General features: G+C 32.5%; 2 protein-coding genes across 2 annotated transcripts; one reads left to right on the forward strand and one right to left on the reverse strand.

Moving 5' to 3' along the window:
* The first annotated feature begins 44,434 nt into the window (after positions 1-44,434).
* LOC114192068 (auxin-induced protein AUX28-like) lies at positions 44,435-46,764 on the forward strand. The gene is made up of 5 exons (XM_028081639.1): positions 44,435-44,857; positions 45,256-45,482; positions 45,622-45,757; positions 46,206-46,267; positions 46,419-46,764. Exons 1-5 carry the CDS (start codon positions 44,583-44,585, stop codon positions 46,454-46,456), a joined length of 738 nt encoding a protein of 245 aa, XP_027937440.1. The 5' UTR covers positions 44,435-44,582; the 3' UTR covers positions 46,457-46,764.
* A 3,333-nt stretch (positions 46,765-50,097) lies between these two features.
* On the reverse strand, positions 50,098-54,270 carry LOC114192067 (F-box/LRR-repeat protein 17-like). Its single transcript, XM_028081638.1, has 11 exons — positions 53,594-54,270; positions 53,142-53,243; positions 52,734-52,878; positions 52,432-52,616; positions 51,841-51,945; positions 51,551-51,648; positions 51,247-51,464; positions 51,093-51,159; positions 50,893-50,978; positions 50,575-50,676; positions 50,098-50,379 (listed from the first exon to the last, which is right to left on the reverse strand). Exons 1-11 carry the CDS (start codon positions 54,190-54,192, stop codon positions 50,314-50,316), a joined length of 1,773 nt encoding a protein of 590 aa, XP_027937439.1. The 5' UTR covers positions 54,193-54,270; the 3' UTR covers positions 50,098-50,313.
* Between the last annotated feature and the right edge of the window lie 17,819 nt (positions 54,271-72,089).

Below are 72,089 nucleotides of genomic sequence, written 5' to 3' on the forward strand. Positions count from 1 at the left end.
GTTGTTCTAGAAATTGAAGTGCTCTCATCTTATCATATAACTTTGTATGGAGGGTGATCTTGAATTAAGTGCCCAGAAAAGACAATTTAAGCCTTAAGAGGGTGTTGATTGAAAGTAATCTATATTTTCTTTTTATTAGCAAGAAAGAATATATAAAATGATGGTACTTGGGTATCCAAACCTTAATACAAACTCTATTTACAAATATGAAAGAAAGGACATTATCCTTCTTTGAAATTCCCTACCAAAACCTACTCTTCTAGCATATTAAATCAGAAGAATTCACATGGTATCAAATTAAGTATAACAATATGAAATTTAATTTGACCATACAAAAGCTACAATGAGTATATTCTTCCAAGTGCTTTTGCAGCCATGACCGAGTATTATACTCCTTTCCTCTTCTTAGGCTTCCAACTCATCTCTGTGTGGACTATTTATTGGACACTTGTATTGGTGGTTCCTCTTTCTCTCTAAGTTCATAAAGAGAAAAAATCAGGTCTTCACTGGTAAAAAAGATTATTTAATTTCGTCTAATAGATTTCGACTTCAAAAGAGTGATGATATTTTTAAAATTATTTGCAGAACTATAAACTTTAATTTAAAAATAATTGAAGCTTATACTGGTATAGGTTTCAATTCTTTAAAGAACTGAAGCCTATAATTACGTGGTGACATTTTTAAAAATATTTTCACCAACTAGGTTCATCACCCATACTATTTCCTCGCTCATTTTCATCATCTTAAGGTTCCTTCTACTCTTACAACCTCCTTGTATCAATTCCCCCAATCAATATCAATTTCATTCTTTCCTTTGTACTCATTATTAGCCTTTACATTCAAGTTTTATAAAATTCTAACCTTATAGATCTTATACATTGTACAAGGTACGTACATCAATCCGAAAATGAGAAATTTACCTTTTTATTTTTATTATTCATCCATGCTCACACTCTCAATTGGTCGTACTAAAAATTTCTTTTACATTGAATTTGACATTCCTAAAGACGATATTATTCGTCTGATTCCATAGACTATGTGAGACCCTATAAAATATAATAATTAAGAAAATAAGAAAATGAGATTAAATAGATATTTTACGTAAAAGATAAAAGGGTTGATTATTTATTTAATTTAGAATATTTATTTTATTTAAAAGATTATGATAAAAGAAAATTATTTATTAATTTAAAAGATTTATTTTACTTAAAGATTTTCTAAAAGATAAAAGGGTTTAGTAACCATTTAATTTAAAAGATGTTTTAAGAAATAAGATTTGGTGAATAAATATTCAATTGAGAAGATATTAGACAGATTCTCTAAGAGATATAGTGGAAAGGTTGAAAACACTATGTGAGCATAACAATTGGTAGTGTCACATAAACAAGGTATCTAGTAGCTTTGTATGTGAACTAATAGCTTTGTGTGAGTTAGTGCAGATTTTGTGTGAACTTAGGACACTACAAGAAAAATGCTAATTACCGACGATATTGCCGACGGATTTTTATCTGTCAGTAATGATCACCTACCGACAAAATTACCAATGGATCAACCTCTTGATTTTATCGACGGCCTATATCCGTCAGTAAAGTCTACGATGAAATTGTTAACTTAGTTTACCGGTGGAATTACCGACGAATATTGCTTTTGAATTTGTCGACGGATGTATTCGTTGGTAAAGTCTATGATGAAAGTGTTGATCAACGGAATTACCGATAGATCTTAGACGTCGATAATGTCGTTGATTAAATCACAATTTCAATTGAGATTCTCTCCCCAAATTTTACTTTCTCTTTCTCTCCGCCAGTTTCACTTTCTCTCCTTCCCTCAAAGCCAAAATTGGTGTCGTGCCATCAGTGGCCTAAGTGTCTATGGTCGCCGCTCCCTCGTGGCCCGAGTGTCCCTATTCGCCAACGAGCCACCAGAACAAACCAAAAGGCATGCGTTGAGTTACTATCGCTCGAGCTTGTGAAATAGGGGTTTCCTTCGCCCTTGAGTTATTGCCCCTCGAGCTCGTCGCATCCACCACCTCACACACCAACGTCGAATAGGTGTGTTTTGGAAAAATGTTGTGTTCAGGGGATGTTCATTCCAATTTTTAGTTGTTTAATTGAGAATCAATGTTGGGTTTAGTTGTATTTGGTTTACTTTTGTTTTGTATTTGTTTGAATTTTAAGCCATAGTTAAGAGTTATTATTCTGTGAAAGTGGTTGAAGGTTGCTGCCGCACCAGTCTGAGGCCAGAGAAACCATGGTGGAGCAAAGGTTGATGCTGCAAGGGGAACACATATTGGAGGAGAAATAACTAGGTATATATGGGACAACATGAGTTGTGTATAGTTTGATGCAAGAAAATGGGTAGTGTATGCATGTAGTATTGAAATGATGATTCATGTTTCTAGTTTGTTTTTCTATGATTGATGTGCATATCACAATGCTTCGGTGCCATTTTTTTCATTGCTATGTTTCCTTTGGTGTCTAGTGGGTAGGTAAAACCACACAAATTAGCCACTCTAATTCAATGAAAACACATATAAAAGTTATTTGATAGACTAGTTTTACTAAAAATCTAAAACAACTCTTATAACTAAATTCTAATTAACTAAGACTCTAATTGAATAACACTAATTCTAATGCAATGTAGTTAAAATATTATGATGTTAACAATGCAAGGAATCTATTTACTAGACTCACTCTCCTAATGAAACTAGGCTACCAACACTAAGTCACCAAATTAAAGTCCTAATTGCTATGAATACTAAACTAAAGTACTAGAACTAATGTGTAATTATTCAATCCTAAAAACATACACCAAAACCACCCTATAAACGTGTGTTCTATGCTAACTTTAATAAAATCTAATTCTAAAGTTATCTATGTTATTCTATTATAGCTAAACTAGTTAGTAACATAATTGGCAGTAGTTAAGTGCACTCCAATGGTTGTTTTTGCCTTCAACACTTCCCATGATATCTCTCTTAAAGGTCTCTAACATGTACAACTTGCATTTGAGCTTCAAAACAAAAAGTCAATTATGTACTCAAACTTAAACTCTTTAATTATTCTTCTCTACAGTAGTTTGATTTGTTGCAGAAAATTCCCCTTAATTCTCCTTCAATCAACTACGTACAAGTGTATTTAATTGTCTTCAAAGGTTTCCAACAACTTGTGCATTAAACCTCCAAAGTGGAAGTCAACACTAAGGTCAAATGTGTAAATTTAAGAGTAAGAGCATTTTCACGAGTGTATCACACAAAGAAGAATTTCAATTATAGCTCAAGTCTCAAGAAGGTAAAATCTAAAAAGTGATCAAGATTAATCCTTTTCACGAAAACCTATTCAAACTATCTATGCATGGCTGAATTAGCACAAGTATAAAGACTCTATCAACCTAAAATGTGGTAATCTAGCTAGATGCAAACCACAAAACCAGAACTATACCTATTGAATATGAAAAAAAAATTAAAACAAATTATATCCTACAAACAACGAAGACAAACTATATCTAACTAATGATATATGTTAGCAAACCTAAAATTCTAAAAACACCAAAACAAAATTAATTTTGGACCAAAACATAATTAAAAACTAAACTAAAATAGTAACAAGAAAATACAAACCTGCAACAACCAATCCCTAAAGTTGCCAGTGATGGGGAGCAAAGGCCATCACCACCCACCAAATGCCTAAATGCAAAACTCATTCTAATGTGCCAAAAACTCATCCTAGCAGCTTTTATGCACTAGGTTGCTTTTCTGTTGTAGTTTGCTCTTGGTCAAGCTCCATTGAAAAATCTAAAACAAATCTTACAAATAAATTCTAATTAACTTGTTTTCATCATTTTAAACTAGGCTGGGATGTTCCTTTATTTTTCTCCTCTGGTAGTATAGTATAGTTTTCATATTTGAGCTTATTTAGCATATTTCTAGGTTCATATAGTCATATTATGCATCTTTAGTTTTCTTTAGTATATAAGTGTAGTTTTAAGTTAGTTTTATCATTTAGAACTCGCTTGCATGATTATCTTTCTGTTTGATTATGATAAGACATAAAAATTAGCTTAGGTAGTAGAGTTCAATTTTGGAATTTAGTTTTTCTTGTCTTGTTTTTGCTTAAATAAAAGTAGTGTAGATGCTACAATTTGATTCCTTTATATTTTGTAGTAATTAACCTTGGTTTTAATTGTATTTTAGTTCCTAAAACTTGTAGGAACTAGTTTAGATAAATTTTAGTTGTTGTTTTAGATTAGGTTGTTTTCATGCACATTTTTGTTGTGGAATAGTTAAATTTTGGGTCTCCACACATCAATTTTCATGCACCATGTTATTCCTGACTTTTACCTTAGTTTTCATCATTCATATACTAATTCGATTGTATTTGCATCATTGCTTAACATTTCCTTTGTTGATTTTGGTAATCTTAGCTCATTTGGACTAATTTCTAGTTCATTTTGGAGGTTTTCACTAGGCATATTTTAATTCCCATGTTAATTATGATTTGTGATCTATTCTCCACCTTTCTTTTGGTCATTAGAAGTTGTTCAAGTGGTTTTATAACAGTTTTATGCAGTAGTAATCCCCAATTCTAAATTTTTGCAGTTTTAGCATAATATAGTGCTACTTTTTGGTCTTAGGTACCTAGATTTTGAGTTGTAGTTAGTTTTAACAGTGTGAGCTATTTTCTAGTCATATTTTGGCAATAGAAACTTGTTAGGATAGTTACATTGTAGCTCCAGAGGCTAGCTTACTACATGCATATGCATTTGGGTTAATTTTTTAGACTAGTCTTGGTTTTAGGTAGTGATTTGAGGTAAATCATTTACGAGATAGTTTCTGATTTAGAAGTAAGTTTTCTTAAGTCATTTTAACCTTGTCTAGGTATTTTCTTTCTAGTTTTACCCATGCTTTAGCATAACCTTAGTTTTAGCCTTGTTTTAGAGTGTTTTTAGAGGTTTTAGGTAGTGAAATTTTGAGTTTTAAGTAGAATTTCAATTTTGAGTCTTTCCTTAGGTTCCTTTAATCATTTTAAGTTTGTTGAGTATGTCCTTGGTGAATTTTTTACTAATTTTAGTTTACTACTTGTTTTCATGCACATTTTTGTTGTGAAATAGTTATCTCAACTCAACTTTTTAAAGGTTTAATATGAGGTTTTCAAAGAATTTAGTGTGTGGAATTTATAATGGGGTATGAATATGCAGAACTGTAAGCAAACATGTCATGAATGTTTTCTAGGTACTAAGTTGTCCTAATTTTATGCCTAAATGTAAAATCAGGAACTATTTGATAAAATGTCTTAATGAAACCTTAGGTTTGGGCATGTGTTTGATGAAATGCTTGAATAAACTAACATAAGAATTATGTAATGCAAATTATCTAAAAATGTTTATATATGATAAACTACACTAAATGAATGCTCAAACTAAATTAAAAACTCAAAAATCATAAAATCACTAGTTAATCCAACTTGGACAACACATGCTTGAAAATGACATTTACTTACAAATGGTGGGCTTAATGCAATAATCATTATCTAGACATGTTTCTATATGCATGAGAGTATGAATATGGTGAAGAGAGTGAATGAAAGATGTTGGAATCATAAAACCACCTCTTAAACCCAACTTGGCAACAAACTAGTTAAGGGTAAAGGAGGAGGCGTGTGTGGCACAGTAAAACCTTGCCCTCCACCGACCCTTACAACATGTCTTGTCTCTATTTTCTCTTCATTCCTTTCTTTCATCCTTCTCTTAAAACTCAAAAAATCTTCTCCCATTAATTGCTTTAACTCTTCATTAGTTTTAGCCTATTTTCTAGTTTCATGTAGTTAAATTTATCATTTTCAATTTTCTTAAGAAAATAAAAGTATAGTTAGTCTAGTTTGATGATTTTAAGGTTATGTGAATATTTACTTCTCTGTCAGATAATTTTTCAAGTAGATAATACCCTTGATTGTGGTTTCTAGTTCAATTTTACTAATTCTAGTGTTCTAAATTTTAGTCATATAGGCATATTTTGATTCCCTAGTGAATTTTAGTAGATAGTTCAGTTTTTTATAGTCCTTTAGCATTTAAAACCTTCTTAGATACTTGCATTACAATTTTATTCTCAGATTTAGTGAAGTTTCTAGGTTTTGCTAGTTTTGGATACATTGATAGGTACACTAGTTAGCCTACTTACTAGCACTCTTTTATCACCTAGAATGTGTTTATAAGGAGAGTTTGTCGTTTAGGTAGCTTAGGTATTAATTTCTAGTCATTGTAGCATAGTGTTAGAACTAATATTAGTTTTACTTGCTTGTTTTAAGTTCTAACTAGTCAAATTTTAATTTTCTTGTTAATTTTGAATTTTGACTTGATTTTTATCTTTCTTTTAGAATTCAAAACTTGTCTAGGTAGTGGTTTAGTAGTTAAAATAACTAGATTAGTGCAATTTTCATATTTTACAATTTTAGCCTATTCTAGTCACTAGTTTTAGGTTCTAGGTTGCCATATTTTGAGTTTTTGGTATTTTTTGTAAGTTGAGTTTTTTCTTAGCTACATTTTATCAATTTAAACTAGTTGGGATATTTTCTTTACAGTTTCTTAGGTTAGTTTAGTATAGTTGCAAATTGTATGCCATTCTAGTGGACTTTCTAAGGTTTGAGTACTGATTTTTAGCATTTTGGTTTGGAATCAGGTTTTGAGTCACACTTTGGTTATGTTTAGTCAAATAGGACTTGTGTAGATAATTAGTTGTTGTCTAGGTTATCTATTACAAATTTAAATTTTTTATCCCCTCATTATGTTTATTTTAGAATGTCTATAGTCTCATGGTTATGTTCCTTTTAGTACTATAGTCTCATAGTCAAGAGACAAAAGGGAAAGAGTGTTAAATTAGATGGGTAAAAAGTGTCATGGTCATGTTCCTTTTAGAGGAGCATTCAAGTGAGCCTTCAACCTTACCAGAAACTAACACTATCTTAATGCTATAAACTAATCATAAATGGGTAACTAATGTTAACTAAACTGTAATTGCAGAATGCACCACAAAATAACATTGACAATACCGACGGATATATTCGCTGTCACATCCGTCGGAAAATGCAACGCTTGATGCATGACATTTTCGAAGGGCATAATCCGTCTGTAATTATTACCTACTCCAGATTTACCAACGGATTCCTGCCCATCGATAATCCGTCGGAAAAACATGTTTACCGACGGATGTAGCTTGGTTCCGACAGATGTTGACCATCGGTAATACCTACGTTTTTTTGTAGTGGGAGTTGATAATGTGTGTGTTTTACTATGTGATAAGTTGTGACAAAGTATATGTTGTTAAACTTATGGTTGTTAGTTTTTATGTTAGCTCACCCTTTTGTTTGTTATGTTTGTGTTTAATTGTAATGATCGTGATTTATCATGGAAACAATTGATAGTACATATGTGTTTAGGAATATGCACAATAGGATTGAGAGTTATAGGGAGTTTCCTTTAGTTATTTTTATTATTTTCAAAAAAAAAAAGAAATTTCTAGTTTTGAAGAATTTGTTCAAATTACAATTTTAATTTTTTAAGAACATTATATTTTACTTTATTTGGTGAATAAAAACATTTTTTATTTATGTTTAAATAATAGTATTAGAGTTATTTGTCATGTTATAAACTCTACATGATGAGTTTCAGTATACAAGAAATTGTTAAAAGTGTGTTGGAACCTGGTTATGATATACACCCAAAATCCCTACCCATATATTATGCATGTTCCAGACTTTGGTAGTTGCTTTATAGTTAAAGAACACGTGGTTTATAATTTCCACCTGCTTTACACATAGGACACAAACGTCATTGTTCAGTATTACTCCTTTGTGCCTAAGATTCACCTTTTTAAGCATACCATTTAAAATAAAACGTCATGAAAAAATATTGTACTGATAGGATAACTTCTACTCTCCATAAACTATAAAAAAGAAGTAGTGATTGTTCTCTACTACAAGTATCCCACAACTTGGTGTATGTCATTTTAACTGTATACATCTTATCTTGCCCGTCAACCACACCTAACTATCATATCATCCCTTATTAAATCTTATTATTGTCAAGAAGATTTATAAACTAATAAACAATAAATTATATCCAAAGCAAAAACTAATTAAGAAATTATAAACTGATAAATTTTTCTTCATATAAGGTTTCATACTTAATTATGCCAAACACACTACATTACATGGAGTTAGTTTAGTTTTTTTCTGGGTTCTTCTCATTGCAAAATAAACAGATAGTTTTGAAAGAAGCTTGTGATAGTAAATTGAAATTGATTAAGTATAAACAAAATCAGGGGCATGGACAATAGTTTTCATCTGAAAGCGATTCCGGGACAAATTGTTGTGAGGAACAGAGTACTTAATAATATTAGTGATTGTTTTAAGTTAGACTGTGGACATTGAAAGCTAATATTGTCAATAAGAAATTTAAATCAGCTATATTCCTTTAACTTTTTTTATTTCTAACTGAAAATGGTGAAAAATAACTGAATAGTGGAACAAAGAAGAATGAACATAAATGCAGATTAAATAGGGAATTCCTGCACACAATAACTAGACTACAATTTCATAGTCATGTATAAATGAGATTAAATAAAGTTCAAAATCCCAGTGAAGTTTGCGAGCAGAATTATACAACAAAAGATGTCAACACTTTGTTCATGTTATGTAAAAGTCTTTGGACACTCGTGAGTGTTGTTAGTATCAGAAGAAGAATGAATGTGAAAAGTGGGATGAAAGCAGAAGAAGTTAAAAGTTTCTTACAACAAAGTTTTAGTTATCATAGGTGTCACATTTCTGTAGTACTTCATAAGATCCTACTGTTTACCTAGAATCTTTGTTTTGCTTTCATGTGGCATCATCTCACTATGGAGTTAGATGTGTTGTGAAAAGGATAGTTTTCATGGCTAGAACTTGCGGTCAAGTTTGTCCTTTAATTCCTTTTTATGTGCAAGATGATATTAGGCACATTTTTTGGATGCAAAACAGATAAATATAGTGCAGTAGTAGTAGTAGTAAGCATGCAATATATATATATATATATATATATATATATATATATATATATATATATATATAATCTTTATATATAATTCATTTGGTACTAGGATGTGTCAATTTTTTTATTTTTCTGCAAAACAAATCAGTTTCTAACCCAACTAAGGATTAAGGTGTATGAGTGATGGATTAATAATTATATATGCTAAATCTATATCTCAAGGTACCCATTGATAAGAAACACATAAAGGAATGTAATGAGAGAGCGTTATTATCCAACTCATACTCAGATAAATATTACTTTGGAAGAAAAAATAGGGACACTTTTGAACTACATCACTCTACAACAACATGAATTCAAGGGTCCAACACACTACAATTCACAAAACCTATTGTTGCACACTCTAGTGTGTTTTAGACCAAATAGGTTATTGACTTGTAGTGGTCAAGTGTGTCATTTAATTCCTTTCTATCTATTGCATGATTATATTAGGCACCTTTTTTGGATGTAAAATTGGTAAATATAGTGCAATAGTAGTCGTAGTAAACATGTAATATATATTTACTCTTTATATATAATTCATTTGGTACTAGGAATGCTTGGTTTATATTATAAGGAAAATCAATATAATGTGTCCATAAGCATGTTGTACTACTGCCATTCTTGAACTACATTAGTCTCAACAATATGAATTCAAGTTTTCAACACACTATAAAATACAAAACCTACTATTGTGCATTTTGGGCCAAATAGGTTTTTATAGTTTGGTCAATTGAAGGACCACACATTAAAACTGGAATTGCATATTAATTTGAGATTAAGCAGATCCCTTACTAGGTTATTTCATAGGGACTGAATGGCAAAAATCTAAGGTCGCTTCAATGAATCCACCACTTCAATGGCCTTTCACCACCACGTCTACGGTGGCCACCTTCAATGATTAACACTCAATTTGGCAAATGTTGTTGAACACTACCTCAATGCAGTTGGGAACGCAAGGAACTCTATTTTTGGCTCTACAAATTGAACAAGAAATGGGGTTGACACTTAGAGCTAAACCAGTTGGGAAATGCTTGGAACTTTACCATTGAAACAGAAATGGGGCGGGAATAGTTAAAACCACTTCACCTCGCCAGCCTCTTAATCGTAACGAAAAGGAGTGCCATTGAAGCTCGTAGCGGAGAAAGAGGGAACGAATTGCTTGTTCACTTTCTCACTTATTGGCCGTCATTGAAGCTTCTCTCGCACTCGTTGCAAAAAGGAGAAAATGAACTCCCTCTCGTGGCAAAAAAGGCAGAAACCCAAAATTTCGGTTAACCCCTGAACTTGCACTCGTGGCAGAAATGGGAGGCAAAACATTCAAGAATTGGAGGCATTCGTTGTGGCACTCATTGTCGTAGAAAAGGGGCGCAAAGAACTTTGGCAAAAACAAAATGGGAGCCAATATGAAATTAGGAAAAGGGAAGACTATGAAACTTAACCTAATAAAAAAAATTCTTTTAATTCAGTGACGTACGTGTAGGCCATCCGACACCAACAATTGAAGGACCATTCGTCGGCCATCTGACAAAGTTATTTCTCCAGTTGTGCGTTGGCTAAGCCGACAAAAGATAACGTACACTTATTTTTATTTTAATAAATTTGCCTAAATATCTATAGAGTGGGTTGTGCGTTGGTTTAGCCGACGCCCTTTGCGTCCTCATTATGGCCGACGCCATTTTTGGAAGCTAAATAGTAACATTCTTGTAGTGTATCATCTCCCCACTTCCCACATTCAGTTATTATTATTTTTTTGTTTAAATTTGCATATAATCTTGGACACAAATCCTTAAGTGATATATCCCTAACCCATACATCTTAGCAAAACATTATTCTAGTCCCAAAACCCATTTTCTAGGTCACACTCCCTTCAAAACAATTTCTCTCTTCACCAAATTTGCATTTAGAAAAATCACTCCACCATCAAGACTCCATATGCCCGCTCTTTCTTTCATCTAGGCTTCTCCAAGATCTTGGACTGTAAAATACTCTTCCATAATCCTTGTCCTTCAATAACTAATATACATTTCCACTTAGCCAATAGTGTTACATTAAACAACTTTATATCTGTAATCCCAAGACCTCACTCATTCTTTGGTTTACATAAGGTTTCCTATTTTACCCATGTTATTTTCCTCTCTTTTGTTCCTCAAACCCATAGAAATATTCTTTTCATTTTCATGATCTCCTCACTAACACAAGTTGACATTTTAAAAGACATATAATATAACGGTACAAAAGATGACAACTTTAAGTAAACATATTCTTCCAATGAAGGGCAAGAACCTTCCTTTCCACCAAGTTAATTTATTGTTGACTTTGTTCACTATTGGTTCCCAAATTTTTTTCTTTCTTGAATTTCCCCCTATAGTTATGCCTAGATAATTGATAATTGATTAGAACATTCATCAATCCACGATTCAAAATGATGGAGCTTATTTTTAACTATCCCTACATCTCCTAACCTATTCGTGTGGAAATTCACTCTAAGGCCTGATGCAAGTTCAAAGCACCTCAAAATACTTTTGATTACCACTATGTTCTTCCTATTACAAATGAACAATGCATCATCCACAACTTGCAGTAGATTAACCTTAATTTCTTTTGTCCCTACTTTTATACCTTATAACATTTACTTCTTACTAGCTTGTCTAACTGTACCTGACAACCATTCAACCACTATAAAAAGAAGAAAGGTGCTAGTGGATCAGCTTACCTAAGTCTTTTTGTTGGAATAAACTCCTGAGTTGGACTATCATTAACAAGGATTGATATTTGACACAAGACAAGCCTTTATCCAATTGATGCACTGAGCATAAAATCCCAATTTGCTCAACGTATAGTAGAGAAAATCTCATTTCACTAAGTTGTAAGCCTTTTCAAAATCACATTTTAACTATTACGCTTGTTTTCTATTATGTCGCAATTTGTCACTCGCTTCACTAACAACTAAGATGCTATCAAGTAATCACTCATCCTTAATGAAAGTTGATTATGTACGATCAATTATATTGGGCAAAACTAGTTTAAGTCTATTTATACAATATTTAAGCCATTATCTTATATTCAAGCAACCAAGGAAATGGGTCTATATTCATGTAGGGCTAGAGGGTTTTTTGTTTTTGGTATTAGGGATATATGGGAGGCATTACACCCTTTTGGATAGAATTATTTAACTAAAAATCATTTACAACTTGTACCACATCCTGTTTAAAGATCATTCAATGCTCTAAGCTTAAGACCATCTAGTCCAAGACTCTTAGTGCCCTCACATTGCCATACAACTTCTCTAATTTTTAACGCTTTAATGGTCTCAATTAACAATACGTTGTCCTATGATGTTAGGGGTTCTAATTAAATGTTCCCCAATCTAATTTCATTTCAGGTTGATTTAGTTAACCTATTATTGAAATATTCCTTAACTATCCTTTTTAAAACATCTAGTTTCTCACATAACTACCCTAAGATAAGTACTTTATGTGCTTTGTCTGAGCAATTAGAAGAAATACTAAGCCACTTATTCTTTAGTTGTAAGGTTGCAAATAGAGTATTGAGTACGTATGATAAATAGATTGGAGAAATTTTTGTGCACAATAATTTATCATATCAACAATTTCTCTAGTTTAATATAGCATAATTGAGTAATAAGGACATTCAATTATGGAGATGCATGTACGGGTGTCAATTATTTGAACCCTATAGGAATAAAGTTATTTTTAGTAATAGGGTACAACATATTAAGGAATTGTTTAGCTTAGCGTAGTTGAAAGTGTGGACTTGGTTAACTCATAAGATTTTAAGGATGGAGTTCCCATACTCTAATTGGTGTATGAGCCCAATAGTGTGCTTGAAATCTATGTAGTAATGTACAATATGCTCATTAATGTATACATAGCAAACTACATAGCAAACTACTGTATAAGGCATACAAATATGTTAAGGTACAAGGTGATTTGTGTTTGCACATAGTATGCAAAATACCTTTCCTTTGTAGTGTGCCTTTTAGAGTAAATATTGTATCTTTATGTTATATTCTTTTACACAATGCAGGAGTGTGATTGCAAAACAAGTACTCAATTGATGATAATGAATACAAAGTAGTGTTTAATATGGACTTACTTCATATGCAGAGAAAGCAAAATAACTAATTTCATGTGAGATGTAGTAAAACCACAGTATGCACATAAAGTATGGAGGATCCAAAAGTACCATTATGTTAGAGAAAAATTCCAATATCCTATGATTTTGATTAAGTTTTATTTGAAAGACAATGTTTTAAATGAATAGCAACTCTTGTCAAAAGTAAGTGTTTCATCTAATAGGCGATAAAACACTACAAGAAAATAGGTTGGACGACGCTAACAAGAAAAATTTGATAATAAATAGCTGTTAACATTGGATTTGCGCCACATGCACATGTCACTCTAAAATTGTGATGTGAATTCATTAGCGCCAACTTTCGAAGACCTAGTCTTAGTAGGGTGTATCCAATGCTAATTCATCAATAATTTTATTTTTTTTAATTAAAATAGTTTACACTAATGCATTTTTATTTTAAAATTTATTTAATTAACTGTCGACTTAGCCATCACTTAATAAATTATATTTTTAATATTAGATTAATTGTGTTGGTTTAGCCAATGGTAATTCTAACAACTAAAAAAATCTTATAGTACCTCTAAGTTCAAATAATATAATTGGAGAAAATGAAAAAAAATGGAAGGAGATGGATAGGATTAAAGAGATGAATGTACATGGAGGAGATGAGTGTGAAGGAATGAGATGAGGAAAAGAATATGAGATGCTAATATTTGGCTAATAGAGTTGGCTAATAGTGTCGCAACTTAACCGATGCTAATATTTGAAAGTTAAATTTATATTTTCATGTAGTGATATTGTGCAGTCTCAAACAACAAAACACGAAGAAGTAAGTTAATCTCATATTTCACGAAAAACGTATAAATGTATATTTTATGTTGCAAAAAAACTTCTATGACTTTTGTCTATCAAATAGATCAGTTGACCAAAGGAAAAAATTGATCAAAAGATATCCCAAGTAAGGAGCTAAAACTATATTTCTTCTTCAAAATCCTAAACAAAGCTTTGTCAACTTCTGAAGAATAGTTAACTTCGATGGCATTATAGTTTAGGATGTTTCAAAGAAATGCACACTCTCAAAGAAGGAGATAAATGCATCCTGTAAATTAATTTTTAGTTTTATATGTTCTGAATTCATTCTAGAAAACTACTATAGTACCTTAAGATTTACAAATCTCACAACATAAATCATAATAGGAACTAACCTTGATCGATGAGAATAAGAATATGTTCTTCCTTTTTTATCTTCTTGATCCAACTTCCTTTTATTAAACTATCTCTTTGTCTTTCTTTCTCTTCTTACACTTTCTTGATGATTTACTCTAAAATAACCTTATATCCAGAGAAAAAAATCTTAATCCCTTTTTATTAACCAACGTCCATCAAGTTAGTTTTTATTTTATCTTTATTAACCAACTGAAGTTGCTCAACAACCATAAATTATACTCTACAATTGTTATTTTCTTCTGACGTCTTAAAGTCCTTTGAGAAGAAAAAGAAAGAGTTAGAGACAACATACATAGTGCAAAAACATTTTTTAAATTTCTGAGCCAACAAAAACTTCAAGAAAAACACTATTAGTATTCAATTCAACAAGTCAAAAAGGAGAGTGCATCAACATCTCATGTTAATTGCGATTATCTTATCTTGTAAGCAAAATCATACCAGTGATCACAAGGAGATCAAAACACTTGACAAATACACTATAGCAACTTCATGAGAGCCAAATATATCCACTTTAAAGATCTTATTAGACTAATATGAATAAATGTAATTTGATAATATGAGACTCTTATATTTAATAACACCACTAAAATTATATATTAACAAAATGTATGAACTAAATTATTGAACAGATGAAGTGAACCATGAAAGAAGGTTGAAAACTGACACGAACGGGTTATTGTAACATGCGAAGGAAGTGTGAGACAAGAGAATGAGGTATCAAAATCAGTTATAATAGATGGACAAGTGGCACATGTGGCAACACCTCTCCATAAAGTGAAATTATGGAAAACCAACAATCAAAGAATGGAAAAGGGATATTTAGTGGATTTTAGGTCATGCGAAGATAAGTGACGATTCTTCTTTTTGTAGGCTACTCCTAATTCTTCCTGCATTTATCTCTATTCTAGAGTTCTTCTCTACTTTGAATTTTGTTTTAGTGTTGCTTGTTGAAATTGTTTTATTACATTCAAAGTCTTTATTGCATTTGTGTTGTTAGACAAAATCAAATACGCACTTTAGTTCACTATTACATTGGTGCTTTCATTGTCATCCATGGTTGAGAATACGCGATTGAAAGAATTGCAAGTGCAAGTGGCCACTCAGGGTGAAGAACTTCGGCGATTGATGAGTTTGATTGAGCTACGTGATCAAGCGCAATGATGTCACCTCTCAGTTGCAAGTTGTTGCACAGGAGCATAATGATCACATGCAAAAAGCTCTCAATCTATTACTTCAAAATCAATCTTAGTCAGTTGGCGTTTCGAACTCAAATCAGGATTTCGTGAATTAATCTTTTACTCATTTTTTTTCACTCGCGTGATCTATCCTTGGCTTTTCCACATTTTGATGGCTCTACCCTAGTGTGAGAATGGATATTCAAAGGTGAGAAGTTCTTTAATTACCACAAGACTCTCGATTCAGATCGAGTGGACATTGGGTCTATTCATTTTGAGAAGGATATTATTCCCTGCTTTCAGATGTTACAAAAGCCCAATGTTGTTATGACATGGCATGCACTCACTTCTACTTTAGAATCTCAATTTGGTTTATCCCTCTTTGATTGTCCCATGGCATAATTGTTTAAGCTCCAACTAGTGGGTACCATTTTTGAATATTATCTCAAATTTATGTCCTTAGCCAATAGATCGATGGGATTATTGGATGTGGCTTTCTTGAATTGTTTTATAAATAGTTTACATACGGATATTCATAGAGATGTTATTGTTCAATTTCCTACATCTATTCTTAGAGCAATATCTTTGGCTAAATTTTATGAAGAGAAATATGCATCCATCAATAATTCTATCTCTTCAAATTATAGTCATAGATATTCTCCAATTTTATCCAACCATAAAGTTATTGTGCATGTGAAACTGAATACTACTACAACTTCCAGCCACAATGCTACTGTGAATGTGAAACAAAATCCTATTACCACTACAATGCCACCATTTTTACCTACCTTCAGTTTCTCCTATCAAAAATTCAAATATTAAAAAGATATCTCCTGCAGAGATTCAGTTACAAAGAGAGAACATATTATGTAATTTTTGTGATGACAAATTCACATTCAATCACAGATGTCTTAATCGCTAGTATGTGTCATTGCAACTAGAAGAGGAAGAAGTACACACGTACATTAGACATCATGGTGTAAATATGGACACTATACACATCGATGATAAAGAGTTAAATGTTGATCATCATTTGTCCTTGCAAGCTTTACAGGGTGGTATGGGGCTATATACTATTAGATTTAAGGGTCTTCTTCATGGATTCCCAATTAGCATCTTCGTAGATAGAGGAATTTCAGACAACTTCTTACAACCACAAATATCAAGTTTTTTAAAGCTTCATATTGAACCAATATCATCATTTCAAGTTATGGTAGGTAATGGGAATTATATAGTTGTGGAAGGATGTATTAATGATTTGTGTATTCAGGTGCAAGCGAGTCAATTTCAGTTACATGTATTCTTGTTACTATTGTGTAGTGCACATCTGATTTGCGGGGCTTCGTGGTTGAAATCAATCGAACCTCACCTGGCTGACAATGATTCACTCCACTTAAAATTTTTGCATGATGGGAATTTTACAACCTTACAAAGTGAAATGGATATGTTATCTACTCAAACTCAATCCCACCATATCAGAAGGATGATGGCACTTGATGTTATAACAAAAATTTTCAATCGACACTTAACTTAGGGAACATCATTCATTAGGAACTTTGTTGTTTTTTTCCAATGTGGTTTGGATGATGCAACAAATATAGAGTGTCTTGTCCTAGTATATTTTTGTTTCAACCTTGAGGACAAGGTTGCTTTTAATGGGAAAGGTATTGTAACATGTGAAAGAAGTGTGAGAAAAGAGAATGAGGTATCAAAATTATTTACAATAGGTGAACACGTGGCAACACCTCTCAATAAAGTGGAATTATGGAAAACCAACCTTTAGAGAAAGGAAAAGACAAAAGAAAATCTAATTTTCTAGCCAAAAGAAAAAAAAATCTAATTTTGAACAAAAAATTTAATTTCTAAATTTTAACCAAAAATATTCTAAATTCTACGCAACAGAAAAAAAAAATTTAATTTCAAAAAATTATTATTTGTCAGTAAAATTTATCTACAAAGGTATTATCGAAGGATTTTTTGCCGTTGAAAATTCATCGGTAATTTTAATTTACTAACGGATTTTAAACATTACCGATGGATTATGGGAAGGGAGTTAGTGGATGAGTGACGATTCTTCTATCTGTAGGCTTCTTCTAATTCTTCTTGTACTTCTCTGTGTTCTGAAATTCTTCTCTGCTTTGAATTTTTGTTTCAGCATTGCTTGTTGAAATTGTTTCATTACATTCAAAATCTTTTTTGCATCTGTGTTGTTAGACCAAATCAAATACACACTTTAATAACACCACTAAAATTATATATTAACAAAATGTATGAACTAAATTATTGAAGAGATGAAGTGAACTATGAAATTAGGTTGAAAACTGACACGAGCGGTTATGAACTAAGGATAACTTTGAAAAAAGAGCAGTGTACAAATTGTGTTATGTGCGGGCAGAAGGAGGAAACAATTACATATATCTTTTTTGAATGCATGGTGGTCGTGAAGGTGTGGAAAAAAAAAAAAGACAATAAAATTTGGAAGATGACATGGGTGGTTGTGATGAACGAAATCTGGAAGCAAAAGAAGATGTAATTTTTCATAGTAAGATTTTTAGTTGGACACAATAAAAAACTTGGTTTTGGATTAACTTTCGCGCATTAAAGTCATGTTTTCCTCTCCGGAGGTGTATGAATGCCTTTGAATGTCTCAAAATGACATCATAAAATATGAGGGTAAGTGAAGATGTCACTATGTATATATTTTGAACAATTTAACTGCAGTGAATCGAAGTGTTATCGTTCACTCTTATACAAAATTACATGAATTCAAAAGACAATAGATAATTAGAAATAATGAAATTAAAACAAAACAACATAGCTAATAAAAGGATACATAATAATGAGCTGAATAATATATAATTAAAAAACCCTTTCCTGCATAACATTTTTCTCCTTTCCTTTTCATTTTTACATCATTTCTTTATACGTAAAGGATCGTTTTTTCTTTTCTCCCATACTAATGATGTCGGAACTCCCAAAAACCAAAGTAAACTCGTGTAACACAAGAGTTATGAATCTCATGCAACATAGTGAAACAAGACTTGTAAAAACCGAAAAAAAAAAAAAAACATTTGTTAAGGAATTGTCTTTGTTCAATGTTTTCTTTGACCACTCTACCACGTTTTTATGGGGTTGAACTCTAGTTCTGCGTCATACCTACGAGTCAAGTCGCGAAAAACATTGTGTATAGACTAACTAATAGAAAATTAGGGCACTATCATTTCATGCATTAAATAATCATCACACAAATCTTTGTTACAGGATGTGTTGACAGTTATTTGGCACAATTATTTCCTTGAGACAAGGAGAAAATTCTTAGCACTTAGAAGGTTTTATATTAGGTCCAGACCTAATTCGTTGAAGGGTTTTAGTAATGAGATCATGTGTTGTTTGTTCCCCGAAATACCTTAGTCTGCGGAGCATTGCCTTGGTTCATGGGCGACAACAAAACATGTGTTATTCAAAACTTAGGATGCCTCCTGCTTCAACTGTTTTTTAATATATCTCAGATTAAGTGCTAGTTGTCTACAAATTATCAATGTGGTCCTCCTATTTTATTCATAAATTTATCATTTTAGTCTCTCCGTTTTAAAATAGAAATGTTTAATCTTCCCAAATTTTAAAATTAGGTATCTTAGTTAAACCGTCCAAATTAAGATATTAATATATTAATGTGGCATAAGATTGTTTGTTTAATTTAAGGTCGAGACTTTTTTAATACTATTAACTTCAACGTGGTTGAATACTTTTTTTATTTCCAGGCAAATTAAATTACTCGAGAATACTAGTTAAGATGTAGCACATGCAAGCTAATTTTAATATCTTGACCATCGACATGTCAATTTAGGCAATTAGACTAACTATTTCTATTTTAAAATAAAACGATCGGAATGAAAAGAGGAAGTCAAAACTGTATTTTAACATGATAAATTCTAAACTCTAAATACATATATGAAATATTAAAATATGATTGTTTGTGTGAGGAATTGATCAAGTGTAGAGTTAGGAGTTCCATGTTAAGCAAAGATAAGTAAGAAGAACTATAAATAAGGTTATTAAGAAAACCCAACAAACTCATATTGTTTGAAGGCTTTTAATTCAAAGTCACATTAGGTTTCTTATATATAACTTGACTCATAATTTGATACTCATTGAATTTACATCTTTAAGGTTTTGTAATGATTACACTCGGTATGTCCAACTGAAAAACCTAAAATTTTAAAACAATAAGTTAATTAATAATATATAAAATCCACATTTATGTATATGGTAAGTAATATAGATACTTTTATAAACTTGTACAAAAAATTAAAAACATGTTATAAATAAAATATAAATTACTAATATTAATTTTTTGAAATGAATCTAATGTGCAAAACAAAAACCAATAACTTGTTGGTCTCAAGTTTTGGATCCAAAGTAAGTCGCGACTCTTATATATATAGATTGACTTTTATCTTGAAACTCATCAAATCTACATATATAGATTGACTCATACATAAATCGACTCATCAAATCTACATATCTTATATATATATATATATATATATATATATATATATATATATATATATATATATATATATATATATATATATATATATGTATAGATTGAGTCATATCTTGAAACTCATAAACCTACATATATCATATTTTGTACAAAATGTCACTATAAGCAAACATAAATTTAACTTTCAAATATTAATGTTGGTCAATTCACGACGTTATTAGCGTTAGCTTAGCCGATTCTAATACTACCCAAATGATTAAATTTATTAACAAAAAAAAAATAGATTTGTTTTATTAAATAAATATTTGTGTTACATTGATTTAGCAAACGCTAACTAAAATAAATATTAAACATAAATAAGGTTATTATCGACTTAGCAAACCTTAACCTTATTTATTTTAATATATAGTTTTACTTAAGTTATGCTAAACTAACTATAACAATAAGAAAAAAACTAAGAAAAATATTAAAATAAATAAGGTTGATGCTAATGTTATTTAGTTTTGACATTTTATTATTTAAGTTAGCATCGGCTAACCAGACACTAAATATAAAAGAAAAAAAGTTAAAATAAATAAGGTTAGCATAAACTTAGTAGACACTGACCTTATTTATTTTTCATATTTTATTTATTTAATTTAGTGTCAGATAGTGGTCGAGCATCATTGGGGTAGGGGCACCCCCACAATTTTTAATTTTTTTATATTATATATATATATATATATATATATATATATATATATATATATATATATATATATATATATATATATTAATTATTATTTTCATTTTTTTAGTTTTTTAAATTATATGTAACATATATTGGAAATTGATAGAAGTTAAATTAGGTATGTTTCTATTTATTTTATAAGGCATAACATTTAATATTAATAAATAATAAAACATAAAATCAAATGTAACGAAGAATAAAGATATTTATTAAGATTTTTTTTTCATTGTATTTTAAGTTTTCCACAAATTATACTGATCCCACAATCTCACATGTTTTCTTTTTTTTTTTTTTTGAAAAAAATAGTTAAATACAAACTTATTCTTTTTACTTTCATTTCTCATTTGTTCTCTTTCATTTGTGAAGAAAAAAAGTAACTTTCTCGTATCACTTGATAGTGAAATATTTGTTTAATAGTTAACATTATTTTTTATCACATGAGCCTTATATTATTTTTTTTATGATTATAGGAGAAAAAGGACTTTAGTATGTGTTTTTTCATAATCATCTTTTAATTGGGACTTGATTGTCATCGATGTTTTCTTTTAGTAACTCTTAATTTTTATTTTTTAATTAAATTATGATAAATTATTTTTTAATCTTAAACTTAAAAAAGAAATAGGTATATTGATGAAAAATAAAAGAATAGATTTATTTCTTAAATGTGATAAAAAGAAAGTTATTGGTGAAAACGAAAACAATACAAATTCAATATACTATCTTTATGTATCCTGAATCATGATACAATAGATCATATTGTTCAATTAGAGGAACGTGTTATAAAGAACAATCATTTGTATATGTGTGATTTCTTTTGTAGATACACGGTTATACTAAATTATTTATTCATTTTTATTGTGTTAATGACAATAATTAAATATATAAATTTTAAATTTTGAGTATATTATTTCGACTCCCCCAACATTATTATTGGTCAAGCAAGATCCGCCACTAGTGTCCGTTTATCATATGCTGACCATAAGTAAAAGCAAAATAAATAAGGATAGTGTGGGTTTAGTGAATGTTGATCTCCTTATATGTCTACATTCTTCATATTGAATATGGACCGTAGATTCATTTTAATCTAATAAGGATCCAAATTTAAAGATGACAAATATCCTCACTCATAATTTTCTTCTCTCACTTCTATTACATCAATTACATGTTAAAAAACATAAAATATTACCAAAATTATTACATTACCCATTGTTTTTTATTGACAAGTGTCATAAAAATTATTTTTTTTGTCATTTCAAAACTCTAGTACAATAACCAATATTAGTATTATAATAATAATAATAATATTATTATTATCATATGTTACTATATATATTATTACTATTAGTATTATTAATGAAATTAGTAGTAAAGTAATTACTCTTAATTGTAATATTAATATGTAATATGCTAATTTTATTATTATATACTATTGATACGAGAAAAGAAGTACTAGAAAAATTATTATTATTATTATTCTCATGTCTAATTTAAAAAATAGACATTCCAAAAATATTATATTATTAAGCACCATAATTATTATTACTATTAATATTATTTTTCTTATCCATAATTATTATTATTATTATTATTATTATAAACTAATTTTTTATACTATTATTATTATCAATTATAACTATAATTACTATTATTATCAACTCTAACTATAATTATAATAATTATTATTATTAATTATAATTATTATTATCGTTATTATTATAAACAATAATTATTATGATCATCATTACTATCAACTATAAGTATTATTATCATTACTATTTACTATAATTATTTTGATTATCATATTACTATTGTTATTATTATTATTATTATTAAGAACTAAAATTATTATAATATTTATTATTATTATTATTATTATTATTATTATTTGATACATATTTTACTTTTACATACTATGTACGGATCATCTTTCAATTATTTATCTTTTTTATTTATTTTGTTGTTCATTTATCGTTACATTTGAACAATTATTTCAATTCAAAAAATAGTTATTAAAATTAGTAAAATAATAAAACTTAAAAATATTTATTTTATTATAAATAATTATTTAAATTTAAAATATAATAATTAAGAGGATAAAATTGAAAAACAAAAAAGGACACCAAAGATGTTTATCTCTTTATATATTTAGTTGTATTATTATTACTTTTATCACTACACGATATTATTATTATTATTATTATTATTATTATTATTATTATTATTATTATTATTATTATTATTATTATTATTATTATAGTAAGACACACATTTTACTTTTATTTACTAGGGGATTATATCTCAATTACTTGTACTTTTTATTTGTTTTGTTCATTTTATCTCTATATCTATGTAATTATTGAATTAAAAAAAAATAGTTACTAAATTAGTAAAATGATAAAACTAACAAATAATTATTATAAATAATTATTTAAATTTAGCAAATAATAATTAAGAGGATAAAATTATAAAAACAAAAGAGTACACAAAAAATGTGTATATATCGTTATATATGTAGTTGTTGTATTATTATTATTATTATTATTATTATTATTATTATTATTATTATTATTATTGTTGTTGTTGTTTTTATTATTATTATTATTATTATTATAATTATTATTACCATTGCAGGATATTATTATATTCGTATTATTATTATTATCATTAGTTTTTTATTATTGGTATCATTATTATTTTTATTATTATCAATGCTACTATTTGTAGTGGTGTTATTATTATAAATGTTTTTTTAATTATATAAAACGTTATTATACTAAATACTTTCATTACATAGATTTTTAATCTTTTAAAAATTTTACAATTTATAATTTATATTAATATTATTATTAGTATTTTTTAAATGGTTAAATAAATTATTAACAATTATATTATTATTATAAAAAGATTTGAAATAAAATAAATAAATAAATGAAATTGTGCGTACAAACTTCACTTTAAAAGCTGGTTTGTGGTGTTGAGTTAGGCTTAAAGTTCACTCCTTACATGCTATCAGAGGCATTGTTTAAAACAATTTAACCTAGCGAGATTTTTTGGACATTATGTTCCACCCGGCTATTGAGCTGTTAACGGACCACCTATTTCTAAACCCACTCAATTTTCATGATAGTTATTATTCTATTTTTATATTACTATTATTATCATCAATTATAACTATAATTATTATTATAAACTATAATTATTATGATCATTATTATCAAATATAAGTATTATTATCATTATTATTAACTATAATTATTTTTATTATTATATTACTATTATTATTATTACTACTATTATTATTATTACTATTAATAATAATAAGAACTATAATTATTATAATAGTTATCATTATTGTTGTTGTTGTTTTTATTATTATTATTTGATATATATTTTACTTTTACTTATTATGTAGGATCATGTTTCAATTACTTGCCATTTTTATTTGTTTTGTTGTTTATTTATCTTTATATTTGAACAATTATTTCAATTCAAAAAAAAGTTACTAAAATTAGTAAAATAATAAAACTAAAAAAATATTTTTTTATAAAAAAATAATTATTTAAATTTAAAATATAATAATTAAGAGGATAAAATTGAAAAAACTAAAAAGGACACAAAAAATATTTATAGCTCTATATATGTACACTACAAAAAGAATAATTTTTAGTAGAGCTTATTTTTTGCATTCCCCACAGTTTTAACCCCGCTTTTATTGAGAGAGGGCAAACTCAAGATCTTTTACTAAGATCGAGAGAGGGCAAACAAAAATTTGTATATGAGATTAAAAGATGAAAAGAGATGAAGTACATTGAAAAGATAATTGTGTTAGGTCACACGTAAGTGAGAAGAGAGGTACCGTGAAAAAGTGAGAGGCAAATCAAATCTTCCTGGATTCATTTAAAAGACCTTTAGCATTTAGCACTTCTCATGGGTTTTAAAAACATCCACTGAGTAAATAAATTACTTGACGTTATTTTAACCTCTCCTCGGAAACCCATGTTATAAATCAAAATTCTCATAAACTGATAGGGAAAACAACAATAAACAATATACCAGAGAATGCAGCGGATATAATTTCTCCTAACTTGCAAGAATCTATGAGGAGCAATAATCAAAGAGCAGCAATAATAAATCACCAAAAGCACAAATAAAGACACTAAGATTTTTAACGTGGAAAACCTCTTAAATCAAGGGTAAAAACCACGAGTCGTCCAGACCAAAGAAATAGCTCCACTATGATCAACAAGAGTACAAAAGAGTCTCAATTAATAGCACAAATTAGTGCCAACACCCAACCAAATAACAAAGCAAAAAAGCTTTCAAATAGAGAAGAACAAGAGAGAAAAACCTCTACAAATCACTTCTGCAGTGCGAAATTAATATCTCCCAACTCAGACCTCGTATCAAAGATCCGACCGGTCATAATGAAGAGCAATGAGTTCTGAACCTACTGTAAAAATTTCAGCCCGATCCAACGGTGAACGAATCCGCAGCGCCGAATTTACTGCGACAGCTCTATGAAAAACGTGAACAGAATTTTCCCTCTACCTCTCCCTCTATGTGTTAGGGTTTTCAGTGTATTCTGACTCTATTGTTTTGCTTCTCTCTTTATTTTATAGCCTCCTCTTCACTAGGTTTAAGTGAGACATGGGCTTCTCAAATTTTGGGCATTTTCTCCACATAGGAAGGGAGCCCAATACCCAACAAATCTCCCCCTCACAACTATGTGGAGATAATCGCCAAACCGGCGATCTCACAACAAACTTCAAACTTTCCTCTTGGCAATGCTTTAGTCATCATATCAGCACCATTATCATCTGTATGAACTTTTTCCAACTCCAACAACTTAGCATCCAAAGCATCACGTATCCAATGATACCTCACATCAATATGTTTGGATCTAGAATGAAAAGTTGGATTCTTACCAAGATTGATAGCACTTTGGCTATCAACGAACAATGAATAGTTATCTTGCCTAAAATCAAGCTCCTGCAAGAATTTCTTCAACCATAACAACTCCTTGCATGCTTCAGTAATAGCAATGAACTCTGCCTCTGTAGTAGACAACGCTACACACCTCTGTAGTCTTGATTGCCAAGCCACAGCTCTCCCTGCAAACTTTATCAAATAGCCCGAAGTGAACTTTCTGGAATCAATATCTCCAGCCATATCTGAGTCTGAGTAACCCATCAAAGTAGGTTTATCACCTCCAAAACAAAGCTTCATATCAACTGTACCATGAAGATACCTCAAAATCCATTTCACAGCATTCCAATGCTCTCTACCTGGGTTTGACAAAAATCGACTAACTGTACCAATAGCATGTGCAATATCTGGTCTTGTACACACCATCGCATACATCAAACTGCCCACCGCAGATGCATAAGGAACTCTACTCATATTGGTCTTCTCAACTTCATTTGAAGGACTCTGTTTAACACTCAGTTTAAAATGAGTAGCAAGAGGAGTACTCACAGCTTTAGCATTTTCCATCTGGAATCTCTGCAACACCTTCCTAATGTATTGCTCTTGTGATAGATAAATCTTCTTTTCTCTCCTATCACGTGAGATATGTATGCCAAGAATCCTTTTAGCAGCTCCCAAGTCTTTCATGGCAAAAGACTCGCCAAGTGTCTTCTTTAACCTGTCAATTCTGGAAATATCTTTCCCAACAATAAGCATGTCATCAACATATAATAACAGGATAATAAAGTCATCATTAGAAAAACTTTTAACAAAGACACAATGATCAGAAGTAGTCTTCATGTAACCCTGCTCACACATAAAAGACTCAAACTTCTTATACCACTGTCTTGGAGCCTGCTTCAAACCGTATAGACTCTTCCTTAGTCTACACACATAATCTTCCTTGCCTTTAACAAGAAAACCATCAGGTTGCTTCATGTATATCTCTTCCTCCAAATTACCATGAAGGAAAGTTGTCTTCACATCCATCTGCTCAACCTCCAAATCAAGAGTAGCAGCTAAACTTAGCATCGTTCTGATGGATGACATTTTCACCACAGGTGAGAAAATCTCATTGAAATCAACACCCTTTTTCTGTCTGAAACCTTTCACCACTAATCTGGCCTTGTACCTTGGAAGCGTAGAATTTGAATCTTGTTTCACCCTGAAAATCCACCTAGTTTCCAATGCCCTTTTGCCCTTAGGCAATTTCACCAAGTCGTAAGTGTGATTATCATGCAAAGATTTCATCTCATCTTGCATTGCATCCAGCCACTATTTCTTCTCTTCACTATCCAAAGCCTCTTCAAAACACTCAGGTTCTCCACCGTCAGTCAAGGTTATGTACTCATCATAGGAATACCTTGTAGAAGGTTGTTTCTGTCTATTAGACCTCCTGAGTTGGACTTGAGGTGATTCAGGTATATCACCAAGATCGTCATCATCATCATGTTCCTCTTGAGCATCATCAATTGGAACCTCTACTCCACTTCCAAACTGTTGATCATCAACATCACCATGTTGCTCATTGTCTTGAGCTTCCGTTTCAACATTCTCCAAATTGTGAGCGGGCAACCTCATCGGATTACCATCAGTGAGATTACTATCTTTCTCGGGTGTGGTCTTTTCCACCTTATCAATGTCTTCAATGGTCTGGTCTTCCATGAATTGTACATCACGGCTTCTAACAAGCTTCTTCTCAACAGGATCATAAAACCTGTAGCCAAATTCATCCTCACCATAGCCAATAAAGATACATTGCCTTGTCTTTTTATCTAACTTGGATCTTTCATCCTTAGGAACATGAACAAATGCCCTGCAACCAAAGACACGCAAATGATCATATCTAACATTCTTACCAAACCAAATTTTGTCTGGCACCTCAGTATTCAAAGCAACTGCGGGACTGAGATTAATAACATGCACAGCTGCAAGCAATGCCTCTCCCCAAAAGTGCTTAGGTAACTTTGCTTCTAAAAGCATACATGTAACCCTTTCAACCAAGGTCCTGTTCATCCTCTCCGCTAGACCATTCAACTGAGGAGTTTTAGGAGGAGTCTTCTCGTGTCTAATACCATGCTGCCTGCAATAAACATCAAAAGGTCCACGGTACTCACCACCATTATCACTACGGATGCATTTCAGCTTCTTGCCTGATTGCCTCTCAACCATAGCATGAAATTCCTTGAACTTTTCAAGTACTTGACCTTTCCGCTGAAGAGCATAGACCCATAGCTTCCTGGAACAATCATCAATAAAAGTAACAAAGTAAAGTGCACCACTAAATGACTTTACCTTTAATGGGCCACAAATGTCAGAATGCACCAATTCAAGCAATTCTGACTTCCTTGAGGGTGGATGCTTCTTAAAAGATACTCTAGTTTGTTTACCAGCCATGCAATGAGAACATTTCTCCAATTCTGCATTTCTCAATCCCATAAGCACATCCTTTTTAGCTAAGCAGTTAAGCCCTTTCTCACTTATATGACCAAGCCTCCGGTGCCACAAAGATGTCTCCATATACATAGCATTCACACTGTCTTTAGCAACCAAAGCTTTAGTCCAATACAATTTAGATTGTTTCTCCCTTATGGCCATAACCAAGTTACCTTTAGTGAGCTTCCATTTACTAGAACCAAAGTGATTGTCATAACCACAATCATCAAGCAACTGCACAGAGATTAAATTAAAACGAACATCTGGAGCATGTTTGACTCCTTTAAGTAACAACTGCACTCCCATGTTGGTTTGCAAGCAAACATCACCAACACCAATCACTTTAGACTCACCATCATTACCCATCTTCAACACTCCAAAATCACCAGAAGTGTAAGATGTGAAGAACTCCTTCCTAGGTGTAACATGCAGTGTAGCACCACTATCAATAATCCACATGCTCTCATCAGATACAAGATTAACAGACTCAAAGTCACGAAGAAGAACAAGATCACCATTTGTAGCAGTAGTGACACGATCATCATCATGATCATTCTCTCTCTGTTTGCCCTTCTTGTCTTTGTTCTCCTTTTTCCACTTAAAACAGTATTTCTGAATGTGCCCAGTTTTATGACAAAAATGGCACTCTAAATTCTTGTATCTTGACTTGGACTTGCTCCTACTCTTCTCTCTACCACCTTTATGTTCCTTTTTCTGACTTCTCCCCCTAGCTTCTGTAACAAGCATCTCAGACTGAGATGAAGAACCATGTGCCTTCCTTCTCATCTCTTCATTAAGAGCACCACTCTTTGCCATCTGAAAAGAAACAACACCATTCGAGGCAAAGTTCGTAATTGAAACCCGAAATACCTCCCAAGACTCTGGTAGAGTATTAAGCAACCATAATCCCATAACTTCGTCATCAAACTTTATGCCCATTCCTGACAATTGATCTAGGAGCCCTTGAAACTCATTTAAGTGATCAGAAATAGAAGAATTCTCCCTGTACCTCAAATTCATCAAGCAATTTAGCAAATACAATTTATTATTGCCCGACTTAGAACCATAAAAAGACTCAATCTTCTCCCACAAAGCTCTGGCATGTGTCTCATTAGCAATATGATTATAAACATTATCTTCAACATATTGCTGAATAAAACCACATACATGTTGGTGCTCAAAGTCCCATTTTTCTTCAGACATAGAATTTGGCTTCTGTGTAGTAAAGACCGGAAGATGCAATTTCTTGACAAATAATAAATCTTTCATCTTGCCCTTCCACAAATGATAATTTGTACCATTCAAAGCAACCATCTTTGCATTTGCCTCCATCATTCAAGCAAGTAAATATAGCCCAACCAAGAGCTCTGATGCCACTCTGATGGGGAAAACAACAACAAACAATATACCAGAGAATGCAGCGGATATAATTTCCCCTAACTTGCAAGAATCTATGAGGAGAAATAATTAAAGAGCAGCAATAATAAATCACCAAAAACACAAATAAAGGCATCAAGATTTTTAACGTGGAAAACCCCTTAAATCAAGGGTAAAAACCACAAGTCGTCCAGACCAAAGAAATAGCTCCACTATGATCAACAAGAGTACAAAAGAGTCTCAATCAATAGCACAAATTAGTGCCAACACCCAACCAAATAACAAAGCAACAAAGCTTTCAAATAGAGAAGAACAAGAGAGAAAAACCTCTACAAATCACTGTTGCAGTGCGAAATTAATATCTCCCAACTCAGACCTCGTATCAAAGATCCGACCGGTCATAATGAAGAGCAATGAGTTCCGAACCTGCTGTAAGAATTTCAGCCCGATCCAACGGTGAACGAATTCGCAGCGCCGAATTTACTGCGACAGCTCTATGAAAAACGTGAACAGAATTTTCCCTCTACCTCTCCCTCTCTGTGTTAGGGCTTTCAGTTTATTCTGACTCTATTGTTCTGCCTCTCTCTTTATTTTATAGCCTCCTCTCCACTAGGTTTAAGTGAGACATGGACTTCTCAAATTTTGGGCCTTTTTCTCCACATAGGAAGGGAGCCCAATACCCAACATAAACCCATGTTATAAATCTAAATTTTTGTAGCGGTAGTTGTATTATTATTACTTTTATCACTACGCGATATTATTATAGTGGTATTATTGTTAATATTATTATTATTATTATTATTATTATTATTATTATTATTATTATAGTTAAACGCACATTCAACTTTTATTTACTACGGGATCATATCTCAAATACTTGCACTTTTTATTTGTTTTGTTGTTCATTTTATCTCTATATTTGTGTAATTATTTGAATTAAGAAAATAGTTGCTAAAATTGGGAAAATGATAAAACTGACAAATATTTTTTTATTATGAATAATTATTTAAATTTAACAAATAATAATTAAGAGGATATAAAATTGTAAAAACAAAAAAGAGAACACAAAAAGTGTGTATCTTTTTATATATATGTAGTTGTTGTATTATTATTTTTATCACTACGGAATATTATTATAATGGTGTTATTATTATTATTATTATTATTATTATTATTATTATTATAGTTAGACACACATCTTATCTTATTTACTACGGGATCATTTGAATTACTAGTCCTTTTTATTTGTGTTGTTGTTGATATATATCTTTATATATAATTATAGATTATTCTTTTAAAAATTTTATAATTTATAATTTATATTAATACTATTATTAGTATTTTTAATGGTTAAATAAATATAAGAACAATTATATTATTATTTTAAACAAATTTGAAATAAAACAAAAAAAAAAACGTTCATACACACACGGTTCATAAGTTATTATAATTATTTCGTAAAATCAATTAACAGCACCATATTGTGATAGAAATTCTATTTATTATATTTAAAACTAAAATTATTATCACATCACTTAGATTTACTACTTCATTACTTTAATTATAATATTTACAATAATATAACCTAATTTTCATGACATTTTATTACATAATATTTTCACTACTTTTTTATTTTAATATATAAAATAAAGGCTTAAATATACATTTGATCCATATTTTTGTTGTTTTTATTCAATTTGGTCTTCATTTTCGTTTTGTATTCAATTAGGTCCTCATATTCGTCAAATTTTGGTCAATTTGATCCTTTTCACTAACGGTGTTTAAATATTTAATATTTTTGAACAGTACAGGCCACATGTCAACTCTTGTTTTTTTTATTTTTCTTAACTATTTTTAAATTCTTTTAAATTCTTTTTAATTTCTTTTTAAATTTTTAAATTTTTTTAATTTTTTTTAATTTCAAAAAATTGTCCTTGTGTCAAGTCACAATTGTGCCACGTGTCGATGCTAGTGCCACATGTCATTTTGGTTGTGTTATTTTTTTTTGTTCAATTTAGTCCATATATTCGTTATTTTTGTTCAATTTAGTTCCAAATTTTGTTAAAATAAGTCAATTTTTCCATTTCAAATTGACACCAAATTTAAACAAATTATATTAATATTTTTTTTAAAATTGACATTTTTATTAACTATTTTTTAAATTAAATTATAAATTATTAAATTTAATTATAAATTGAATAAATTTTTATATGTAATTGCTAAATAGAATATAATTATTTAAAATATTATAATAATATAATTATTAAATGTTTTTTCTAATATTTATATTCTAAAATACTTTTAAAATTGATATTTAAAAATATTTTAGAAAAGTAAACTAATATTTTTAAAATTAACATTTAAATACAAAATATTTTAGATTTTAATATCAAAAATGCAATAAAAATATTAAATATTTTAGATTTAAATGTCAATTTTACAAATGTTAATATATATTTTTAAAATTTTAATAATTATATTTTAATAGTATTTTAAATAATTATATTCTATTTAACAATTGAATCTAAGAATTATATTTAATTTTTAATTAAATATAATAATTTATAATTGAATTTAAAAAATAACTAATAATAATGTCAATTTTAAAAATTAAATTGTTCCATTTTATCAAAAATTGGGACTAAATTAAACAAAAATAACGAATATAGGGACTGAATTGAACAAAAATAATGAATATACGGACTGAATTGATCAAAAAAAAAATAATACAATCACAAACTGACACGTGATACTAGCATGGGCTAGTGAAATAATTATAACTTGACACGTGAAAATTTTTTTGAAATTAGAAAATTTTAAAAAATTTTAAAAAATTAAAAAAAAAACAAAAATAAACTAATAACTGACACGTGGCATGTACTATTAAAAAACGTTAACTATTTAAACACAGTTAGTCAAAACGACCAAATTGACCAAAATTTGACGAAAATGAAAACCTAATTGAACACAACGAAAATGAGGACCTAATTGAACAAAAACAACAAAAATAGAGATCAAATGTATATTTAAGCCTAAAATATAAAAAAAATACAACTCGTGCGTACGCACGGATCAGTCTACTAGTTTTATATAAATCTCATCACACTCATCTTCTTCATTCACATTCAAAAATCTTCTCACACTTATATCTTTTATCCACACTTATCTCCTTCACCCTTACTCATCTTTTTCATCCACACACATCCATCTAAATTTTTTCCATCATCTTCTTCATCCATATTCTTCTACTTTTGTCCTTTATTCATATTCTTCTTCTCATCTCCTTCCTTCATACCCATTTCTTCCATCTAGATTCATCTCCCTTAAACACATTCATCTCTTTCATCCCTTAATTATTTTTCCATTTTTTTCTTAGTTTATATTTGTTGAATGTGTCTTAGGATTTCCTGAATTTATTGTCATTAACGTCAGCCAAGCTGATGCTAAATTAAATAAATTGCAAATCTCTTTAACAAAAAATAAATTTAAAATTAGTAATGAGTTAGTGTCGACTAAGCCGATGCTAGTTATAGGTAGTTAAAGGTTGATGCTAACGGATTATCGTCCATAATTTTTGCTTGTTAGTGTTAGTTTTTGGCTAATGCTAAATATACCTTTTTTTTGTAGTCTCTCATTGATATGTCCATTTAAATAATGCAACAGTTTGAAGAAACATTACAAGAAAATATATCCTTAGCATTGGTCAAAAGTCAATGCTAACAAGCAAGCAAAAGTTGATACTAAATGATTATTAGTGTGTGATTTGCATCACACACAAGTGAGACTCTATAGCTATAGAAGCTAATTCGTTAGTGTTGACTTTTGAAGACTGGGCCTACCTAACATCAATTAATACGACATAGTTCATCACTAATTTTTAAATTGGTGTTTTAATTAAAGTAGTTTAGCGTCAACTATTACGATGCTAACTCATCAGTAAATTTTAAATTAATTTTTTAATTAAAACAATTTAATGTCGATGTGGTGTATTTTTATATAAATTAGGGTCAACTTAACTAATACTATATAAAATATATTTTTATATTAGTTTTATTTGTGTTAGTTTAGTCGGCAGTAATGATAGTAACTTCAAAAGAAATTCTCATACAACGTCTTCGTGTTCAATAAAAATAAAATATAAACGAAAAATATACAATAAAAAATTATATTGAATGATGGAGATGATGTGGAAGAAGGAGATAAATGTTAATGGAGGAGACGAGTATGAATGGAAATAAGGAGAAGAATATAGATGAAGAAAAATGTGGATGAAGTAGTGTGTGGATGACAAATGCTAACTTAAATAGTATAAATGTTAAATATAAACTCATGAAAGATTACATTGGAGGAATTATGAATGGTAGATCGACTATCTCAATAGGATAAATTCTAACTAAACTTTGATACCATAAAAAAAAAAGTTATTTTTGAATAAGTCATTTGTCTTACTATTCAAATATTGATCATTATATAAAGATTTGAAATAATAGAAAGATCTACCAGAAATATCATTATATATTTAATAATATCATATAAAATACTTATCACTTCAATATTTTTTTTATTAAAGGGTTTTTTAAGTGAGAAATATAGTTTTTCTTCTCTCTTAAGCATTACACCATGTAATGGTTTATAAATACTACATAGATGTAAACACTATAAACCAAAAGTCTAATCAAATGCTAAAATTTTTAATGTGAGTATTTAATTTAAGAGTTAAGTATGTTTTTAGTCTCTGAACTTTGATCCAAAATTGAAATTCGTCTCTGTTTGAAACTTCAATATATTTTGGTCCCTAAACTTTAAAAATGAATGAATATAGTCCTTTTAACTTAATTACGTTAACTTTTGTTGAGGTGTCGAACATATTTCTCAATAGATATTGAACCAAGAATGTGTCAAACAGTGTAAAAAACTTCAATACTAATATAAAAAGTGTTCGACACGTAAAAAAAAATTAACATAATTGGGTTAAAAAGACTATATTCATTTATTTCTAAAGTTCAGGGACCAAAATGTATCGAAGTTTCAGACAGAAACGAATTTCAATTTTGAGTCAAAGTTCGAAGACTAAAAACATATTTAACCCTTAATTTAATTAAGTTAGTTCTATCGGTATTCTCACCGTTAACAACTTAAATATTAATATCTTTTTTCACAACAGAAAAAAGTTTAAATAATGAAGTTGAAATAAAAAATGGCACATCATATATTCTAAATATTTTAGAAAAAGTTAGATCTTATTTAATGTAAAACTACTATTATATTATAAAATGATTTCAACTTAATAAAGATTAGCATCTCGATCTATTAACATAATTATATATTTAATCGTTAATATCATAATTATAATACTAATAACATGATAATACAAAACAATTGAAACAGTAATCAAGATCCATTTAAATAAACATTTCTTAAAGAAAACTATAAATATAATACATTCATGATAGACTTATATATAAAAATATTTTTTTTTAATAAGTAGTCCTACATTAACAACTACTTGTAGATGCTCATGAATAATAAAATGGCAATCATAATTTATAGTAACAATTAATTGACAACCATATATTATGTTGTTGACTATTAAAATGCAATGATAACAATCCAATAATAACTGATATAAATTAATGTATAAATTATAATACAGAAATATTATCGGATAAGGTGTTGTAATGAAATATAATTAAACAATATTACTATACAATGAAACAATAATAATTATAACATGATAACAATATAACAATTGTTACATGATAACAATACAAACACAATTAAGGGTCAAAGGATCTTCACGCACATTCCCAATCACCCAAACGTCATTTAGAATAAATAATATATATTGCAAAGAATGAATAGATGTCAAATTATTTTCTTCATTTGATTATTTCAAGATAATAATTGTGCATAGTCATATCCAAATAAAAGCCAATAATAACATTCATTTACAGTTTTGTACTCTTATGGGCTTGATGCGAGTATACTGGTGTGTATAATAAAATTAATATATATATATATATATATATATATATATATATATATATAAAGTAAAAGTATAATTGAATATTGATAAAGAAAGCGGAGAAATAAACTTGTAACCATTAGTAGAATAGAATGAGTTATAAATTTTGACCAATAATTTTAAACTAAAATAATATATATATATATATATATATGCAAAGTTATTAAAATTCATTTTTTATAAGTAGTGTAGGAATTTTTCTGCCTCCTATACACGCTCACAAGTAATGTGACAGTGTTTCTTCCTCCTACGTATGTTTTTAACTTATATGTGAACAAATATATAAAGTAAATACACTAGTTATAACTTTATTTTATCGAGAAAATAAATAATGTATATAATTAATGACAAGATAGGAGGTCAAGACTATTCTGTTGCCCAAAAAGCTTTGCTTCCAAATAGGGGCGAATCTGAGTAGGTTAGCAGGTGGCCATGCCCCACCTCCAAATTTTTAAATTCGGGTTAAATATATATTTGATTTTATTTTTTTGTTTAATTTTGTTACTCTAGTCTTAATTTTATTTTTCTCGATAAGATCTTTGTTAATTTTATTTTATTAGGTACTTTTTATTAATATGTTTTAAATAATTAACAGTACACGTTTTATTTCGTGAGTTTTTTGTTTTTGTTTTTTTAATTATTTGTTTTAATTATTTTATTGGGTATTTTTTATTAATATGTTTTAAAAGATGTCTATGTATCAACCCAACCGTGTGCTACATGTCAAAGTCAATATTTTATATTTAATTTGGTTCTATATTCATGATTTTTGTTCAATTTAGTTTCAATTTTGTTCCTCTCAAAATTGAGACCAAATATTTTATATAAAATTTATAATGATGTTTTTATTAAAACTCACATTTTTATTAATACTTTTAGTTTAAGGTTATAATTAATTAGAATGAAAACTTGAAGATGAGAACTAACACCATTCATCTAAAATTTTAAAATTGGTCCCCGTCCTTAAAATTTTTGTTCTAATATTAAACTAATTGTAACCCTAAACCAAAATATTTAATAAAAATGTGAATTATAATAAAAACATTATTATAACATTTATATAAAAGAATAAATTTGGTCCCAATTTTGAGAGTGACAAATTTGCTCCGTTCTTAAAAAATTTGGGATTAAATTAAATAAAATAATGAATATATAGACCTAATTGAATATAAACATTGATTCTGACACGTAGTATGTTGCTGGGTTGACACGTAGACATCTTTTAAACATAAAAAATATTAATTTTAAAAAAATATATAAAAAAAACAAAAAAATCACAAAGTGACACGTAATAGTCATCATTCATTACAGTTAATTATTTAAATGATATTAGCTAAAAAAACAAATTGAACAAAATTGATGAAAATTAAGACCTGATTGAACAAAAAAAAAATAATACTAGGACTAAAATGAAAAAACTGAGAAAAATAAGGACCAAATGTATATTTTAACCCTTTTTATTTTTAAGAAAATAGGTATATTGATGAAGAATAAAATAATAGATTCATTTTTTAAAAGTAATAAAAAGAAAGATACCCGTGAAGATGAAAACAATCAAGATTTACTTCTTCACATATTTTAAAGAATGATATTAAGGATCCAATTGTTGAATTAAAATAATCCTTTAAGATTCAAAATATTACAAGTGGAAAATTTCATATTACTTTATTTGGAACTTATTCTAGAAAAAATGTTTTCAAATATGGAAATATTTCATGAGTGAAAGAGATGAAATTAGAAAACCTTATTTGAAATGAGTTCCATATCAAATACAACTTCAAAACTATCATTTTTTCTAAGGAGAAAAATACAAGAAAATTTCAATACTAAATTATATTTCAATACTAAATTATATATACTTTTGCTATATTAGTGATAAAAATTAAATATATAAAATTTGAGTATATTCTTTTGCTCCTTCAAATTTTTTTGTCAAGATCCACCATTGCTTTTGATAAAGGCTCTATGGTGACAGGTCAAGTCAGGCATGAATAATGTATACCATTACCTGATCTGCAATAATAGAAAGTGTGACCCAATATCAAATTTTTTTTTAGGAGTTGTGGGTATCATAAATACCTACAGATACTTAAAAAAATTAATTTATAGATTTTTAAAATAGAATCTAATTAAAATTAATATATATATATATATAACATAAATTAAATATAATATATTTTAATTTTAATTAAATTTAAACCAGTAAAATATAAATTCTATTATTAAATTATAAATTTTTTAAAATAGTTATCGATACGAGAAAGTGGATATTTACCATAGTTCAAAAGTCGATAATAACAATTGACACAAAGTAGTTATTAGTGTCGGTTTTGTATGTGTATGTCACACTAAAATCATGGATACTAGTTTGTTTGTAATGATTTTTGAAGATTGAGTCGACACAAATTTATCACTAATTTTTACATTAATTTTTTAATTAAAACAATTTAGTATTGATTTGATTGATGCTATAGCATTTTTATAATTTTAATATTAGTTTAATTTACATCAATTTGGTCTTAAAAAATTTGCACATAAACTCCATGTTAAAATAATATAAATGAAAAAAAATATATATAACGAATTAAGGAGATAACTATAAATGAAAAAGATGAATATGTGGATGGAGTAAATGAGTATGAATGAAGAAGATGAGGAGAAAAATGTGAATCAAAAGATGAGGAAAAAATTGTAGTTGAAGATATATGTGGATCAAAAACATGAGCGTCAATAAGGGAGATGAGTATGGATAAAAGATAGAATGTAAAGACTTAGATTTAAATATGACAAATCTCCTCACTCATAATTTTATTCTCTCACTTCATTGCACGCACTCATCTTCAGTGGCAGATCTTCAACCAATATTTTGGGAGTGTCAAAATTTTGGTTGAATTAACTTTTTTGTTCATTTTTTCGTTCAAAAATCTCAAGTTGGTCTTTCAGTTTTTTTAGTCTCAATTTGGTCTTGATTTTTAAAAATTGATGCATGGTCATTTTCGTTAAATTTCTTTGAGTAAAGCAAGAATTTTTCATCAAAGTTGACACTAGAATTATGTCATTACACCAATAAAGCAAACCATCTATATTCACAACTTCAATATTGATGAAAAAACTTTGATTTGATTCAAGAAATTTAACAAAAATGAACAAATTACATAATTTTTTCAAAAATCGGGATTAACTTAAGACTAAAAAATTCTGGAAGACCAACTTGATATTTTTGAATAAAAATAGGAATTGAAAGAATAATTCCAAATTTTTTAAATAAACTAGTAAAAACATTGTATTTACTTGTTTTATGATAATAAAAAAATAAAATTATAATTATTGTTATTATTATAATTATAAAATTAAATATAAATAATTTTTATAATTTTATAATTATTAATTTTCATTTAGAATGATTAATTTTAAAAATATAGTCAAATAAAAAAATGGTTAAATTAAAAAAATATTACATAAAAATATAATATTAATAATATAATTTTATTTAAAAAAATTAAAAAATAAAATTGAAAATAAATATGGACAACAAAAAGAAATTTTTTTATATATAAATATAAATGTATATTTTTTAAAAAAATATCAAAAATATCAAATATATAAAATATATTAAAAATATTTAATTTTTAATAAATATACTTAAAATTACATAAATATAAAAATATTTGGGGGGCCATGGCATCCTCTAGTCACTACTATGGTTTGTCTTTGCTCATCTTCTTCTTTCACATTCATAAATCTGTTTAAACTTATCTTTTATGCACACTCATCTCTTCCCTCACATTCATCAAAATGTAAAAAACATATATGAATTCATAATATATAATTTAGCGTAAGTTAAGCATTCGTTAAGTTAGATAAATAAAATATTAAAAAAAAAAGATTAAATATATTTTTAATCCCTAAAACTTGAACATGAAATTGAAATTCATGTTTATATCAAACTTTGATACATTTTTACCCCAAACATAAATAAAAAAATGAATATAGTACTTTTAATACAATTATATATTTATTCTTAAAGTTTGAAATTAAATTGTTTCAAAATTTAGGATAAGAACGAATTTTAATTTCACGTTGAAGTTTATGGACTAAAAATATATTTAATCCAAAAATAAATAAGGTCAGTGTTGTTAAGTTGACGATGATAATCTTATTTATTTTTAAAATTTATTTTAATTTTTTCAAATGATTAATACATATTTAACCCATACTAACTTAAATAAATTTAAATGTTAAAAAATAATTGATATGCGTTAAACTAACACTAACTTTATTTATTTTCAATATTTTATTTAGCATCACTATGAAGATCCCAACACAAATATTTATTTAATAAAAAACTTAAAAAATAATTTTTTATTTTAAAATTTATTCTAAATTACCTTAGCAAATTAACTTAGCGACAATTAAGCCAACTAACATAAGTATTTATTTATTAAAAGAAATATAAAAGTGATTTTATTTTTTATAAATTTATTATTTGCATCAAATTAGAGACGACTAAGTCGAGGTTAATAATATAGCAATTTGATAGACGCTAATATTTAAAATTTAAATTTATGTTTCCTTATAGTTTATAATAAAGTATAATGAAAAAATTAACTCGTTTCTACTCGAAATTAATTGAATTATAAACATATTAACCACTCATTATTATTTTAAGTTGGATTTTCTAATGTGTTAGATACACTGCCAATATATTCTAACCGAATCTTAATTTCTTTGAAATAATAAAGAATCCTAATGAAATAAAATAGATTATAAAAATTATAAATGAAAATAATGTCATTAAATATTATACTTTATCATGTAATATGAATGGATAAACTTTTTGATACGTCAATTAATCATAAATAATCCGTGTAATGTTATTGACGATTAAAGACGCATGAGTGAAAAAAACACCATGAACCTCAAGGCTATCTATTTTTCTATCAAATATCAAATAGATTATGATTTTTTTTTCTTATATAGTGGTCATTTTATTCATCTTAATTCAAAGTGGAACTCCTAAACCAACTTACTTAAATTGGGAGAAATGGAAGAAGTTCACTCCTTTTGCGCTGTGCCATTGAGGGTATCTTAAACACTCCTCCACAAAATTATAATGTTTTAAATCTTCCTTTTGTCGTTTATACCAAAAAACAAAAATGTCGGGTATGTCTAGAATATTTGGTATGAAGCTGAAACTACAAGAGAATCCGACTTATATATTTTCTTCTGGTTTACTTACGCAGCAACCTCTGCAACTTTGCCCGTCTTATATTTAATCAGTACTGAATTCGTAATGTGTGCATTTGTGTGTATGGTTAAAGAGAATCTCAAGTTAAATGACATTTATGGCTAAGAAAGGTGAGAAGTTATTCTGGTTGGAAGTTATTCTGCACCCACCTCCCAGCATAAAGTTGATTTCAACATAAGCCTTAGTCTTGTTTTGTTCCTTTTGGTTTTCTTATGAATAACAGAAACAAAGAGTGAGAGACAAAACATGTGGAACAAAGCTCCTCTTACACGAAAATGAAAAAGTTATTTTGTTAGCCTTTATTTATAAAAAGAAACATGCATGTCGCACAAGTCAGCAAAGAGACAATGGTAAGGTTTAGGACTAAGACTTTGTTCATGAAAGAGAATATGTAACATGCTGGATCTAAGGAGTGTATAGCCAAATATGAGAGTTATGCATGTGAAATAATGAGCCTAGCTAGCTGGTATACAACAGAACTCAATTAATTTCTCGTTGCAGTGCCTATATTCTGTGTTGTGTTTAGCAAATTAAAGTCGACCCTGGATACATAGCTAGTACCGAAACCAGTGGCATGTGCAGTACTGACACAAATAGTTTCTCAAACATTGACAAAAACCACTCCATGGAATTCTATGTAACATGGTCATTTTGATTTTCGGTGGATGCTGTAATCAAGAGAAGGGAACCTTTATCGCTGCGTGTACAATTTTGGTAACCATGGAACCCAATTTCAACTTTGTCACGGAGCTCAACCAAACCACAGTATTGGACATCATTCGGAACAAGTAAAGGAACCAAAGTTTTTACGTTTGGAAAACCAACTTAGTTCTATATGAACAGATGTTGTTGTATATGTTTGTTAGCTTAGGAAAGTCACGAGAGCTCTCTCACTGCCACGCCAAATATCTGCTGCATCTAACTTTTTGATCACTTTCTGTTCTTCGGTTTTTCTGCTTCACCATAGCTTTAGCTAGATCTTAGATTCTCGCACTTTATCAAACACTTTCACCTCTATTTTTTAGTCTTTTAAACACACCGATATGAACTACCGATATCTAAAATCATTAACAATCATTGAACAATTATTTTCATCCACAACATGTTTTCTTTCTGTGTCTCTCCAATTAATCAGGCTCAGTGCATTCTAATAAGGAATAATATTGTGTACCAAACTACATTATGTGAAATAATGCAGAGAAAGGTTTAACAAAAAAGTATGATTCCATGCGCTTAGTTGAGCCATGGTAAACAGTAATGTAAAACTTATATTCATGATTTACTGAATAGATATATATGGGTGGAGATTCAATCATTAGGTCATAATACATATAAAAGAACGTCCACGTCTAAAATAAATTTGAGAATATGAGGTTTATTAATAATTTTTGTGATTGATAACAGTCTTATTGAAATAAAAGATTTTTGGATAAGAAAAGAGAAGATGGATTGTGAATTGAATGAGTGGAAAGAGTTTTAGATAGAGAATGTTAGGGTTTGATGATGAAATAAAAAAAAAAAAAAAAAATTGGGAAGAGAGGATAGTGAGTGGGGTGCCCTGCAGCGGCGCACATGGCATAGGGTTTGACCCTTAAGGGTACATACGGCCAACAAACTCACATGGGCTTTTTTGTGGGCCCTCACACTTCATCCACCTCTACCCAATGAATCTTACCACATGCCTCTGTTACCCATGGGTCCCACTTTCCTCCACCCTTCCCTCTCATCTCATTACCCCATAAGGAGGGGTACTGCAAAAGGCTAACACAGAAATAACCTCCTTGCTTCACCATTTTTCCTACCTTCAATGCTTCTTTCTTATTCTCTTCATTACCTACCCTTTTTTTCCTTCACATCTATTCTTCATTATTTTACCATTTTTTCAACGTTTTTCTTACTGGAGGAGGACCACCCTCATTCAAACCTCAAATCAAAATTTTAAAAAGGTATTAAAGACCCCCAAAAACTCTTCCACACACCACAAAATTACCAAAATAAGCCAATAAAATTAGATCGTTTTATCATACATGGTATAGTTTACCTAGTAATTTCATTAACCTTAAAAGAGACAAGGGAAACTCAAACTTGTACGAGGAGTGATAAAAGATAAATGCAGATGAAAAGTGCTTTTTCTTTTTTTTTCGTTATTTCGAAGATGTTAATGGACTCAATTACTTAATCAATTTCCTTAGGAAGATGTCTCTGAATTTGCATTGTATAGTCATCCCACAAATCAAAGTCATAGCCGAACAAGATTTGTTGTTTCGAACACGGGGTGTAACTATCTACCTAGGCTAGGAAAATCTTAGACACAATCTTGAGTTCATTATTTTCTCACGATCCGATGTTGTTTTTGCCCCATTGTTGAAAGGTAGCATAGGTCAACTTAATTGTGCTCTCGTGCGATTCTAAAGCAACACCTCAGATATCAATATACCACAAATCTAGTACATGTATGCACGCTACAACAACAACAACAGTAATGTCCTTCTTCTATATCTACTTTTCATCCCACAATTTCTGTTGGTGAATCATCTTCACCACTAACCACATCCCAATATAAAACTTTTTAACTTCACCACAAAAAGATTCTACGTAAACTTTTAGTATTTAAACTTCGCCACTAATCCCTTTTTCCGATGACGTCAGTGTCCAAAAGCTGTTATATATCACAAAGGCTACACTACACAAAGCATGATTTACTTTTGTCACAGTTTATAGCAAATCACTTCAAAAGATCAATGACATTCTCGCCATATCCAAAAAAAAATATTTTACTCTTGTTAGTGTAAATGTACTTGACGTATATATATATAGAAAACCATTTTTGTGAAATAAGAAATCTACTTCAGAAATGAAGTCCTTGAGTCTAGGATTGTTATTCACTGGTCCCAAATTATACATGATGGATCGCAGACCGACAACTAACTGATGATGATGCTAAATCCAAAGATGAATAACTGAGTTCACACCCTGCAACCACGATCTCTGCTGGATGAAGAATACCATAATGCAATGCACATTTAATCCTAAACATTTGTCAGCAACACGAAAGATACATAAAGTCCTTTCTATTTTTGTTTTCCTGAAAGAAGAAAAAACATTTACAGTTGCTAACTCACATGTCGTATTAATTTGTGAGGTGTGAGTGCGTGCATGCAGTAGAAAGTTAGCCAAGAAAAAAGTTATACATGACGCTGATAGGTAGTAAATACCACATCTGCATGATAGCAGTGAGGTAGCTGGAACGATACACGGAAGAACAAAATAGTAAATAGTATAAATTTACCACCGTTTCTGTGAAAATAGAAAACCCTAGAGGGGTTATGATAATGAAAAATAAATAAATAAATAAAAGAAAAAAGAAAAATGTAAAAGGAGGTAAGCAAGAAGAAGTGGGCATCCACTTCCACTTCTTCCACTCAACAATCATAGGAAGATAACATGACGTTGTCGTTGCCTATCCCAACAAGGTTGTAAAGGTCTCGGTCGCACATTCCTCCACGTGGCAGAGACCCATTGCTCCATGAAGTTGTTAAAATGACAAACCACCCCATCGCTTGTTGTATTAATGCCCACTTCACCCAAACTGTTAACGAATTAACGTGGCTGCCCCTATATACCTCACCCCACTACTGTTATTATTATTGCACAAAAGAGCCAAATCCCTGAATGCTTAGAGAGAGAAAGAGTGATAAAGTGGAAGAAGAAAAGAACAAGAGTGAAACTCGAAGATGGTGTTTGAGGAAACTGAACTCAGGCTCGGACTTGGACTACCTGGGAATGGAGCCACTGCAACTGAACCACCACCAGCAGCAGCAGCAGCAGAAGGAGTGAGAAAGAGAGGGTTCTCTGAAACTGAGACTGAAACAACCACCGTTGATTTGAAGCTTAACCTCTCCCCAAAGGAAGTTTCTTCTGCTGATGGAACAGATCCACGTAATAAGCCAAACACTTCGCCTAAGGAGAAAACCCTTTTGCTTCCCGATCCCGCCAAACCTCCTGCTAAGTAAGTACTACTGCTATACAACAAACCAATAATTTTTACACAAACTTTAGTGGTTTTATGTTGTTACTGCCTTTAATTCTTCTTGTATATGGAGACTTGTTCCTGCTAATTTTCTATCTGTAACTTTTTCATTATGTTTCATGGAGTTAAAACACGTAAGTTTAATAAGGATGTTTTTATCAGTGTTTATATTAATGATATGGTCAACTTGAGGTGTCTGAATAGAATTTAGAGAAGGAAGTAAAAACCAGTGACTAAAAATTTTCACTGTAAGAGAGAATATGAAACTGGATCTACAAAGCAATAATCTTTTGATGTAATAACATAGAAAAGTGCATAAGCATGAAGACAAATAGAGTTAGTGATAGTTATGAATATGATGAATAAAAAAATTTTAGGGAGCAAGTTGTGGGATGGCCACCAGTGAGGGCTTTCAGGAAGAACATGTTTGCAGCACAAAAGAAGATGGTAGAGGAAAGTGAGAAGAATAACAGCCCTAATGCAAGCTTTGTGAAAGTTAGCATGGATGGAGCACCTTATCTCCGCAAAGTGGACTTGAAGATGTACAACAGTTACCCACAACTCTCTGATGCCTTGGGAAAAATGTTTAGCTCTTTCACCATTGGTAACTATAATTAACCACTCATTAATTTCTTTCTTTTTCCCTTATTATATTGAAGCAACAAAAGATATGGATCTTAAATTTAATTATCCATGCATGTGAACATAATAAGATTGAATGGTGTGGTGTTGATATATTGAAGGAAATTGTGAATCCCAAGGCTTTAAGGATTTCATGAATGAGAGCAAGTTGATGGATCTTTTGAACAGCTCTGACTGTGTCCCAACCTATGAAGACAGGGATGGTGACTGGATGCTTGTCGGTGATGTTCCATGGGAGTAAGTTATCTTCCACTTCATCTACCCAAATTATTTATATAATTATTTCAACTTCTAAAATAGTTTCAATAAGAAAGAAAAAGAAAAGAGAAAATAAAACCACAAAAACAAGACAGGAACTTCGTATGCACATCACATTGTTATTTCAAACAAGTCCTTATCCAATAAACTTTGCGTAAAAAAATGTGCATGTTTTAAGGAAATTATGTGTGATCATCTCAATTTTTTTAATCATGTCCATGTGCATCAGAATAAGCATTCCTCTTATTATGCTATATATATATATTCAGATTAATAGTGCACAACCTTCACATTAAAATATATGTATTATCAGAACAGAAAATTTTCTCAAGTGTTTCCACATATATATTTAGATTACTTCCTAATTCTCAATTATTGTATAATTTAATTAATAAATAACATGGACTAATTTGTTTGTGTCAACCAGGATGTTTGTTGAATCATGCAAGCGTTTACGTATCATGAAAGGAAAGGAAGCCATTGGACTGGGTTAGTATCTTAATTTATTTGATGTACTTTTACTTTTACTTACTCTTTATACAAAAAAAGAAACCCTACTCATTACTCATGATTCCATGTATATATAATAATCAATATCCCTCCATTATGAAATGAAAATGGTTTTGTTGTTGTGTCTCAGCACCAAGAGCCATGGAGAAATGCAAGAACAGGAGCTAGAGCAGTAATTAGCATAACCTGTTCCAGCATCGCTAGTGGTGGTTGACTTAGTAACTGCAGACACAGATGGAAAGAGCAGGGTGTTAAAATATAGTTAAATTGTGCATCATTATTATTATTATTATTATGGTTTGTTATATAATATTATTTCAAACAAAGCAGTGAGATGTCTAAGTATAAATTATGAACACAAACGATAATCACTCTAAATTATGTTCCAAGACTTTCATGTTTCTTTAATCGTTGTGTGCTTGCGTAATAAGTTTAATAAGTTGTTTGTCTTGTAGTTATATATTTTTCATTTTCTACTTTTCAACTTGTCCTTTTTTCTTCTCCGCCATCATTGATTCCTTGTATTCATCAAATTTTTTATTTGTATAATATTAAATTGTATTGCATGGATGTTAGTTTTTGTTTTAGGTCTAGAATGGAGTAGCCAGTACTTGAAATGTTCCCAAACATGCTAGATTGGAAGACAACATCATGTGCACGCACAAAGAGCATTTATGCATGTCTATATTCATATCAGTTCACTTTATTATTCTTTTATATATATATTTGTGAAGAGTTATTATCATCACTATATACAAACTTCTTTTTATACAAACTTCGTTTTATGCCACCTATTTATATGTCTCCCTTTTTTTTATATAAATTATTATTGTGAGATTGTATAATTAGTACCACTCATGACAGTTTTCTTAATTTAATGACTCAACAGTACTTGGTTGGATTAATATAAGGAGAAATTGAATTAATTAATACAAAAAATTCATAACAAATAAAGAATTAGAGAAAAAAATATATGATGAAACTAGATCGATAAAGAGAAAAATAGTATTATTAAAATGTTATATAAATATAGTGTATGAATAATATAAGTCTAATGTAAACTGTCTTGCCTCTCACATCTGTCAAGATTAAAGAAAAAACAATTTTAGACATGATAAGGTATAAAAGCTAAAGAATTAAAGAGCAAATTTAGTGACAAAAATTGTTTTTTATCGGTGTGAGAAAATATTTCATTAATAATCAATTTTAGTGCTAAAAGTTATTAATTATTATAGTAATCAATTTAGACATTAATTTACAAAATAAAAAATTATTTGTTATTAAAATAGTCAATATTATCAATAAAAAATTATATTTGGTCTCTAAATCAATTTCTAAAATTTAATTACTAAAGAAAATTGATCACTAAAAACTATCAAGGTTTTTATTACCAAAGAATTAATTTTTAAATTATTATCCAAGTAATTAGTGACCAATTTAGAGATCAAATTATAATTTTTTAATTATAATATTGACTATTTAAGTAATCAATAATTTTTTATTTTATAAATTATATCTATATTAGTTATTATAATGTAACTAATAAATTTTAAATTTTAAAATTAGTTATTAATAAGATATTTTTATATAATGTACCGGAGAGCATAAGATTCTAAAATATTTTACATTTGTCATTTGCCGATATAAGATCTTACTATCACATAAAATTTACATCATTTGTCAATATTTTAAATTTTATGTGGTGCCAAGATAATTTGTCAATATTATTAAAAGAGAATTTCTTGTAATATCTAGAATTGTATTTTATGTTATGAACGTCTAACCAATAACTAAAAAGTGAAAACTAAAAACATATAGCTACTAGAAGAATAAATGTGTAACAAAATATTATTATTTGTCTTTAATTTAAAATGATTTTTCTATTTTTTTTATTACGAAGACTTTATATTAATCATTATTTTACGAATAAATAGCCTTTTATTTTGGTACTATATGAAGGGAATTTGGTGATGGCTGGTGTGTGGAGTTTATTGAAATAATACATGATCGTTCTCATTATAATATTATACTAAACAAGGTAAAGTTTAAGAATTGTTTTCCTCTTAAATGCAGTTACTTGCAGAAGTAATATTGTTAAAATTTTAGACACTCCTGTCATGCACATCCCCTTCATCCCAGTTTCTTATAAAATACAGTTCTTTTAAACAATAAATTTAGCCATCTGAAAAGATATTATAATATTCTAGATCTTACAAATAAAAAAAATAATAATTAAACTAAATTTTAAATTAATGAAAATTAAAACGTAAATAAAAACTACATATAAAGATGTAAGCTTTATAAAATATTATAGTTTAAACCAAACTTACAAAACAGTTATAATCTAATATAACAAAATTTAATTAAAATGAAAAAAAATTATTATGAATATATTTTATTTAGCTCTTACTTAAAACATACTATAACCAGAAAAATTCTTCAGAAATTCAACAAGAACGAGTAATTTATCTATTTTTACAATACTAATTAAAGATGTATTGAAATACGTGATGCAATTTATCATTTTTTTTTGGGGTGAGAGATGTTCTGAGCTTAAACAGTAGTGATACTAATGAGTCAATGTCAGGGAATTAATGAGTCTTTAATATGATAATGAGTCACTGTCACAAACTTAATGACTCTTTAAGACGACAATGATATATTCTTCTGACAATTACTTTGCCAGAAAATATGCTTATTCTAATATCCTCAAATTGTTCCTTTCAACTTCTATATATTACCAAACGCAAATTGTTATCCAATATTTCAGAATTGTCTTCAAAATATTTTGCAATGTCTGCGTTTGCAAGAAAATCCTGTGTTACTGTGAACCACAGTTGTTGCCTCACTATTAATGGAAGGAAATTAGCTTTATGAATCTGCTATTTTTTTTTTTCCTTTTCTCTTCATTAGGTGGAGACTGAAAATAATGTACAGAAATTGCTTGCCATCATCATTATATTTAAGATTATTGTTCATTTAAACCTTTATATTTCTTTTATTCAAATGAGTCTCGGTATTTTTTAAAAGAATCAATTTTATTCACGCATTAATGTTGTTTGAAAGATATTACATGTTAAAAAAAATTCTAATGTAGAAGATGATGATCCAAATTTTTTCAACAATAATAATACTAATTTAACATAAAAAATCAAATTGATTCTATACAGAAAATGCTAATTCAAGTATTGAGATTAAGTCAAATTAATTGATAACTTACTTTAAGTTTATTTGTATTTCTTTAAAAAAAAAATGGTTTTTAAGTCAATAGGATACCTGCTTTTCTTAATTGATGGTAGGAGATGCATTTGAACCTAGTTGTCATGCACATAAAATACTTCCATGTATATAAAATACTTAAGAGTTATTCATATTGGGAATCTTAAAAAACATTTAAAGTTTTGAGATACTCGCAATCTCCTCTCCACCCCTCCCAAAAAATCCTGAGATTGAGATACGCAATTCGAGAGCAGACTATCAAAATAATAAAAATAACAATTAAATTCATTCCACATTATTATTTTTATTGATATTTAAGGGAGGAAGTGACTTTAATATAAAATAATCTACAAACTATTCTTCTGGAGATCTTTTTAAAAGCTAAGACTAATTTATACTATTCACAAAATTCAATTTTTAAATATTTGGTTCATTTTATGAAAAAACGAACCATTATTATACAAAAACTAAACTCACTAATTTCAGAAACAAATAATTCTTCTAAGAAAAATATTTTGACTAATCGAAGAAGTCGAGCATGTATACTATATTGACACTTAGTCTATCACCCCCATACAGCACCCAATGAGTGACTGGAAAAACTTCATAAAAAATAGTGTTTAACTTTATTACAATATGAGACAGTCATGCAAATATCATACAACAATTGTCTTGTAAGACAGTTCTAGGCGCCAACGGCTAACATGAAAATTTATATAACTAAGGATGCATAATGAATCTAGAATTTAAATAATAACTCATTGCACATGTATACATTAGAGAATCAGTTGAAGGAAATACAATTATCAGCCCCGAAGCACATTACAATGCTGTCTATCGATCCTCCTCCGTTTTTTTTCAGGTTCAGGGGACTGCAAATAAACAAAATAGTTTATAATAACACCATTACATGTTCTATATCAAAAAAATCTTGTCTGAAAGGGCATTGAAACAAACACCAATTCGTTTGAGAAACATGTGATCCTTTTGTATTATTGATGCACAGTGCATTTAACTTTTCCACACAAACCAAGAAAAGAGGTAAAAAGTGGAACATGTCACATTACCTCCTCGCTGAGTAAATGTGGAACCTGAACCCTTTTGGAGCCATCAGGTAGACGTTTAGAAGGTGAATGGTTTTCCGTAGCAGCATAAGAAGCATCGCGAACCTGAGTACAAAATACATATTTCCAATATCAGAACCGAAGAAGTATGGAATTTCAATCCAATTAAGTCCAAAGTATTTTATATGCTTGCTTAGTCACAAACTGCATTTTCTTGTGTACCATCTAGTTCTTTAGACCCTTACATTAACTCATGAAGCTCACGTCTTAAAATACAGTAATCTATTATGAAAGAAATCATCTGAAGAATTACTTGGTTACCTGACTCTGTATGGCGCCTATTAACATATCCTGACAACCTGATGCATGCACATTTTCCAAAGTGGGGCACTGGAGCAAAAGTCTTCCTGAACCAGTCAAGTTAAAAGAAAATAATCAAATTTTCCATTCGTAAAGGAAATCTTAATGTGATGACTTCTATTTTGACATGATGATTACGGAAGAACAGGAGTATGAACTACCTGGATGCAAATTTGTACAAGAATTCAGATTCAGATCAATGAGTCGTGGGCAGTTTAAATACAGGGCCTGCATATCCATTGAAAAAAAGATTCAGAGATTAGAAGCATTGGAAAGACTATATAGCATAGAGATCTTTAGTCTAATGAAACTCACGTCTAAGCCTGTGCAGCCCCAGAAACTGAGTTTCCTTAAACGGCTGTGTTTGATAATTAGTTTCTGGTTTATAAGGTGTACATTAGAGACAGATGTTTTCTGTAATTTGCAGTTGTTTTCGTCAGCAGCTGGATTTTGCAAATTAGGATCACATATGGTCATGCCACAGTCCATGATTTCAAGGAGCGGCAACTGAAATGTCGCAAACTGAATACCACCTAAGTTAAATAGCAGCAGATTAGAAAGCAGAAACTCAAGCTCGCATAAAAGTTGTCAAGTTATTGAATATGCAATAGAAAATTACTTGAAGTCACGTTGGGGCAAACAGCAAGAAGGAGTCTTTTCAGGGTATCAGGGAACACATTGCAAATCATACTAATGCCACTGTCACTAACACTAGATCTGTGAAAAAAATTATCCATTATACACACTTTCCAAGAGATAAACAAGGAAAATAAGAAGAAAACAATGCATCCCTGAAATAAAATGTTATATTATATTGTCTTTTATCTCTTTGTACAGTATTAAGTTCCACGGATTTACTACATTGAAGATTCCTATAGAATTTGATTACAGTAAGAATCAGGTACATACCCACTGAGATCAAGCAGTTCAAGATTTGGATAGCTTGAGGAAATTGCAGCAACAGATGCATCAGTGATTTCAGACCCAAGAACAAGAGAAAGCATTCGCAGCCCCCTTAATTGTATTGAAACAAAACTTCAATAAGTTCATTAAATTAAAAAAAAAATAAAGTACATAAAAATGACATTCTCACTGATTATATAAAAGGCATCACCATGGGATTTCGGATATAAATATTAAAATCGGGATCAAAATTCTAAGTTGATTGTTGCCTGGTAATTTGTGAGCGTCCTGTGTGCATGTGTGTGGGCTTGTGAGAGTGTATACATACTAATATTGTAGACATGTTATTTGTTTCGTTTCCTTTCTTAAGCACGACACTTGAGTGCAGCATAAAATTGGAAATGGTCATGTTTGGTCATGTTAAATGTTTGGTTCATTCACCACCAGATAATATGAACACTAACAAATACAGATGCAAAGTTCAAAACATTGTACATTGCCACCTTTCTTTTATAGAGGAGAAATTTAAACATGAAGGCATATTGTCGATGCTAACTGAGAAAATAGAGATCAAGATGCCAAAAACAAATGACAAACCTCAACTGAGCAGCAGTAAGAGCTAGCACAGCAGAGTGTGAAAGCCGTTCTGAAGCTATATGTATGTTTTGCAATCTCGGGCAACTTCTCCCCAAGCCTTCAATCATAGTGGTGAGATCTGTACTATCATTTTCTTGGCAAGAAAACTCCAAGGAAATCTCCCTCAATTGGGGACAATTAAATACCTACAATTTCAGGCATGTTAGCAACTAGAATTCAATTCACAAACTCGGAAACATATAGTTATTGACCATGTCATAAATAACATAAGAAAAAGTACGAAAGAAAAGGCAAATAATCACCATTTTAGACAGAGAGTGCAAATCTGATAGCCAGAGTGTAGAAAGACTTGACGAACAGAGGAAAAAACACCCCAAGTTAGAACATCCTTCCATCTTGAGGCTTTTGAGACTTTTTTTATCAGCAACAAACCGGCCTAGTTCATCCCTGTGTTATCATAATCGAATATTAGATAAAGCTAGAAAGAAAGAGGCAGCATTCTTTGGTTAAACATGCATATGCAAATATCTAGAATTATATAAGTATAGAAAGGCCAAGAATGACTGTGTAAGAAATTAAACAGATCAAAAACAAAGACAGTAAACCAGAACTAACTTTTACACAGCATACTAGCAATAAATAAAGATCATACGATGCGTAAAATGATTAAAATTAAAAGATCAGATTAAAAAGATAAGATCGATCAATACCCATTAATCCTAATGGTTGCAGCATCGAATGTGGAGATTTCCATACTCTCAAGATTAGGACATGAAAAAGCGACGCAAGCCAGCATAGTTGAATCAAAATCACTGCAGCACAACAACAAACATGTTAGATTCATGAAAGAAAAAAACATCAATGGCATTTTCTGATCCCATTTTCAAAATTCAATCCATTTATTTCCTTTTTTAATTATTTTGTGTCCACATTATCCTTTTTGAAGGGCATATCACTAATCTCTCTATTTAGATTAAAAGGATCGATCTGGATCAACACAGAAACTCTTGTTTACATGTTTAAATATGATTATCTACGTTATCCCTTTTTTTATCTAGGTTATCACTTTTTCTTTCAAGTGCCAAAACAATCTTTGAACAATTTTTATCATATCCACTCGTCACTTTCTCAATCAAAACGACATCGCAGATGGAGGTCCTACCTCTCCATTCTAAGCGAGAGTCTCACAATCCCAGGACATTTCTGCAACATCGAGGCAACAAACCCAACTGTAACGTTGACGGGAACCCTAAGTTTCAACTCCTCAGCCGCTCTCCATATCCTCTTCGCCGTCTCCCTCCACCCACGGCACACCTTCGCGGCGGACAGCAGCCCCGCCGGCGGCAGCCTCCTCATCACATCCCACAGAAGATTCACCGGCAGTCCACACGACTCCGCATCCAGATCCAGATCAGGATCGGTTTCAGAAAACAAATCTGCATCCACTCTTTCTTCCTGTTCGGACGGATCGAATCCAGAACCGCCTTCATCAAGATCGTCAAACGACAGAGCGCGACGGAGACTAGAGGAAGGATGCCGGAGGCCAGATGCAGCAGAGGAAGGAACGGATACAACGGAGAGAGAAGAATCAGGAGGGGCAGTAGTGATGGAAGCAGACACAGGAGTCTTGATGGTGCAGTTGTGACCTTTTTTGGGAAGACCACAGCGACCACAGTTGTAACTGCCACGCCTTTTGCCACGCTTGCCGTCAGTGGCGGCGTCTCCGCCATGGGCCGGTGGGAGCGCGGCGGTGACCTGCATAGTCTATAGATAGAGTGTGGGATTGAATGATGATAGAGGGAAATATAAGAACAAAGCGCGGGTAGCCTTCGCGCGCTAATTTTGATGTCTTTTATGATATGCTTCTTTCTTTTTGATAATAATTGTTGTTGTTTTTTTTTTAAATGACCTAAGTTTGTATAAATATGCCTAGTGGACAGTTATGTGAAAGGTTGTGACTCTAAGTAAATGTGACTCATTAGAGATTTTGGATTTTGCGATCAGTAACAACGGATCCTTCCTTAATAGTCACGGTTGATTATTTATTTATTTGATTGATTTTTTAATTGTTTATAATTATTTATTAAATTTGGAAATTAATTACTATTTTTCAATAATAAGAAACTTTTTCTTTACATTTAAATATAAACAAAAAATAGTTTTAGAATATATAATTTTATACAAATACAAAACAATAGTTTAAAATACTATATTTTCATTAGAGGTTGTTTTTTCATTAATTTCTAATTATTTATAAATAATTTCTTAATATTATATATATATATATATATATATATATATATATATAAATTGATATTCTATGTAAATTGTCAATTTTTTTAGAGAAATATACGGTTAAAAAAAGATGTAGCTCTGTGGATAGTACATTTGTCTTCCTAATTAATAATTAAAAAAACTACTTTCTTTGTTAATTATGGCACTCTTAAATATGTGATATATATTGTTAATTGTGCATGAATACAAATAATGCTATAAATGATTTCTATTAATATATTTGAAAACTTTATACAAATTTGTTCACTTTTTCAATTATATTAATATTATAGTCATCTATATTTAGTGTTAAAGTTTTATGAAATATGTTTTTCAAGTATATATTAATGTTCTAATGTTATTTGCATTGAAAAATTATTGTGAAAATTATTTTTTCCCTAGAATATAAAAACTAAAATAATGAAAGTAAAAATAAAATTAAGTTTGACAAATTTTAAACAAGATACAAAATAGATGTTTTAAGAGAAGTAATCCACTAATTTTTTTAACAAAGTAACGTTACTTCAAATGTACCATCTCATTATCAAACTTTTATCTCATACCCATTCTCCACCGGGTAACGGGTATAATCTCGTATACATACCTGTACTCGTTTCCTTACTACTTCAATATAAATTTTAATTATTTTATAAATAATAAAGAATTACGGTAAAGGAAACATAATATTATCAAATATTCAAAATTAGAAGAATGATTGTTTCTTCGATATCAAATATTTGAAATAAATTATAATTGTTTACATTTTAGATTAGAATACCAAATAAAATTTCATGAGAACCAAAACATTTATTAAATTTGTAAACTACAAACATTAATGAAACCTAGTTGATAAAATTTAAAAATATTTTTAAAAAAATTTAATGGAAAACAAATATTCAAATTAAAATATATTTTAAATGTTTGTTTACTTCAATTTTTTAAATTTTAATGAATCTCTTTTTATACACTAATAAAAATGATAATACATCACTTAATAAAAATGACGGAAATAACAAATAATAAACATAATAATAAAATTTTGACATAGATATTGTATCTTTTGAACTCCAATATATGTTGGATGGTGATAAAAAAATATTCATGACAATTACATTAAATTTTGATATTGTAGTAAATAAAATTTATTTATACAATTATAGTGAAAAAATTACAGTATGATTGATATAATGAGTTAGAAAATAAAAAATAATTAGATAAAATGTACTAAAATAGTATTCTACATGATGAAAATAAACATTAAATAAAAATATTAAAAAATTAAAAGATGTGTGTCTTAGAAATAATTTGAGAAACTATTGAAAGAAATCGCACAAACGAAAATAAATGTATAATTAAGGGTATGATAAGATGAAAAATACCTTAGACATCTAAGAACACTTTTCAAATATTAACATATATACTCAATGGTTGAGAAATAATTGTTTTAGCGAAACAAAAGAGTTATTCAAATGAAACAAAAATTAATAAAATAAGTATTTTTTTTTATATTACCTAGTAAATTAAATGTTTATGTTATTAAACACTTAAATTGAGAGTATTAAACATACTCAGGTGAAAGAAAAATATATAATAAATAAAAATATTAAAAAATAATAGAAATATTCAAATATGAGACATAAAATTTTAATTGACATACATCATCTTAACATAATTACATAAATGTTATGATAAGATGAAAAATATATTGGAGATGCTAATGAGTTTCATAATAAACCAAATAATTAGAAGAAATAAAAAATTGAAATATATATATATATATATATATATATATATATAGGGTTTCTTAATTAATTGTGAATATTTTAATAATTTAAACGATGATAGAGATATGGCAGGGACGGATATTATGGCGGGGATATGTACATCCCCATAACCATCCCCATACCCAATTGAAAAAGTGGGGGGTTCCCCATACCCATATCCATACCCAGTCAATGTGGGGATTCCCCGTCAAAATGGGGACGGGTTCGGACAATATCCACGGGGACGAGTTTATTTGCCATCTCTAATCACGCATATACATTCTTAATCTACTATACTATACTTCTATTACCAAACTATACCTAACTAGATCTAATATGCTCGACCACCCAAACTAATGGTGCCTCAATCACAAGAGGTGCCACTACACCTACATATTCATCTGCTCATACCAATAAGGTGATTATTGCAAAAGAAAAGACAAACAACATAAGACACAAAGTGCAAAGCTAAACTAACTGAATAAATTATATAAAAGCACTTTAAAACATTTCATATACATATAAGGTTTTATTCCAAGATATACAACACAATCACTATTCATGCCATATTATAAATCAAACTCATCTAGACTTAATATTATTTGGATACGTGCACTTGTGTCAGACTAGTGAAGCCATGCACCTTTGGTGATATAACCTGCTTTACCGAGTTACCACATACAAGGTTAATCCCTTTCACAATCATAAAAATAATGGAACCATCCTTATAACAGGACCTCCTGCTACTCTCCCCACCTAACAATTCTCCTTTACGTGAGTATGAATAGCTAGTAGAATTCATGATAACTTCACAAAAAGATGAAACAATATTGACTATCAAGGCACACCCTAATAAAACACATCACCAATGGGATTTCCTCCCGAGAAATACCTTACAAGATTTCACTACATACCTTTGTTTCATAATATAAACCCATCATATACATCCTTAATCACATCTTCATATTCACTTATCAATAATTCTATTTCAAACAATTACAATCTCAAACATATACATACATAAAGTACATCAAAACGGTGAAAATCATTTCTCTAAACACAAACTTCAAAACAAAGATCTCACTAGTAAAAGTGAATATCCATGCGTCTAGGATTAGCTGCCAAAATTTCAGCTCAATTCGACGGTTAACGAAGCATGAATCTTCATTTTACCAAGAAAACACAAATAAGAAAAACAAGGTGGCACCCGAAACCCAACTCCTGGAATCAACTAACTTTTACCACCCGACAGTCTAAAAATGGCGTTTAGCGACACCAAAAGTCAAGGGCCTATCGCCCGACAACACTGTAACGGTATATAAAAAACATGTTCCTGCAGAGAACAAATAAGATAAGTTAGGCACCAGTGTCACCTTACCTAGTCCGCTGTCTCCTCAGTAGGCCTCTTCCCTGTTGGCGTATGTCTGCTTGGACCCGGGAGGGGTTACCTGTAGAAGGGACTCCGAACCTCAAGTTAGCGAAAGCTCTCAGAAAGTCAAATCAGGTGATTAAGGAAGTAATGAATGTGTATCTTTAATTTGTGGGGTCCAAGTGTATTTATAGATTATTAATTGTGTTTAACCATTCCACGAGTTGGGCCCTGGTTTGGGCCATAGGTGGGCCTGGGCCCTAGCCCAGGCCCTTAGTCCTGATTATTGTGGGCTTACTGATTTTTAGGAGTGTTTTGGTTTCGTCAAGTCTCTTAGAGTGGTCGGTGTAGTCTGATTACTTCTTTAGCGGCTTATGCCGTCATTGTTCGCATGTCGTCCTAGGCTGGCTGTTCCTTTAGCGACTTGGGTTATCAGTTTAGGCTGGTTAGGCTTAGGTCAGCTTGGGCCGGCTACCTGAATTATTTTCCGTATAGATGTGGTGATCGTTTATTATTATTATTATTTGGTTGAGTTGGCTAGGTGTGGTACACCAGTCTCCCAGCCTTTGTTGATATAAGTATGTCGGTGAAGGATAATATGTGCTGATATGCTAGCGAGACCGACTAGGTGTGGTACACTAGTCCCCTAGCCTTTAAGTGTGATGAACAGTGTGAAGGCTGAAAACGTGAAGGGATTTGTGGCAGGTGAAGGGGTTCGTGGCAGGTGAAGGGGTTTGTGGCAGGTGAAGGGGTGTCAGAAGTATAATCTAGAGAGGTTTTGCGCCGTCATTTTGATGCTTTATGACGATTGGAATAAGTTGTGACTTTTGGCGGGAAGGAGTTGTAACGTTTGAGATTCGTGTTTATAAATGAAGATATTGCTGGTAGTGCACCCACTTTCTTTCATTTGCAAAAAAAAATTTGGGATCAGTTACTTCGTGTGCGTTTAGAGCTGTCCGATATCTTCCTTACTTCCTTTGTCATCCTAAAAGAATCAGGTATGTCTAGTACTAGTGATAGGGTTTCGTTGTTGAGTTCGAGTAGTGAGAGGTCTGAAGGTAGCGGGAGTAGTCGAGCCGATAATAGTGATATGGAGGAAATAGAAAACGTAGGGAGGATCCCAATGGAGAGGATAATTGAGGTTAGGGAAGACCCACCCGAGGAGTTGGCGGAAAGCAGTTGGCAGGCGAAGGCCGGGTAAGAATGGGTAGCGGCAGACGTGTGAACACAACAATCGTTGTTTCGGTGATCGCAGTTATTGAAATCGTGGTTGAATTGCACGCCACTTTTTGAGAAAGGTGCTCGGAGGGACATAGTGGTGCCGAAGAGGGTAACCGCTGTGGAATGTGTTTGCCATGGTCGAGAAGGAGTTGCCGAGGAGTTTTTCCATATGTACATGTGTCATTTCTCACAACTACACATTCGGCTGCCATTTGATGAGTTCACCATAGGAATGCTCTGGTTGTTGAATGTCGCTTCTACTCAGCTGCATCCGAATAACTAGGCATACTTGCAAGCGTTCCGATTGTTGTGCATGGCGTTATATCTAGAGCCATCTCCGCGAGCATTTTTGTACTTTTTTGTTACGAGGCTGAAGAGTCCAACAATGTGGCTGTCGCTCATAAGTCGGCCTGGTTTCAACAGACTAGATGCATTCACTCAGTCATTTAAGCACTTTAAAGATGGGTTCTTCAAGGTGGTGGTGAAGCAAGCTGGCCGGTCACATTTTTATACAGCTGATGGTAATACTAAGTTTCCATTTTTCTAGACCGGCAACCCTTGAAGGTATAAGGTGATTTTGAGGGAGGATTTGTCGGTGACCGAGAAGGAGGTGGTGGATACTTTGATGCAGTTTAGCGATAAGATACCCACTAAGGGCTTAGTTAGGGTGTATAATTTGGTTCACCCAATTATATATATTGAAGGTAGCTTTCTGTAATTTTGAGCATTATTTTATGTTCGAGCATTTTGATGGTTTGTGTGTTGTGTGTTGCAGGACATATGGCACAGATGGGCAAGAAGAACTTGACGCTTTTCCAAACCTTGCGAAAGGAGAAAGCGGCAAAGGCTAAAGGCACTGGGAGCACTAAGGTTCCCAACCCGCATGGGTCGTTGGTAGACGTGCATGTGCACGGTGGAACCAAAAGAAAGGCGGAGTTGCCGGCCAGACCTGGCAAGGGGAAAGACGTGAAGAAGGTGCGGGTCGTCTTGATGGGGCCAGGTTCATCAAGTGGAGTGAAGGGACCGGATGCTAGACTGATTGAACTTCCAGAGACTACTGTGAGGAAGGACATCGAGATCAACATGCCAGAATCGTTGATAGATTCAATTGATAATATGGAGCCGAACGCCTTGGTGAAGGTTATGGTTGAATTCAGCAGCAAGACGCTGATATTGAGTTGGCGTGTGGGGTCTTTGTACCAGAGGGAGCTGAAGGAGGGGAGCCGGACGAATGTTGATGAACTTCAAGAGAAGGTGGACAAGTATGCAGAGGAGAAGGAAGCCTGGAAGAAGGAAAATGAGGAGTGGGAAGAGGAAAGGAAGAGGCTGGCTACATAGAGGTTGCGCTGCCTTGATTCTGAAGAAAAGTTGAAAGGCCGGATTGCAGATCTTGAGGCCGACTATGATGAAATAAAGGAAAAGCATGACGGGTTGGAGGTGGAAATGGAGGATCTAAAGAGCTGCATCATACAAGAACATATCAACGATTTTCAGAAGGGTGTGCGACAAGCGGCCTTTTTTTATGAGAGTGTTGATGTCAACGACGCAAGGTTCGATGTGAATAAGGACGTGGTTGATGGGGTACTTGTGGACGAGGGTGAATCTAGTCTCGAAGGGGATGGGGAAAAGGGGGTGGAGAATGTCGATATTGGTGGTGATGGAGTGATGGCTAAGGATGCCGAGCAGGAGACAACTTAGAAATGTTATTTTAATATTTCCAATTTGCTTAATGATTCTAAGTTTGTAATAATTCGTACATTACTTACTTTTGTGCTACTACAAATGTCATATCTTGTTTGTTTTATGCCGATTGCCCGTGTGTTTAAGGTATGAAAAGTATGCGAACACGATTATTTGTTAAGGGTGTTCGGCCCAGGACGTTTACTTGTGGTAAGGGTGGGGAACTTAAACGAATTAATCATCAAGTTAAGGGTGTTCGACCCAGGCCGCTTACTTGTGTTAAGGGTGGGGAACTTAAACAAATTAATCATCAAGTTAAGGGTGTTCAACCCAGGCCGCTTACTTGTGATAAGGGTGGAAAACTTAAACGAATTAATCATCAAGTTAAGGGTGTTCGACCTAGGTCACTTACTTGTGGTAAGGGTGGGGAACTCAAACGAATTAATCATCAAGTTAAGGGTGTTCGACCCAGGCCGCTTACTTGTGGTAAGGGTGGGAAACTTAAACGAATTAATCATCAAGTTAAGGGTGTTCGACCTAGGCCGCTTACTTGTGGTAAGGGTGGAGAACTTAAACGAATGCGAGAAGTGAAGTGAAGAATAGTCGTGAAGTTGGGAACCATTTTGTTTATTCATGAAATCTGGGGTGCCTCGTTAAAACCTCCCTGGCTAAAACCCTCCTTAGGGAAAAAAAACCAGGTGAGGAAAAAGAGTACACCCAGGGTTACAAGTGTTTGATACAAAACATGTCCTTAACTAAAGTAAAACTTTAGATGGGATACATTCCATGTATTGGGTATTTCTTCCCCAGACAACTGCTCTAGTCAATATGCTCCTCCCTTAGCGTCTTCACGTATTCGGTATGGGTCGTCCCAATTTGCGGAGAACTTGCCATCCTTCTTTCTTGCACTGCTGGCCATTCTCCAAACTAAGTCTCCTTTTGCGAACGATCTCAGACATAGGTTGGCGTTATATTTCCTGGCAACTCTTTGTTTGGCAGCTAAGTTGCGTATTTGAGCTTTTTCTCTTAGCTCGGGTAGGAGGTCAAGGTGGGTGGCCATGTTTTGATGATTTTGGGCTGAGTCATATAATTCTCGGCGCAGGGATGGTTCACCAATTTCAACGGGTATCATGGCGTCTACACCATATACTAGGATGAACGAAGACTCATTTGTTGCTGATTGAGGGGTACACCTGTAGGCCCATAGCAATTATACTAGTTCTTCTAGCCATCGGCCTTTGGCGTTGTCTAACCGCTTGTGTAACTCACTAGTATAACCTTGTTTGCCGCCTCGGCCTGTCCGTTGGTCTGGGGGTGTTCAACATAGTTGGTTACGTGCTTGATGCCCAGGCCGATGTAGAACTTAGCGAGTTCTTTATCTATAAATTGTCGGTCATTGTCGGTGATGATGGTGTGTGGGACGCCATATCGACATATGATATCCTTCCAAACGAATTATTGTACTTGTTGGGCTGTAATGGTGGCAAGTGGTTTGGCTTCTATCCACTTGGTGAAGTAGTCGACGACTACTATCAGGAATTTTACTTGACCTTTGCCAGGGGAGAAGGGGCTGAGGATGTCCATTCCCCATTTTGCGAAGGGCCACGGGGATAGTATAGGATGAAATTGTTCTTGTTTCTGGTGAATGAGGTTGCCATGCTTCTGGCATGGTATGCATTTCCTGACGAAGTCTTGGAAGTCGGCCTCCATGGTTGGCCAGAAGTAACCGATGCGAAGGATTCAGGTAGTCATGGTGCGCGCGCCGGAATGGTAGCCGCATATGCCCTAATGTAATTCTTTAATTATGTACTGAGCTTGTTCTACTACGACACATTTGAGAAGTGGCTGGCCGTATCCGCGTTTGTAAAGGTCGTCACCTATCATCGTATACCTAGCGACTTTAGTTATCCAAACTCTGTCGGTGTTAGGTGGAGGGTTACCGGTTTTGAGGTACTGGATGTAGGGGGTTGTCCAATTGTCGGCTTGGTCTTGGGTTAGGTTATGGCAAGTACTTATGATGGAAAGGGCGGGCAGTGTTTGTTGTAATAGGGATCAGTGCCGACTTTTTAACTTGGTGCTGGCCAGTTTAGATAATATGTCGGCTCTAACATTTTCGGATCTGGGAATGTGTTGTATGCGGACTTATTCGAAGGCGGACTGGACAACTTTCCGGACTAGATGGTAATATTATAGGAGGGTAGGGTCTTTGATCTGGAACTCGTTATTTAAATGGCCTACAGTGAGCCTGACGTCGGTTTTGCATGTTAGCGACTTGATACCAACCTCGCGGGCCAGGGATAGGCCGGCGAGGATGGCTTCGTATTCGGCTTGGTTGTTAGAGTTCTTGAAGGCGAAGTGTAGGGATTTTTCGATGAGGATGTCGTTGGGGCCTTCTAGTACGATGCCAGCACCTGCTCCCTTCGGGTTGGATGAACCATCAACATAAAATGTCCATTGGTCCGCTTCAGGAGTTTGTTGGAGATCGTTGACAAAGTCTAGAAGGCATTGAGCTTTGATGGGGCCGTGAGGTTCGTAGCGGATGTTGAATTCGGATAATTCCACGGCCCAGGATGACATCTGTCCTGCATGGTCTGGTTTCTGCAATATTTTGTAAATTGGGTAGTCGGTTTTGACGATTATGTTATGATTTTGGAAGTATGGGCGTAGGCGTCGGACTGCATGTACCAGGGATAGGGCCAATTTTTCTACCATCTGGTATCTAGTTTCGGGGTCTTGTAGGGTTTTGCTAACGAAGTAAACATGATGTTGGTTACCGCCGACATCTTGGATCAACGCGGCGCTGATGGTGTGATCGATGGCGGTTATATAGACCAATAAGGGTTAATGCGTATCCGGTTTATGAAGGATAGGTGGTGAGGTGAGGGTGATTTTAAGCTTCTGGAATATTTGTTCACAATCATCATTCCACGAGAACTTGGCAGATTTTTTGACCAGTTATATGATGGGTTGGGTTTGTTCGACTAGTTTGGGAAGGAAGCGGGAAATGGCTGTGAGGCGGCCTATGAGGCGTTGTACCTCTTTGACGCTGGTTGGGCTTCACATTTCGATGATTGCATTGCATTTTTTAGGGTTGGCCTCTATACTGCGTTGGGTTAGCATGAATCCAAGGAGTTTACCACGGTCGACACCGAATACGCACTTGTCGGGGTTGAGGCGAAGGTTGTACTGTCGTAATGCGAAGAAGATTGCTGATAGGTCCTGAGCATGCTGGTGATGGCTTAGGGATTTGACAACCATGTCATCAACATATACTTCAATGCATTTGCCCATTAAATGACTGAAGACTTTGTCCATCAATCGTTGGTAGGTCGCTCCAGCGTTTTTAAGGCCAAATGGCATGACCCTGTAGAAGTAATTGGCATCGTTTGTGATGAAAGCAGTTTTGTTCATGTCGGATGTGGCCATGGGGATTTGATTGTAACCAGAGTATGCATCAAGAAAGCTTAGAACCTTATTACCGGTCATGCCGTCAACAAGTCGGTCTATATTGGGTAAGGGGTAGGCATCTCTGGGACAAGCTTTATTAAGGTTCGTGTAATCAACACACATCCGCCACTTGCCTTTGGCTTTCTTAACCAGGACCACGTTAGAGAGCCAAGTGGTGTAGTAAGCTTCTTCGATGAACCCTGCGCTCAGTAATTTATTAGCCTCGGCCTTGGCCGTTAGGCGTTGCTCCTCGCCAAGTTTACGTTTTTTCTAGGAGATATACTGGGCCTCTTTGTAGATAGATAAATTGTAGGATGCTACTTGAGGGTAAACTCCATTTAAGTCGGCCGCTGACAAAGCGAAGAGGTCCGTGTTGCCGACTAGGACGGGTGTGATGATGTCACGCTGTTCAGATTCTAGCCCGGTGCCAAGTTTGATGAAGTGGCCATTTGGGAGCTCTAGGGGGTGGTCTCTTCAACAAGTTCGAGGTGAACATCCCGGTCCACTCTAGGGTCCAGATCGTCACCCGATAGAGTGATCCCAGAGCCGAGTGGCCGCTCGATGTGATTGGTTTACTGGATGGGGAGTTGTGGGCGTAGGCTGACCATGTAGCATTCGCGTGCAAGGCGTTGATCGCATTGAATGGTGAGGATGTGTCCAAATAGGGAGGGAAACTTCATGGCCAGATGAGGGGTGGAGACGACAGCGCCAAGGGTGTTAAGCGAGGGGCGGCCGAGGAAGACATTGTAAGATGTAGGTGCGTCAACGATGAGGAAGCGGATAGGAACGATCTTGGTTTGGGCTCCATCACGGAAGATGGTATGGAGGTCAATGTAGCCGCAGGTGGAAACTTTTTCCCCAGAAAAGTCATAAATTGGTTCATCGTATGGGACCATGGCGGTGTCTGGGAGTTAAAGTTTCTGGTTTGTTGCCCAGTAAAGGATGTCGACGGAATTGCCTTGGTCGACGAGGACTTTTTTGACTGTGTAATTTTCTATTTCAATAGTGATGACAATAGGGTCATCTTGTTGGTGGTCGAGGCCGTGGAAGTTGTCGTCCGTGAAGGTTATGGGAGGCATGTAGCGTCTGTGATGGGAATGGGTAATGTGGTTGATGGGTTAGATATGGCAGAGGTGTCTCTTTCTGGTAGAAGAGGTAGATCCTCCACTAGCAAAACCACCGTAAATGGTGTTGATAGTGCCGCGTAGGGGAAGGGTCGGCGGGGGTTACGTCGGTGCAGGCCGGTTAGGGGTCTTGGTTCGTGGGTTGGTTTGGGCATTTATCGTGGCGAGAGTCACGAGGAGGGCGTATGTGGTTGGGACGAGGAGGATGATGGGATCGAGAGGAATGATCTTCTTTACGAACAAAGCGACGAAAGTGGCCAGCACGCACTAGTTCTTCGATTTTATCCTGGAGTGCTTTACAGTCCTCTGTAGTATGACCATGGTTGCGGTGATAGTGGCAGTTTTGGTCATGTCGGCGTTGGGGGGAGTGGTCGTCTTGCGTGGCGGTGGGATGAGGTCGGCCTATAAGGCCTCATCAAGGAGGCGAGATCTGGGGACATTTAGGGGAGCATATCTGGTGAAGCGGGGTTATCGGGGTTCTCATGGTCTCGGATCAGGACGGGGGGTTGTGGGGTGGGGTTGGCGGTGGAGGGTGCGTAATCAATGCAAAATTTAGTATGGAGGGTTTGCATTTCCTCCATACGGACATAATCGGCGGCATGCAGCTTCAACTCGTGCATAGAGGCAGGTGGGTGGAGGTAGACGTTGTTGGCGAAGGGGCCGGGTTGAAGGGTGAGGGCCATGCATTGGAGAATCATCTCTTGATTGAGGTGTGGGGTGCGAAGGGCAGCCTTGCTGAAGCTATTGATAAATGCCCGGAGCGTCTCACCTTATTCTTGCCTGACGCCGAGGAGGGATATTGTAGTAGTTTGGTGTGGGCGGCTACCAGCGAAGTGAGTGGTAAACATGTGTGAGAGGGTGTCGAAGCTGTCGATAGAGCATGGTGGGAGGGTCGTGAACCATTCGAGGGCGGGGCCTTTGAGGGTGGTAGGAAAGGCTTTGTAGACTTTGAGGTGTTCGTCGGGGTTTGATGAAGGATTGACCCCAACCAAGGATGGAGGCACATGCTTAAGAAGACTAAGCATGTTTAGAAAGGAAGTTCACTAATCCTTCATCCCTTCCATTTGTGTTTGTTATTTTTGATTCCCAAAGTTGACTTAGTTGAATCAACTTTAGTTGACTTGTTGACCTTTGACTAGGTTTGACTTGTTGACTATAGTTGACTTGACTTAAGCCAACATGCTAATCTATGTTTATTTGCTTTATAGGTTAATTAGGAGTAAGAAATCAATGCTAGGTGACGCATGGTGATTGAGGAGCATAAATGATGTGGAGGAGAGAGTAAAGCAAAGGCATAAAGCATAAAGAAAAAGGCATAAAGCAAGTGTACCTATGTACCTTTGGTCTCCTTTGTTTTTAGCACACTATGGCCACTTTTTGGAGACATATGAGACACATTTTTTGTCTCCTTTTGTGCTAGAACGAAATTAGCCTTGCACACACCATATTTAGCTCTTTTGTCTCTCATTTTTGTAACCTTATTTGACCTAGTTTCTAGAAGGTAGGGTTGGGTTTTTGTAGAGACATCCTTAGGTATCTTTTATTTGCTTAGAGGCCCCTAAACTCTTCTATATAAGGGGTGCTCCTAGACATGTAAAAGGGTTGAATATTTTGAAGTAAAAACACTCTTGTGTCTCAACCATTTGTGAGAGTTTCCTCCCTAGGGAGTGAATACTTTTAAGCCTTATCTTGCATAGCAAGTGGCGGCACACATCCACTCATCTTCAAGGTTGCCATGGCTTCTAGCCTAGCCTTGTAGTGGCGTGCTTCTCACATTTTTACCATTCCTTTTCTCTCCATTTTATGTTTTCTTCTTTCTTTAATTGTTCTTGGTTTTCTATGGTTTTTGTGCTTTCCATTTCCTTTTTGTTTTGAATCAATCCATCATCTTTTTCTCTTGAGCTTTGTGAAAGGAACCTTCACATTTAGATAGCTTGCTATCTTAATGTCCAGTGGGGATTTCACTTAGCTTTCTTAATCAACTCACACCATATTCAATAATCTTAAAATGAAACAAGATAATCCTTCATCAGGGTTGGTTTCACCAGTGTACCGCTCTAGTGTGAAGGGTTCCCACTGGGTGGGGAGGGGGTGTTGGCGATGAAGTCGGTGAAAGGGTGACGACGTCTAGGTTGGTGGGATGGGAGCGGGTGAGGAGGTATGAGATGGTGGACAAGGGTGGGGAAAGTGGAGGTGCAGTTGTGAGGAAGGATGTGGGTAGTAGGGAGGTGGTGATGGTTGTAGGGTGGGATATGAGTAGTATGTAGGGTGGTGGGTATGTTGTAGGGGACATGAGTGGTGGGGAGGGTGGCGGCGGGAGTGGGAGTCGCAGTGTGCCCTGGGAGGGTGGAGTGGAAGTGAGTAAGATGGGTTAAGAGTATGGGAGTTTGCTGGGTGGTGGTGAAGGTATGCGGGTAGGATTATACTTGCTTTCCTCTGTAGTAGGCTGGAAAGCTGGGGACCCTGCAGCTTCAGATGCTTCCTTGGCCTTTCCCTTGTGAGTGGGATCGGCTTCGATCTTTCGCCTTAGGCGAGAGTTTTCCTGTCGTACTACTTCCATTTCATCAACGCTGCACTTCTTCAGGTTAGCCAGCTCCTATTGCATCTTGGCTTGACCATCTAGGATGGCGGCCAGATCCGAAGTGATGTTTGCAGGTCCTGAGGGGCCAACTTCAACTTGCTTGTTAACTCCTGCTCTACTGCGGGTAGAAACCATCTTCGGACAAAGCGGGTAGTAAAGTACTATCTCGTGCCCCACGGTGGGCGCCAATTGTTCCTGCAGAGAACAAATAAGATAAGTTAGGCACAAGTGTCACCTTACCCATATAGTCCGTTGTCTCCTCAGTAGGCCTCTTCCCAGTTGGCGTATGTCTGCTTGGACCCGGGAGGTGTTACCTGCAGAAGGGACTCCGAAGCTCAAGTCAGCGAAAACTCTCAAAAAGTCAAATCAGGTGATTAAGGAAGTAATGAATGCGTACCTTTAATTTGTGGGGTCCAAGTGTATTTATAGATTATTAATTGTGTTTGACCATTCCACGAGCTGGGCCCTGGTTTGGGCCATAGGTGGGCCTGGGCCCTAGCCCATGCCCTTAGTCCTGATTATTGTGGGCTTACTAAGTTTTAGGAGTGTTTTGGTTTCGTCAAGTCTCTTAGAGTGGTCGGTGTAGTCCGATTACTTCTTTAGCGGCTTATGCCGTCATTGTTCGCATGTCGTCCTAGGCTGGCTGTTCCTTTAGTGGCTTGGGTTATCGATTTAGGTCGGTTAGGCTTAGGTCAGTCTGGGCCGGCTACCTGAATTATTTTCCGTATAGATGTGCTGATCGTTTATTATTATTATTATTATTTGGTTGAGTTGGCTAGGTGTGGTACACCAGTCCCCCAGCCTCTGCCGATATAAGTATGTCGGTGAAGGATGATATGTGCTGATGTGCTAGCGAGACCGACTAGGTGTGGTACACAACAATTTAGGAAAATTGGTCCCGTGCACTTGACTAATTGGGCACCTTTCCTTTTAGTGTTTTTGATTCCAAATGATTTTTAAGGAGTTCAAAACTGGTACTCGATCACTCAAGACATATATCCAAACCTTTCCTTAAATCAAGACCAAACATAGATTAAAATCGAACAGTTCAACATACAATTCATCAATTCAACAAACTATATTGAATAGTTCGACATACAACTCATCAATTCAACAAATCACATTACAATTAACTATCAAGATGATCAATTCAATAGAAAATTAGTTTAACTTACCTCGACAAAACCACCCCAAAGCTCTAAGTCAACAACCATACCTCCAACTTATAAGATGCTCTATCTATGCATAGAAACATCACAAGAATGATCAGGACATACCTTTATGATTACTGATTAGCAGAGAGACATATTGATGACTCAAATGACACATGCAACCAAAAGTAAGACTGCTTGCAAGACAGAACAAAGAAGACCCTCAAGAAAACAAGCAAAAATTCAACTTACACGGTTGAAGAAATTGATTGGCAAAAAGGAAGAGGTTGCCAAGAGGGTCATTGATAGAGGCCGTACCCCACCAAATTAAAACATATTAAATGCAGTATGTGAAAGTGAACCAAGTCGTCTCCCAACGACCAATATTTTCATTCAAAGCTTCAATTTCCAGATGAACACAACAATAACACAAGGGGGGTTTAGCAGACAAATTCAGAATGCTAATCAACAGATTAAATTGAATGTAAAGAGTGATTAAAACCGTATTGACATCCTTGATTCAAACACAATTCCACTTATCATAGGCCACCAAATTAACACCTCTACCTTCTCTCAATCCACTAGATAATAATCCACTAAGCGAAAATTACAATCTAGCTTCATTATGCAATTAAGCAATGCACATATCCTTAAATTCGTGACAGCCAAGTTACATAAATTAAGCATGAACATAACTTAACCCAAACACATGTAATTACTCTGTAAATTAAGCACAAACAGATTCATCACAATGCATTCCCGAATTAGAACAAAGAGACATGGAAGATTTCACAAGCAAGAACAACCTCAAAGCTTCATTGCATTTTTCATCAAGCAGTCAATACACGAATTTAGCTAGACATGGAAATGAGCAATTAGACACCACAATTCTGGAATCACAAAAACAGAACCAAAATCCCTAACTTTTGAATTCTGAAAACGCAAATTAAGAGCAAAAAGTGAGATTTCAAAGCTCCAATGGAATGTAAGACGGTGCTATGATATATAAATGCGAAAACCCCATGAATGGGTATTGTTCCAAGTCAATGAAATCACAAAACGAGCTGCCCAAGCAAGAAAACGAATTCAAAACGTAAAACCCTCAATGGGTGCTGTCAAATATGCATAAAAATGGTAAAAATGAGCCAAAAACGTGAAAAACCGCAAGGGGCACCTCCATGGAAGCTTGGAGAACGAAAATGGAGGTTTTGAAGAGAGGTTGAAGATGAAGTACCAGCTCTCCCTTCCATGTAGACCTAATTTCGTAGTCATTTCACCCCTGCCACTCATATTTACAAAACTGCCATTATGAGCTGCAAAATTACAAAAATGCCACTCTAGGCCTCAAATGTTGGCCCATTCACTCTGCTGACGTGAAAATGACATGAAAATGATGTGGAAATGATGTGGCGACTCTCTTCAACTAAATATTGATGTCCAAGCTCCAAAATTTCTTCACCTAAATACCTAAAAATAATTAAAAACAAAAATTAGGCCAAATAATGTGAAATTATTCCAAATTCGGAATAGTGGCCCAATAAAGCCCAACAGATGAAAAACACTCTAAAAATGAACAATTAAGCACTAATAAACTGTCTAATGGGTACACAAAGGCCAGTGGAATGGAAGAAAATAATGACTCATCAGTCATCCTAACGATCTCCGTTCTTTAAACAAATGAACATAGAAGAAGAAATCTTAGAGATAGTCTATAAAGTTAGTTTCCCGAGAGATAATGTGTTTTAAAATAATAAAACTCGTTTATAACAATACTATTTATACTAAAACCTTTTAATATTAAAATAATTGAGTCTAACTATTTTCAAACACTATCACTTCTAAAACACGATTTTCTAGGATTTTACATTCTCCCCAACAAGAAAAATTTTCGTCCTCGAAAATTCACTCATCAGGTAGAAAGAAAATTATGCTCTCCTCCTTTTCTCTTACAATAAACACCTATACTTGACCAACTTATCGATCCCAACCCTTTAACTAACTGAAAACTTTGCCACTACAGTATATCTTTCGTTATGACAAATCTTTGTCACACGGTGTCTTTAGTAGTATATTTGACAATCAACGAGTCCTAAATGTCTTTCACTTCCTTATATGAATATACATCGAACAAGTTATTGTACAAGGCACTAAGTCAAGTTTGTCAGAATACCTTGTTCGCATGAATTCAATCCTCAACTTGTTTTGTAGGGGTAGTTGAGTCGGATTTTAAAGAAGTGTGAGCGAAAGTAACTCCATACATGTCTAGAAAGCTAGACACACATTACTGCCAACACCAGAAGTTATTTCCAAAGTATACCTTGATTTTTGACACATCCCAAAATGGTTTCGCAAAGATAGTCTGAGTTCCAAAAACAATGTTTTGATTCTCTGGATTTGGATTGTTGTTGATGTTAGCCATAAGTCTTTAATATTTTTTGTAAAATTGACTAAAATCATGAACAAAAAAGGGTTTCCTGAGACGTGTATACTCACTTGTAGGCACAAGCAAGCTTGAAGCAAAGAATTGATAAAGCCATGTGCATGAAGATCTTAAGTGTTTGATGAAGATTGATGAAGATCCTCTTGAAGATTAAGTTTTAGTGTGTTAAATCTGTATATAACATGTTAAATGTAATGTGTTAGTGTTATACATTGTTGATAGGCTATATGACATAGGTTAGATGTCATGTGTGCCTTAGTGTGTCTCTTTTAATCTGTTAAAATGGGTTTTAACAAGTTAAAAGGCTTACTGTATATAGTTTCTGGTATGAATGCATTCAGTCAGTTGAATTATTTTTCAATCGACTGATTTCACTTAATTCAGGTGAAATCAACTGACTGTATGGAAAATTCAATCGACTGTTTTCACTTAAACCAGACTATATAAGCTGTGTTTTTGCGAGCAGAGGTGGGAATATGAGTTTTATATTTTAATCGACTAAAAGTGTACTGGTCTGTTGCATTTACATCCAAACTTTCCAGTCCATTAGATTCAATTGAAAAAGAGTTTAAGCTTTCGAAAAAGTTTTATAAAGCCAATTCAACCCC

Source organism: Vigna unguiculata, chromosome 7, assembly GCF_004118075.2.
Source record: "Vigna unguiculata cultivar IT97K-499-35 chromosome 7, ASM411807v1, whole genome shotgun sequence".
Taxonomy (NCBI): domain Eukaryota; kingdom Viridiplantae; phylum Streptophyta; class Magnoliopsida; order Fabales; family Fabaceae; genus Vigna; species Vigna unguiculata.

What these genes read in the sequence shown, in the direction of transcription:
- LOC114192067 (XM_028081638.1), bottom strand. Translation starts at nt 54,192, where the DNA reads ATGCAGGTCACCGCCGCGCTCCCACCGGCCCATGGCGGAGACGCCGCC. An exon ending in TTGTACAAATTTGCATCCAG is followed by an intron (nt 50,979 to 51,092) that starts GTAGTTCATACT and finishes TGACTGGTTCAG; the next exon opens with GAAGACTTTTGCTCCAGTGC. An exon ending in CACATTTACTCAGCGAGGAG is followed by an intron (nt 50,380 to 50,574) that starts GTAATGTGACAT and finishes GTTTATTTGCAG; the next exon opens with TCCCCTGAACCTGAAAAAAA.
- LOC114192068 (XM_028081639.1), top strand. Translation starts at nt 44,583, where the DNA reads ATGGTGTTTGAGGAAACTGAACTCAGGCTCGGACTTGGACTACCTGGG. An exon ending in GTTTAGCTCTTTCACCATTG is followed by an intron (nt 45,483 to 45,621) that starts GTAACTATAATT and finishes GATATATTGAAG; the next exon opens with GAAATTGTGAATCCCAAGGC. An exon ending in GTCGGTGATGTTCCATGGGA is followed by an intron (nt 45,758 to 46,205) that starts GTAAGTTATCTT and finishes TGTGTCAACCAG; the next exon opens with GATGTTTGTTGAATCATGCA.